The sequence below is a fragment of the Oryza sativa genome, chromosome 12 (genome assembly GCF_034140825.1).
Source record: "Oryza sativa Japonica Group chromosome 12, ASM3414082v1".
In the NCBI taxonomy this organism is placed as follows: Eukaryota; Viridiplantae; Streptophyta; class Magnoliopsida; order Poales; family Poaceae; genus Oryza; species Oryza sativa.
This window is the reverse complement of record NC_089046.1, coordinates 8,505,022-8,577,110: the sequence shown is the minus strand read 5'-3', so window position 1 is coordinate 8,577,110 and position 72,089 is coordinate 8,505,022. Positions and strand designations below refer to the sequence as shown.

At 45.4% G+C, this 72,089-nt stretch overlaps 1 protein-coding gene and 2 long non-coding RNA genes across 6 annotated transcripts; 2 read left to right on the top strand and 1 right to left on the bottom strand.

The window, feature by feature from the left end:
- Nucleotides 1–20,495: 20,495 nt before the first annotated feature.
- On the top strand, nucleotides 20,496–23,624 carry LOC4351893 (uncharacterized). 4 transcript variants are annotated; one of them, XR_001541687.3, is made up of 3 exons: nucleotides 20,496–21,077; nucleotides 21,575–23,166; nucleotides 23,283–23,624. XR_001541687.3 is itself a non-coding variant. In XM_066306503.1 (3 exons), exons 1-3 carry the CDS (start codon nucleotides 20,641–20,643, stop codon nucleotides 23,366–23,368), a joined length of 666 nt encoding a protein of 221 aa, XP_066162600.1. In that variant the 5' UTR covers nucleotides 20,496–20,640; the 3' UTR covers nucleotides 23,369–23,624. The 4 variants fall into 4 exon arrangements, 3 of the variants coding, with proteins under 3 accessions (XP_066162600.1, XP_015618065.1, XP_015618063.1); XM_066306503.1 differs by having other exon boundaries at nucleotides 21,575–21,779; nucleotides 23,345–23,624; XM_015762579.3 differs by having other exon boundaries at nucleotides 21,575–21,779; nucleotides 23,336–23,624.
- Nucleotides 23,625–26,062: 2,438 nt separating this feature from the next.
- Nucleotides 26,063–28,856, bottom strand: LOC136354813 (uncharacterized). Its single transcript, XR_010738630.1, has 4 exons — nucleotides 28,610–28,856; nucleotides 28,443–28,535; nucleotides 27,618–27,683; nucleotides 26,063–26,342 (listed from the first exon to the last, which is right to left on the bottom strand). It is a non-coding gene; the product is annotated as an uncharacterized lncRNA (long non-coding RNA).
- Nucleotides 28,857–31,348: 2,492 nt separating this feature from the next.
- LOC112937373 (uncharacterized) lies at nucleotides 31,349–32,667 on the top strand. Its single transcript, XR_003239910.2, has 2 exons — nucleotides 31,349–31,906; nucleotides 32,032–32,667. It is a non-coding gene; the product is annotated as an uncharacterized lncRNA (long non-coding RNA).
- Nucleotides 32,668–72,089: the final 39,422 nt, after the last annotated feature.

The following is a 72,089-nucleotide window of genomic DNA, read 5'->3' as shown; positions in this document are numbered from 1 at the left end:
TGGGTACAAATTTGCAATTGTAGCGATTGAATACTTCTCCCGTTGGATCGAAGCCAAACCACTCGGTGCGATCACTTCGCAGCAGTACAAAAATTTGTATGGAAGAACATTGTTTGCCGTTTCGGAGTGCCGAAGGAATTCATCACTGACAATGGCAAGCAATTTGATTCTGACCAGTTCAGAGAGATGTGCGAGGGGCTAAACCTGGAAATCAGGTTCGCTTCGGTCGCGCACCCATAGTCGAATGGGGCGGCCGAACGTACAAATGGCAAGATCCTTGCAGCGCTCAAGAAAAGGCTTGAGGGGCGGTGAAGGGTCAGTGGCTAGACGAAATGCTATCTGTTCTCTGGGCCCTTTGGACAACCCCCACAAGGCCAACCAAGTTCAGCCCATTCATGCTTCTTTATGGTGACGAAGCAATGACCCCAACAGAGCTAGGGGCTAACTCATCAAGGGTAATGTTTTCTGGAGGCAAAGATGGGCGTGAGGTGTCGCTCAAACTCCTCGAGGAGGTGAGAGTCGAAGCACTAGAACACATGCGCGAATACGCCAAGAGCACTTCGGTGACTTACAACAGAAAGGTTCGAGCGACAGAGCTGTTGCCTGGCCATCTCGTCCTATGGAAGAAGGCGAACCCAGTGGCGGTCGGAAAGCTTGAATCAAAATGGGAAGGGCTGTACCTCATCAAACACAGGTCCAGGATGGGATCTTTTTGTTTGGCAACACTGGAAGGCGAAGAGTTTGACCACTCCTGGAACGCTGCTTCTCTTAAGCGTTTCTATGTCTAGAAGGGGTCGCACCCCATTCGCCAAATTGTAAAAATGTACATACTGTTTATAGGCCTTTCAGCATCTCTCGCTATGTAAGCTATTCGGCACAAAAATACAAAAAAAAAAGAGGAAAACGAAAAAAAAACTGGATGTAGGGCTATTATCCATCCTGGAGGCCCGAACTAGTATAAAATCCTTATGTCTTTCACCTTTTTACTTGTGTGAATGATAATTCGTGGAAAAACCCCAAGACAAATGCCTGATTAGCGAAAGTGCCAGGGGGTTGAAACGAATCGACTTAAGCATCGCTCGTCGAACATTGAAACCGCGACAACTTGTTTCGGGAAATAAATAACCGAGCACCGTTGTATTCGATCTACGTAAAAAACACAGGTGTTTCTTTAGCGCAGAATACTACAGGTCGAAAACGGAAGTCGAAAGCTGACAAGTCAGTAGACCTATTTCGCTAATATACGCAAGGGGGCCGACATGTTTCGACCTAACAGAAGCACGAAAGGTGACTATGCGTAAAATAGCAAAAAAGAAATAAAACACATCTTTATTAACTTCAGAAAAAAATCGAAAAATACATGCCATACAACATGGTACAGGAGAAAGAAGGTAACGGGCTTTACAGCCTAACTAACAGCAAAATTACATCTTCGCCCCCGAAATACCCTCCACTCCCTAAGGTGTGATCTGGCGAACTTGGTTCGTCATCACTACTAATATTATACACTACCCTAAGAGGAGAAGGGGGCGAAACACAAACTAGACTATAACGGCGCTAGGCGATCGCTTCCTGACGATCAGTCCTCCGATGGTTTCGCCAAAAGCGGGCCATGTCCTCCCGACGTAACACATGGAAAAGGTCGTAGTTATCCAAGGTTCGCCCGGGCTGCGCCCGCATCCAGCCGGCAACTTTCAAAACCTTGTAACTATTGCCGTTTATTATCATCTCGCGACATACATAACTAACTTTCGCCAGGCCTTTAACCGCAACGAATTTCTCATTCGTTTTCTGCCAATCCCCAAAGGGAGGCCAAACACACAATTTTCGGCGAAGACCCTGCTAAGACAGCACAAAAAGGGCAAATAGGAAAGCACAAGGTTAAGACTGGGCAGAGCACACAAAGTGGGCGAAAAGCGTAACCCCTTTTCCGGGTACGAAACAATGTAAGCATATGTACCAAAGGCATCAAACAGAATAATTGGCTAAACTTGGTTCATCTATTTCATATATTAAAAGGGCCATTTTCGGCTACAATACGAAGGGGGTAGGGCCATCGGCCAAATTTACATCATTCGCCCCCTGCGGCAAATGCCAAAAGAAATCTAAAAAAAAAATCTAAAGAACGGGCTGAGGGCCTCACACCTCGGGGTGATCTTGGCCGACGTCGGCCGCCCCAGCGCCCGCATCTGCTCAACCTTCTTCAGCCGCTGGCTCCTTGCCCTGATCCATCGCCTCTGCCTTTGCTAAGTGTTCGAGCAGGCGCGCCTTGGTGGTGGATCGGGCCTCCTTTTGTCGGAACTGTTTGCGCCAGGCACGAAGTACGGGCAAAACGTCCTGAGAGCTGACCTCCCAATCCCCCTTCGCAAACTTAGGGAACTCGGCAATGTGCTCGCACCCATTCTGTTGCAGCAGGCCCATGGTGAAGGCCGCCGACACACGTGCACAACAATCGCCGTACGCAGTGGCACAATCGGAGACCGCACCGCTGGCCTGTTGGGTCCACTCCGAGAAGTCGAAGGCAGAAGCATCTTGGCTAGGGACTCCTCGTACCTTCGCCCCCAGGTCAGTAAGGGCAAGGCGAAGTGTACGGCACGCGGTCTTGGCAGACTCAATGGCTTTCGCCATCTCCTGCGCGAACCGTTGTGCCTCTCTCTCAGCGGTTGCCTCTGCCTTGCTAAACTCTTGGCGAAGGGCCTCCATCTTCGGCTCGGTGAGATTATAATAATCGGTCAGGGCGGTGGAATGCTCTTGCTCTTTTTTTAGTTCGGCCTTGAGACGCTCGATCTCGGCCTTCGCCTCGCTCCCCTTCTCAAGCTCAACTTGGAGCCGCTTGTTTTCAGCCTTCGTCTCCTTGAGGGTGTTAGCGAGGCTCTCCATTTCTAGGCTCTTGTGTCACGTCCTGATAAATTCATCCCAAAATAAAAATCATTCGCTAAAAGGAATAATAGAATTAATTAAAATTCGGAAAGAATTTGGCAAACACTAAAAATACGTACAAGAAAAATTCGAATGTGGCCCGGAGAATTTTTGTTAAATTCTCCTTGGCCTAAAAGGAGCCCTCAAATTTTACTTGAATTTTCAGAGCACCGGAAATAATTATTAAGCGACAAAAACAATTATCAAAGTTTATTAAAAAGAAAAACCTAAAAATAACCCTCCTTCCTCCTTTGGGCCAAGTCTGGCCCAAAGTCCTCCCTCTCTCCCCTCGGCCCGCGGCCGAAGTCTCCCTTTCCTCCCTCTCTTTCTCTCCCTCTCCTTCTCTCCCTCCTCTTGGGCCCCCTTCCCCTCGGCCCAGCTCCCTCCTCCCTCTCTCTCCCGGGCTGCCTCTTCCCCCCCCTCCCCTCCCGGCCTGCCCGGCCCAGGCCGCCTCCCCCTCCTCTCCTCCTGGGCCGGCCGCCCGGCCCAACCCGAGCGGCGCCCTCCCGCCCGTGCCGCGCCCGTGCGCGCGCGTGCGCGCCGTTGCCGCGCGCTGACCGCGCGCCCGACCGCGTGGGGCCCACGCGCCAGGCGCGTCGTCTCCCTCCTCCAGCCGCCCGGCCACCTCTCTCTCTCTCCCGGAAACCTAGCTCGCTCCCTCCTCCAAATCCGCTTGATTCAATTGGCCAATTCCAAAATTAATTGGGGGGTTTTAATCCCCATTGAATCCTCTTCAATTGCCCCCAAATTCCCCCTTGATTCGTGCCTTCAATCCCCGGGAACGGACGCGCCAAGTCCGGCCGCTTTCCATGGCCGTCGGCCGCCATTCCCGTCGCCGTTCCGCCCTCTCCCGTGCTCGGCTCGCTTCCCTCCGCTATAAAATGGGATCCCCTCACTCCGTTCTATCGTTTTAACCCCATCCCGAGCCTCCCCGTGGTCCCTAGCCCTCTCCCCGCCGCCCTCCTCTCTCTCCCACGCCGCCGGCCGCCTCCAGCCGCCTGTGCCGCCTCGACCGTGCGCCGGCCGGCCGGCCGTCGCCTCCTCCAGCGTCGCCGCCACCTCCTCCACCCCGGCCTGCCCTCCGTTTCGCGCGGTGACCACCGGAGGCGCGTTCCCGCCGTCGCCCTTCTCTTTCCTCCGCGCCGGCCGCCTCCAGCCACCTCTCCCTCCTCGCCGGAGCGCCGTCCTGCCGCGCCGCCTTCTACCTTGGCCTCGCAGCCACCTCCTCTCCCTCGGTCAGCCCTCCGTTTCGCGGGGAAAGCACCGGAGACGCGTCCTCGCCGGCAAAACAGTGGCGTTGCCGCCACTGTTCCACCTCCGGCCGCCACTGTCGCGTTTCCCGTGCGCCGGCCGACGTCGCCACCACCTCCCTCGGCTCAGCGACGCCACCCTCATCCCCGGCATCACCTCCTCCTCGCCCGAAGCTCGCCGGAGTGGCCTCCTCGTCGGCGTCCAGTACCTCCCCGCCTCCGGCCGGATCCTGTACATCGCCGGTACGCCGATCGACGTCGCCGCGTTGTCCTCTCCTCCAGCTGCTCCTCTGTTTCGCCGGAACACCGTCGCCCGTGCTGGCCTCTCCATCCTCATCGTCGCCGACGTCCCTTCGGCCGCCCGTTCATCCTCGCCCGGCTCGTCGTCTCGCGGCGCCGCCTCCGTCATCATCATCGCTGCGGCGTGTTCCACGCTGTCCTCGTCCCCGTGCAGCCGCTGCCGGCTGTCCTCGTCGCCTCCACGCCGGCCCCGGTCGTCGTCGTCTTCGTCCTCTCGTCATTCCCGGTCGTCGTGGCGTTCGTCCCTCCGTCGAGCCGTTCTCATCCGTCGTCCGCATCAGTCAAGCAAGCCGCGGCAGCCCCGTCCTCGTCTTCGTCCTCGGCTCCGCGTCGCCAAGCCTTGTGCCAGCCGCGTCTCGCTTTCGTCCAAGGATCGCCGCCGAAGTCGTTCCCTCGCCGTTCGCCTCCGTCGTCCCCGAGCTGTCTCCGCCGCGCCCGTTCGTCGTTGTCGTCCCCACGCCTCGTCGCGTGGTGGTAAGGATCTCTCTCCTCTCGCCGCCCCGTCCTCATCCTTTCGGTGTCGCCCGTGCCGTTGTGCGGTTGTCGACCCCGGTACCCGTGTACCGGTGTCGGTAGTCGTTCGCTTGTGCGTGTGGTGACCGTGTTAGTGTGCCCGCTCGGTAGCCACGTGGTTTCCACGTGTGTAACCCGTGTGGTGTCTAGTGGAGTCCGTTTGTCGGCCACTCGCCTCGGTTGACACACGGGATCCGCTTCCGTCGACCCGTGGACCGTCTCTGTGTACTCGGTCTACCGCGGTCCTTTTTGTTGACATGTGAGGTCCGCATATCAACGGCGCAGCCTTTATGTCTTCTCCAGGCTAGCGCTTACACATGTTTTATAGTTGCAAAGCTTAATTATAACAATCCGCAAATCCCCATATAACAGCATTAAACTTCGGATGATCATATCTTGGTCATACGAACTCCGAATCGACCCGTTCAAGTCTCTTAATGTTTGTTATAACCTAAAGAACCCTGTGCTTTGTTTTTATGTATTGTTATGGCTTCTTTATAGGCTTGTAGCTTTGCTTGTGTGCTTCGCGTAGCTTTCGTCGTTCCGGAGGTTCCCAAAGCGTGGTTCGTGGTCGTCGCCGAAGGTTCGGAAGGCCGTTCTCTCTGAGCAAGGCAAGTCACATCATCCTTGAACATGTTGAATCCCAGTTTATAAAATTATTTTGATTTAAATTATTGCATTATCGCCTTATTTAAATTCCCGCGTGATCACTGTTTTATTTAGCCATGCCTATTTACCTTTGTTATAACCTTAATATTATTGTTATTGTTATTATTACCTTGTTCACCCTAGGATAAACAAAACCCCAACTAGTGGGTACTCTATTCATGGTTCCACTAGTATGAATTTAGGTAGATGCTTCGCTGATTAATTAGGCAACATTAGGTGGTTTTATAACTTTAGACTTTGGGAATTCTCATATCATCTGGACAGTATGGAATGGTTGGCTTATGTTGGAATTGGAGACACACCTCCCCCTCTATTCAAAACCCCCAAAATGGTTTTAGGCTGGGCTCGAGGTGCGTGGTTGGGTTTGGTTAGTCGTACCTCGGGTACTATAAGGATTAAGCTCGGGCCTCTGTTGCAAAGCACTACCGTACTTCCACATGTCTAGTGGGTAAGGCTTAGTTTGTGGCTCAGTCTGGTTATAAACAAAAGTACACGGATGGAGATGGACGAAGTCGGGGGTCGATGGACATCTCTAGGACAAATGAAGGCTACACGAGCTGCGGCCCGGTAGTCGAGATGTCATGGCACATGGCTGGTGTCCTGCTGCTAGGGGCTCAATCCTGCCTGCCTGTCCCGGAGGTTCCGGCCGTAGCTGGGGTTGGGTCGGTACTCTTGTCTATGGCTAGGTTGGGTTGGGAACTATGTCACGTCTTCCGTCCGTATACCGTGGTGGTATGTGGCACGTGGTTACACGTGAGGAAGATGTGTCTTGTGGGTAAAGATGTACACCTCTGATCAGAGTATAATCTATTCGAATAGCCGCGCCCTCGGTTATGGGCAAGCCGAGCAATGTACCCAAGTTAGTGTTTTAAATCTTAAAATTTGCTTAACAACTAAAATGTGGAATGGTTGGCCTGGGTTGGCTTGGGACGAGCTGGGACCCAGGGTCGGGTTGCCAGTTCGGTCTGAATCATCGTAGGCCTTGGGTTAAGGCAGGTTCGTGAGGGTTCACGGCCTTGATTAATAATTTTGTGTAGCTCTAGGATCGTCTTTATAAAATGGCTTTGGGCAACTAAGTGACTTTTAAATGCTGTTTACTGCAAAACTTAACCCCTATATTATTACCCCTTGTACCCCCTTGCATTAATCATGCATCTGCCGGTGTGGCTTGCTGAGTACTGTGGTTGTACTCATTCTTGCTCAATCTTTCCCCCCTTCAGTAAGAGAAGCTTTGGAGAAGATGTCTAAGGTGGAGTCCTGGCTTATACCCCAGTTGAGCGCCTGTGAAGATGGAGCCGTAGGCCCGCTAGTCCGCTGCTGTTTATTTTTGATTGTCAGGCCTTAAGTGCCTTTGTAATAATGTAAATATTATCGATATAATAAAGATGTGTCTTTTATATCATGTTTGTATGGTGTACCCCGGCTTTTCCTGGGACGGGGATTAATACACTAGCGTTCGGGAAAATGCAATTTTCTCGGTCGCGACATCTTGTAGCCCAATTCGTCGTCCTTAGCTCGAAGACGGTTTTTGAAGTCGTCAAGACGAGCCCGCACGGTTTGCTCAGTCGAACAATGAGCCGCTGTTGGTATTTCTTAACGACATTACTAGAAATATAATTCCCAGCAATGGTGCCGAAATACTTCTGCAATATTATGGTTACAGAGTTCATCCGCAAGCGCACGGATGTACCATTGTAGCATTTCACCCGAGAGTATTGCAAGGGTATCGTATTTATTTTATCCCGTGAGAAGATCATGTAGAGAGAACTTGACTAATAATTTATATATTGCTTGTGATAATCATATTCTAAGCAGGGGTTAAGATAATCCAAGGGTAGAGTGACACATAAGCATTAACTACTCATTCTCATAATATATTATCTAAGCTAAATGGAAAGAAAAGAGGAAGATAATCTATTCCTATACTTCTAATATACATAGTACACATGCATTCTAGTTAACCGATATACTAGCTAATACCCTCTATCCGATGCCCTCCTGGTACTTCGAGAAGCTACCCCTGACTACCGAGTTCCTTACGACAGCCCGTCATGACCATACAACTGGGGCTAAATACGGAGGAATACCCTCCCCAGGGAATTAACTTAGGATTATATACCGGCGCACAGGAATAAACGTACTGAGCTGTCAACATCAGTGACCCATCTCTCATCCGCAATATATAACCTCAAATAATGATATCCCGTAATCTAGACACCACGTCTAAACTACCAAATACTACTCTAATATCATCGTCATGACATAGAGTAATTGCATAAGCAAACACTATACCCGCACCAAAGCATCTCCCAGATAAGCTAGTTGTATATTCAGTATAACATGAACATAATGTAAAGTAAGCACTCATATACTCGGAAAGTATTTCAATATCATAAATGTATTTAGAAGAGTATTCTAATAAAAGTACAAAGCTTACAGAAGAGAAGAGAAAAGCTACTAGAGCCATACCCGAACACTTTCGAAGGCTTCCGGACTCCTGATTTCTGCTCTATTCCTATTCCACCAGCTAGATGCTCAAGGTGTGTGAGTGAAGTGAGAAGAGGAGCTCCTTTTATAGGCAGGTAATGACGGTTGTGATTGTTGGAATGGTCGGTAATACCCTCCAACCGCCATTAGGGATCAAATCCAGCCGTCCATCCAAACCCTGCATCCATCAGCGCCACGGGAGGTTCGACCTAACCATGGGCTAGCCCAACCCAGCACATCTTCGGCTGGCGGCCTCTTTTGTTGTCCTCCTTCATAGACTTGTGAATTTTGGCCCAATATGTCGTGTTATTTCTAAGTTCTTGGCCCATTCATACATAAGTCTGGTTCTCGACACCGTCCGATTGATTTATCGTCTGAGTTGATGTCGATTCTCCTCCACTTTATTGTCATTCTCTGCAAAAGGTTAGTATACCTAATACTAGTGGAATATTATTATTCTAACAGATATATGCATTGCAAGCATCACTAGTTCTTTCTCTATTTTAGTAATATTGACGGTCGAAACTGATCGATAACGACCATCAACAGCCACGAGAATCTAGTTCAAAAAAGAGAATAAGGATGAAAGTGATGATCGTTAACAGAAGTTGTAGAAAAATGACAGTTAAAGAGAAAGAAAAACGAATGACATACCCAATCAGCTAAGCTCTTGATGGCAGAATAGCCCTCGTCGAACTCGTTCAACTCGGTGAACTGGCTCGGGCTCCCAGCCGGAGAAACGAGATGACTTACCCCCTCGACGAAGGGGATAAGATCTGCCCAGGTCTCGAAATCCCCAGGGGCGAAGCGGGGTGCCGCCAGCGAGTAATCCGAAGCCGATGCCTCAACGGCCACCTTCTTCCCTTTCTGGATGGCGGGCGGCGAAGCCGGTGTATGGCGAAGAAGGCTTCCGAAGAGCTTGACAGTGGCCTGCAAAACCCGGTCAGCAGAAGCTGAAGTACCGGCCGCAGCACTCCCTCCTGCTTCCCCCGTGTCGGTCGTAGCACCGGGAGCGGTTGAAAGACCCAGGCTCCGCCCAGCAGGCGAAGTAGGGGTCTCATCCGAAGACTCGTCGTCGCTGAAGACACAGGCGACATCCACGAGCCCTTTCTTCTTGGAGCTTTCCTTAACTGACCCTCCATTCGCCACCTTGGCCGCTGCAATCAAAACCAGCGCCTTTGCCCCCTCCAAATCCTTTCGGCGGAGGGGGAAGCTGTTCGACTCCACCCCAGTTTCGACATGGTCCGGGCTTGGAGTGGGGGTGTAGCCGCATGTCTCGGTGCGGTCATCAGCAGGCTCGTCCGCGGCCGTTTCGGCCGCAACTTCCATCTCCCCCTCATCCTCCCCCTCCTCTTCGCCGTCACGGTCGTTGACAGTGTCCTCATCATCGGCATCAGAGTCAGTGGAGGCAGGGGCCTTTCACTTCCTGGAGGTCCCTTCGTCGCCATCGGCCTTGGAGGGCTTCTCCCGGGAGGGGAGATCGCCGTCGTACACGCGATTCGCTCGGCCGGCCGCCTGCCGTGTAAGCAGCTGGCCGTATTCTGTGATCGGCACATCGCCGATCACCTTCCGAGCTTCGGCCTCGGCCTGAACAAGAGTTAACACTACAGAAACAAAATGTGTCATCGTATTAGGCGCCGAACAGGCAAAAAAGAGCGAAAGACAGGTACACAAAGGAAAGCAGAGGCTTACTATTCGCCCCCTCTAGCATGACAAGTTTTGGTAGGCCATCGACCTCCTCGTCCTAGTTCACCTCGACTTGCCACAACTGGGAGAGAGGGAAGATCCGAAGCATGCAAAACTCTTCCACCAGGTCGCGGCAGCTAAGGCGGGAGCAGACCTTGCGAAGCAGGGCGAAACGGGCTTCCATAGCGCCATCGACGGCGACCTTGGGCTTCTTGTTCGGCGCGATCGCTCTGTGCCGCCATTGGAGAGATTTCGCCACGTCGGACCCGGCCTCGAAGGGGATGGAGTGGTAGAACCACTTTGACATCCAGTGGCGATCCCACTTGGACATAGAGGCGTTGACCGGCCAGAGATCGGAGCGCTCAGGGCGAACATTGAAGTTCACGCTCCCGAGCATAAAAAACAGTGCCGAAAAGCTCGGCGTTTGGTTAGAATCCGGCAGTTCGGCACGCCCAGTCGAAGATGGCGATCCAGATGAGAGCCGATGGGCTCAGTTGGGGGAGCTCCACCTGAAAAAGGCGAAGGATCTCCGGCAACAAGACGTTGCATGGAAACCGAAGGCCTGCCTCGAAGAACACGGTGAAAACTACCGTCCGGTTGTCGCCGGGCTTCGGCACCACAGCCTTTCCCGGGGCAGCGGCCTGCTTTTCTGCCAACACGCCAGAGGTGACCAGCTTCGCCAACTCCTCCTCGTCAACAAGCGAAGCCCCCAGATAGGCGGTGGTGTCATCATCGATCATGCCAGGATCAGGGCCCGTCACGGAGGCTGGGTTTGGCTTGCGAGCGACCATGGTGAAAAGTGTGGGCGGTGGCGAAAAGAGAAGCGGCCGAAAGGTCTAGCGACTCAAGAGCGCCATGAAGAGAGAGGGTGAAGAGAGAGAGAGCTCGCGGTGAAAATGACTGGGGTGCGGCGGTGAAAAAGGGGGGTGGAATATATATAACCTACCAGGGCGTCGATTCGCCTTCCCACCCAATCGTAAGCCGCCACGTGTCACAAGGGTAGGCGAAACGGTAAATTCCCATTGACCGGGCCGCACAATGCTAAGCCCACGAAGGGAAGCCCATCACTGTTCGTTGCAGCCCAAAGGAAAAGTAAGGATGGCTTCGCCGTTCGCAAAAGGCGAAAGCTACAAAACATTACTAACCATAAAAATACATATGCAAAAAGTGTACACATTTTCTGCAGGACTCCAGTATAGGTTTCGGCAGGAGCGTCGGTCGAAAGGGGGCGCCTCATACCAGTCTAATTAGATGAAGAGCACCGGCAGAGTACATAATGCGAGTACATAATTACGTACGTTTGAGTATGTAATTAAGACTCAAACATACCTGACCAAAGCTCTATATGAAGACAATTTAAATTTTCAAACTTAAGATTGACAAATCCAAACCAAAAACAACCTAAACTTAACCTAAAAGCTTCGTCGCCTTCCTCCTCTGCCTGCTCCCTTGCGTGTAGCTAGGGAGCAGGTAGAGGCAGGCAAGCGGTAGTGGGTGGCGCACACAGCGCAGGGCAGGGCAGAAGCTCCTAATTCTCGGCCGAAGCTCCTAACTCACCCTTGCCCGTGAGGGGCTGTTGGCGGTATGTCATGAGACCCTCCGACCTGACCTGCCGAAACCATGTAACCAGCGAGGATTCAAGCCCAAGACGTCAAGTTCATCTGTGCGAAGCCCCCATGGCGAAGACTATGAAGCAAAGATGGCGAAGGCCGAAGAGTCGCGCTGGTGTCCCACAAGACCAAAGGCATCTTGGGTGAAAAGTAAATGGCGAAGGGTGTATGCCGAAGGAAGAAGACTTCGCCATAACAAGTCCAACTTCAAGGAGACCCAAGGGGCCATCCCAGCCGCTCAGGCCCGTTTGCCATTGGGCCAACATTCGCCAATTGGCCCATTAGAGGCCCATGTATCCAAATTACACTGTGTACCCACACAGACGTCCCTTTCATAAGGGCAACCATGTAAATTCCCCTGTAAAACCTAAACCCTAATGGGGAACCTGTAATAGGATTATAAATAGCCCCCTAGGGATATGTAAAAGGGGGGAATCCCAAGAAAAAATACTAATCAACTAATACATTTATTGTTTCCAACACCGTTGAGTAACCACGTCCTTCGACGTGTGCGGTTGTCGCTTCGACAACAAAGGCATCATTAGATTTACACATGTAAACTACACAGTATAACATGAATAGATCAAATATACGCAACATATTGAACACGTACCGAGGTTGCGGAAAGACCGGTTGCTCGGCAGGAACTACTCGCGGTTGTGGGCGTCGACGAAGGCGCGCAGCACGCGAGCGGAGAGGAAGACGAGCCGTCGTCGACGAACAGGGAGTAGTCACACGAAGCGCTTCCCAAAAACCTTATTGCCGCCTTCTCCCGGTGCAGGACGTCGAAGGCAGAGGTTCCGGAGACCTGCTCCCCCGATCGTCGGTGCACGCCGGCGAGCGGGATGGAGTAGTCTACGAGCGACGGCGCAGCACAGAGTAGGAGGCAAACTCAAGATTGATTTCGAGTGTGTTGCGTGAAGGCAGCGGCTCGGTTTATAAAGAGATAGGTCGCTTGATCTGGGCGCCCGTACGATCTCCACTCCGCGTAACCGAACCTGATAAGTCGCGCGTAACTTATCCGGACTCCACGCTGTTTTCACGCACCGGATTTTTCGGAATATTTCCAAAACAAAACAAATGGACTCCACGCCGTTTTCACGCACCGGATTTTTCGGAATGTTAAAACAAATTCGAATTTTCTGCAGCAAAACAAAACTGCAAAACGCACCGGATTTTTTGGAATGTTTAAACAAATCCGAATTTTCTGCAGCAAAACAAAACGGCAAAAGGAGGCTTCATCTGCGCAAGGGTGATGAGCCAATTTTGCGGACCATTCGACGCGTACGTCGTGCACGCGCGCCGCCTTCCAGGCCAGGCGAGCGAGCGCGCGCGTGTTCCCGTCTTCTCTCCACCACACATGCTTCAAGTGGCTAGGAGGGCATCCTCCCTTTTAAGGAGGTCCTTCTCTCGTAAAATAAGCAAGGTGATACTAAACTCCTCATGCATGCCATCCCATGAGGTGGGCTTTTGTGATTTTCCAAAGAATTAATCTTCGAGTGGGCTAAGACCCATCTATTAATTCCAACATCAGTGTCATCAAGTTTGGATCTTCATTCTATTATGTTCTTCCGCGTTAGGCTTTTGAGGAATATATTGGAGCCGGTCTTATAACACTAGGCAAGTGTTTTCCTTGGGTACCAAGATATACAACAATGAAAAAAAAAAAACACACACATACCTTGTACTTTACTAATTTAGTACAACAAAACTTGGACTTTACGCGCAAGTATACTCCCAGGGTTTCTTCTCACACGGTGGACCAGCTGGAATATATATATGGGCCAAGAACTGGTCTGCCTGAGCTCTGTGTTTGGATGGCGACAATTTCATACGAATCAGCCTCCTGGTCTCCGGTGGTCTCCGATGTGATGGTTGCCCGGAGCCTAGGTCAACAAATTCAAATCGCTGCCACTAGGGATAGGGTGGTGTCTCATCCCCACCTACGTTGGTTTTTCGTGGGATGGATGGAGTAAAAGCTAAGGGCCCCTTTGAATCGCAGGGTAGAAAAAACGGAGGACCCCTTTGAATCGCAGGGTAGAAAAAACGGAGGAATAGGAAAAACACAGGATTCTGACAGGATTTGAAGTGTAAAACAGAGGATCACAGGAAAAACACAGGAATGGTCATTTGATTGGAGCGCAGGAAAAACGCAGGAATTAGATGAGAGAGATAGACTCAAAGGAAATTTTCCAAGAGGTTGGAGCTCTTGCTAAATTTCCTCCAAAATACACATGCAATGTGCCATTCCATAGGAATTTCATAGGATTTGGAAAGCTTCAATCCTTTGAATCAAAGGGCCAAATAGGAAAATTTCCTATAGGATTTAAATCCTATGAAATTCCTACATAAATCCTTTGATTCAAAGGGGCCTAAAGCTCATATGTACCGGTTTAAAATGGTTTATAGGTTCGATGCTGGCACCAATTTTCAGCACTAATATCCGAAGTCACTGAACCAGCACCTACGTGGAACCTCATGATAGGTGTCAGTTTTATAGGTGCCGGTCCTATGTGGTATGCACTCATTTTTAATTTTTGAAGCTGCTAAAAAATATACTCCCTCCGTCCCAGAATATAAGCATTTTTAGAGTTGGACACGGTTTTTAAGAAAGTAGATAGAAGTAAATGTTGGAGTGTTGTGATTGGTTGAGTAGTGGAGTTAGGTAGGAAAAGTGAATGGTGGATAGCTGTGATTGGTTGGGAAGAGAATGTTGGTGGAGAAGTTGTTATATTTTGAGATAAATCTTGAGGGGTAAAAGTTGTTATATTTTGGGACGGCACCTATACAATCACACTATCCTTCTCACAAGTCAAATGATATTTTCAACCCATATTCATATACATGTGTCAAGTAAATTTCAAACTCACGACCTCTCACTCCACCTAAAGCCTTCTTATCATCTCACCTATAAACATGTGTTGTCTTGAAAACAAATGTTATTATTTCAAAACTATTATCATCCAAACTTATAACCCATATTTAACATCATAGATGAGCCTAAAAAAAGTTTGTGAACTACAAAAATGTAGATCTCATCTACTCTCTCTGTCCCAAAAAACTCAACCTTATACTACGATGTGATATATCCTAATACAATAAATCTGGATATACTCTATATCCAAATTCGTTGTACTAGGATGTGCTAGTACTAGGTTGCCTTTTTTGGGACGAAGAGAGTATATCTACAACTTTTATATAGGTTTTGTCTCCATCCAATATCGTTTAGAAATTTTAAATATTCACTTGTGCAAATCCGAGACCTTGTAATACATTTTCGGACATATAAAATGACCTGAAATCGAAAAGTTATCAATTACAAAGTTTGATCTAAAGTTTATCATCATCCGACTTTATATGAAAAGTTTAAATAAAAACACACATATATGAGTTGTGTCATCATAGGTGCCAGCTTATTAGTGTATTTTTATTAAGAACCGACACATATACGATGTCCATATGTATCGGTTCATCATAAAAACCGGTACCTATGGTACTGCACTCATAGGTGCCGATTTATTATAAGAATCAGCACCTATGTGATGTTAATAGGCATCGGTTTGTTACAAGAACTGGCACCTATTATTTCGGAGGACTATTGACACATATTTTTGTTATAAACCGGTACCAATAAGTGGTTATTGATACCGGTTCTTAATTTTACTCTGAAAAAGGAGGAAAAATCTTAGCGCTCTCTATGCGGTGTGTTGTACAGTAGCGTGGTCTACTAATAAGGACTTGGAACCATGTCTATGCTACTGATGCCCCTAGTTCCTAAGACCAAGAGTTGTGAGTTTCACGTAATTTTAACATTGAGGTTTGACGTCCATTGATCAAAGCCCCTCGTGGTTGAAAATACTAGAAATAACTGCGCGCTTCGCTGCGCCTGTCCGATATCAGAAGAGAAATAAATTTAACAGTATATAATTTTTTTATATAGCATGTATTTGGATCATTTGCATATTAGAAATGAGCAAGGAGAAACAATAATTGATGAAATAGAATTGTCTTACAAATTTTACAAATCATTCAATGCACATGATAAATATCACCAAATGTTCAAGTGTCAACAAATAGTGTTGGTCCTAATATGGGAGCCAAGAGAGCGGTGAGTAGTTGATAGCTAGTGTTGTGACCACAAGATAGAACTGAGAATCACACAGCAGAGCATGTTAGTGGAGAACTCCTACAAAATGTGGACATTAAGAATAAAAACTAAGAAAAAAAAACATATCCTCCGGATTAGTCGTTATCTCACATATGAGGCTCCCCAACTGTTCATACTTGCATTTGTGTTCATGAGCTCGTCCATCTACAAATTGCAAAGGCTAAAGGCAGATAGTTGCAAAATAAGAAATAATAGTACATTAGGTGTGGTATGAAGTATTACTATTTATTTTACTGACATATACATATATAAAAAGGATGTGGATTATCACCTTCAGTACAAAACATATATTACCAAATATTACCAGGCATTTGCACATTTCTAAGAATGTACCTTTACCATGCTAGACAACAATTTGGGCAAGCTGTTGCCTATATATATGTATATGATACATTACATATATGATATATCCATCCTGTTATAGCTTATAAGGTAATGGACAATCTAAACCCAAATGTTATGGCTTGTAGCCTCCGATAAAAGAAGAACTCATAGCAGTGTAGCACAGTAGGACTGAATGCCCTGATAACAACAAAAGTAAACTGTTGGCAAGACATTTATAGATTCATGTCCCTCATGAGTCATGACCTCATTGGAAAGAAAAGCTATCTATTGAATCAATGAAGTCACCTAACTAAGCTTTACTTTTTGTATATCTACAAATATCACCTTTTGCCAATATAATTATTACATATTGGTAACCAATACATATACGCAGCACCACGTGATATTCATAAAGAAAGAAATTAACAGTGAATTTTAAATTAGAACAGAGTTGACTTCCATTTGGTAAGGAAACTATCATATATCCAACAAAAAGAATAGTGTCCCACATTCCATAGATACATATTTCATAGGAGCATAGGATGATATATACTTGCATGAATTCTAATATGTCTTAAAATATGATGGTCTGCAATCACTACAAGAATCTATTTAATCTGTGACGAAATTTGACGAAATTTTCGTGATGTTTTCAGAGATCGTCACGGATATGCAACTATGTATACAAGGCCCATAATAACGTGACAGTTTATCGATTTCATCATAAACAGGCCCAAAACCTGTGATGTTATAACAATTTCGTCACGATTTAAATACTTCAAAACCATATAAAAGATATGTAAATTCTATGAACAATGTTACTATCACTTTATCGGATAAAGAAATGACCAAAATAGAAGTTATAGATATTGATGAGTTATACAACTTTGATGTTGATGACTTTTTCAGTTGAAATCATTTAGTATTTAAAAATGTTGTTTGATCTTGTCATAATTTGAAATTCAAATCCAAATTAACAGTGAATTTTAAATTAGAACAGAGTTGACTTCCATTTGGTAAGGAAACTATCATATATCCAACAAAAAGAATAGTGTCCCACATTCCATAGATACATATTTCATAGGAGCATAGGATGATATATACTTGCATGAATTCTAATATGTCTTAAAATATGATGGTCTGCAATCACTACAAGAATCTATTTAATTTGTGACGAAATTTGACGAAATTTTCGTGATGTTTTCAGAGATCGTCACGGATATGCAACTATGTATACAAGGCCCATAATAACGTGACAGTTTATCGATTTCATCATAAACAGGCCCAAAACCTGTGATGTTATAACAATTTCGTCACGATTTAAATACTTCAAAACCATATAAAAGATATGTAAATTCTATGAACAATGTTACTATCACTTTATCGGATGAAGAAATGACCAAAATAGAAGTTATAGATATTGATGAGTTATACAACTTTGATGTTGATGACTTTTTCAGTTGAAATCATTTAGTATTTAAAAATGTTGTTTGATCTTGTCATAATTTGAAATTCAAATCCAAATTATTGAAACAGAGTCATATAATAAAATGACCAAAACAAAAGTTGTAGATATCGATGATTTATACAACTTTGTTGTTGATGACTTTTTCAGTTGAAATCATTTAGTATTTGAAAATATTATTGGAAGTTGTCATAATTTGAAATTCAAATTCAAATTATTGAAACAGAGTCATATAGCAAAATGACCAAAACAAAAGTTATAGATATTGATGATTTATATAACTTTGTTGTTGATGACTTTTTCAGTTGAAATCATTTAATATTTGAAAATGTTGTTTGAAGTTGTTATAATTTAAAATTCAATTTCAAATTATTGAAACAGAATCATATAGAAAAATGAACAAAACAAAAGTTGTAGATCCTGATTAGTTATATAACTTTGTTGTTGATGACTTTTTCAGTTGAAATCATTTATTATTTGAAAATGCTGTTTAAAGTTATCATAATTTGAAATTCAAATTCAAATTATTGAAACAGAGTCATATAGCAAAATGGCCAAAACAAAAGTTGTAGATATTGATGATATATACAATTTTGTTGTTGATGACTTTTTTAGTTGAAATCATTTATTATTTAAAAATGTTATTTGAAGTTGTCATAATTTGAAATTCAAATTTTATATAGGTCAATCAAACTCATATGGAGAAATAACCAAAATAAGATAGGTAGATCTCAATAAGTTATACAACTTTGTTTTTGACAACTTTTCCACATAAGTTTATTTACTATGATAAAATTTGATTCGAAGGTTTAATATTTTCAAATTAATTGAAAGGAGGGAGGCAAAATGGACTTCTCGGTGAGGGAGGAGCAAAAGGCCCTATGAGTTTGATTGAGCTATATAAAATTTGAATTTCAAATTATAACAGCTTCAAATAATATTTTTAAATACTAAATGATTTCAACTGAAAAAGTCATCAACAAAAAAGTTGTATAACTTATCAATATCTACAATTTTGTTTTGGTCATTTTTTCATCCGACAAAGTAATAATAACAATGTTCACAAAATTTACATATCTCTCTTATAGTTTATAAACTATATAAGAGATATGTATATTTTGTAAACAATATTATAAATCGTTTTATCGGATGAAGAAATGACCCAAATAAAAGTTATATATATTGATAAGTTATACAACTTTGATATTGATGACTTTTTCAGTTGAAATCATTTAGTTTTTGAAAATGTTATTTGAAGTTGTCATAATTTGAAATTCGAATTCAACTATTCAAACAAAGTCATATAGAAAAATGACAAATACTAAAGTTATAGATATTGATGAGTTATACAACTTTGTTGTTGATGACTTTTCCATTTAAAATCATTTAGTATTTGAAAATGTTGTTTGAAGTTGTCATAATTTGAAATTCAAATTCAAATTATTAAAACAAAGTCATATAGCAAAATTACCAAAACAAAAGTTGTAAATATTGATGGTTTATACAATTTTGTTGTTGATGACTTTTTTGTTGAAATTGTTTATTATTTGAAAATGTTGTTTGAAGTTGTTATAATTTGAAATTCAAATTTTATATAGATCAATTAAACTCAGATGGAGAAATAACCAAAATAAGATTGGTAGATCTCAAGTTATACAACTTTGTTTTTGATAACTTTTTCACATAAGTTCATTTAGTATGATAAAACTCGATTCGAAGGTTTAATATTTTGAAATTAATTGAAAGAAGGGATGCAGAATGGACTTTTTGGCGAGGGAGGAGCAAAAGGCCTATTACCTTCGAATCGAATTTTATCATACTATGAACTTATGTGAAAAAGTTATCAAAAACAAAGTTGTATAACTTATTGAAATCTTCCAATCTTATTTTGGTTATTTCTCTATCTGAGTTTGATTGACCTATATAAAATTTGAATTTCAAATTATGACAACTTCAAATGATATTTTTAAATACTAAATGATTTCAACTAAAAATGTTATTAATAACAAAGCTGTAAAACTTATCAATATCTACAACTTTTGTTTTGGTCATTTTGCCATATGACTTTGTTTCAATAATTTGAATTTGAATTTCAAATTATGACAGTTTCAAACAATATTTTCTAATAATAAATGATTTCAACTGAAAAAGTCACCTACAACAAAGTAGTATAACTCATCAATATCTATAACTTTTATTTTGGTCAATTTTTCATCCGACTATACATATATCTCTTACAATTTATAAACCATATAAGAGATATGTACATTTTGTGAACGGTGTTGCAAATTACTTTATCGGATAAAGAAATGACTCAAATAAAAGTTATAGATATTGATGAGTTATACAACTTTGATGTTGATGAATTTTTCAGTTGAAGTCGTTCACTGATAGAAAATTCTATTTGAAGTTCTCAAACTTTGAATTTCAAATTTCAAATTTCATATTGAGAAATGACTAAAATAAAAATTTTGTATCTCGATGAGTTGTACAACTTTGGTTTTGGTAACTTTTCCTTTTGAAATCATTTATTAACCCTAATTTTTGTTCGAAGTTATCAAATTTTAAAAATTTAAAATTTGAATTGTTCAAATGAACTTAATTGTAAAAAGGACCTGTAGATCTACAATTTTATTTTGTATGACTTTTGCATTTGAAACATAAAAATCAGCCTAAAATTAAATTTAAAGTTCTCATGAATTTAAGGTTAAATGTCCATTTTGTTCATACAATTTTGTACGTACTACTTTGAACACACCAGGGTCAGTTTGGTAAATTCACGTCGGATTGCTTCTAATGCATATAAGCTGTTCCCAAACCCTAGCCTAAACTAAGGGTGAGTTTGAGGAGAGGGGATAGAGAAGATTGGGAAGATACGTAAAACGAGGTGAGCCATTAGCGTATGATTAATTAATTATTAACTATTTTAAATTTTAAAAATAGATTAATATGATTTTTTAAAGCAACTTTCCTATAGAAAATTTTTTTAAAAATACACCGTTTAGTAGTTTGGGAAGCGTGCGCACGGAACACGATGTCCCTTTCTCACCCAATCCCCCAGAACGAACGCACCCTAAATCCATATGCCGCCGCCGCCACCATCCATTCCCCCACCGCCACCATCCACCGCGCTGCCTCCATCTCCGCCCCCAGCCACCTCTTCGCCCTTCCCAGCCTCACTCCCCCAGCCAGGGAAGGACAGTGGAGCGCGGATCCGCCGCCTCCCGTCCTCGGTAACGATGGCGGCGCATGAATCCAGCGGCCTCCGTCCTCGGGAACGGCCTGGAGCACGCGGATCCGCCCTCCGGAGCGGCGGCGGTGTGCTTAGGCAGGCGGGAGCGAGCAGCTACGGCGGCGGCGGAGGCTACGGCGACGACGGCGCCGGTGGCTGCAACGACGACGACGGCGCCGATAGCTGCGACGACGACAATGACGATGACCAGCGGCAGGTCGGCGGCTTGCAATCGCGGGGCGGGCAGGTGGCGCGGGGCCGCGGGGCCGCGGGGGCGCGCCGGCGCGGGGGCCTCCTCGCCGCCCTCGACCGTCGACGCCCCGCACCACCTCCTCGCCGCTCACGACCGCCTCCTAGCGCGGAGGCTTCGGACGCTCGTCGTCAGCCAACGGTGGTTCGAGGACTGCCTCAAGGAGGGGAGGCGCCTCCCCAAGAAACCCTACATGTTGGAAAGGTACCTGGTTTCTTCTGCTTGTTGCGATGCGACCATACATGTTCGACACTTCGACTATTGGTAATTGTTTCAGATGGATATGAACAACGATGAATTGGGATTGTGTAATTTTTTTTCTTTGGAGGAAATGTTAATTCGGAACTAGGAGTTACATTCAGAGTGGTTTTGTGATTTCCATGTTCATTGATTTGCTGCAATAAATCAGTCATGCTATGTGTCGAAAGGGGGCATATAATGGTATAGGCTTTTAGTACTCTTGGGGTCTTCCCCTATATTCGTATTAACAGGATTTGAACCTTATAGATTTGTAGCATAGTCCAAAGCCCAGTGGTTAGTTTAAACATTCGATTTGATTTATTAGATGCTTACCGTTCTTTATGTGCGTGACAACTGATGGCTTGTAATGTAGGAGAAATAGTCAAATAGCACAAATTTATTTTATTGTGCCTAGTTTTCCCGTCAATCTCAGAAAACCTTCTATTTTGCTTGATGTCCAGTGGTGAAGAAGCAGGGCTAGTCCCTGAGCTGCCCACTTTCCCGCGTTCACGATCCAAGAAAAATGCAAGCATGGAGGATATATGCTTGAAAGAATTACCTGATGATTTCTGCAATACTTCATATACGACCGATGTGCTTGTGGTTGCTGATTCAGGTTCTGATTGCGAGCATCAGCGATGGTCTGATTCCTCCCTACTGAAAGAAGTAAGAACTATTATATCAATTATTGTCCTTGCATGATTTGATTTCCTGGTAGAATCCTTTACTGGGACTACATTCCACAAGTTAAGTTATATTCTGTTCAGTACTATGGTTTAGCAGACTACATTTCACCACGACCGCACTAGTTGCTGTTCAGTCAGTTCAGACAACAACCATGCAATTGTTTGGCATACCTGTCTATTGGCATTGCTGAATGCCAATCATGGCCTTATTACCAAGTGAAAAAAGTGCTGGATGATGGTGGATCTGTTTTTTTTTTTTTTCAAGCCATCCATGGTATAAATATTAGGGTATCCATAAAAACATATGCAAAAAATATTGTAAAGATAGGGGACTAAAACATATGCAAAAAAATATTGTAAAGATAGGGTGTTCATTATACTTAAGATTGACACTTGCCATTTCTTTTGTATGCATGCATGTTTTATTTTTGGTCATGAGCTCAGGGAATCGATCATTCCTTTTCTGCATGGTCAACAAGGCCTTTAATTGCTAGCTTGCTGATGAAAGTCTAGCAATTTGGTCCAGAACAAAAATGTAAGTTTATGAGGAATCTGTTTATTTGGAAAGGAAAAATTGTTAGTCAGATGGAGGCTATAGCCCAAAGTAATGATTTTTCTGAAGAAAAGATTTCTTTAATTTAGTAATATATATGTGCATACTTTGGAGGGTGACCATATTTTTTCCTCATAGTTCCTAGCAAATATATAGAATTGTCCTCTTTGTTTAAACTTAATTGAGAAGGCATTATGACAATTTTCAAGTTAAAGCACTAGGGGCTTCCCATTTGCAGGTGTGAGTCCCCTTCACCTCTGTTTTGTGTTTCTCCTTGACGCGATCTACACCTTTTTTTTTGGCTTCCAATTCTTTAATGGGCTTTGCTCTCCATCCTGATCTGTTGTATGCTTCTTCTGTGAAATGAAGCTATAAAAAAGTCCAAAGCAGAGCTTTGCTTCAGAGATTCTAGATTCAGTTATTTTAGCTATTGTAACATGTAACGTGCAGCTCTCCAATTATGTTCCCTTTTTCGTTACAACAATTCAGTTTGACTGTGGACCTAGGTTCTAGAATGTTTTTTGTACCATGTTTTCAGTTGAATAAATATCCGTAATCCATATGAGACTATGCATAATTTCCAGTGAAGAAAGTACTATTGATTGCTACTACAAATTAATAGTAGTGTCCTGCTGTAGGTTTAGGATTCAAGGAATAATTGGATTGTGTTTTTGTAAGGTAACCAGAGTTAGATAGTAGTTATCTTCTTTCTGAAAATGATGGCAGTGCCAACATCCATTATTTCTAAACTTGAGTTGGAGGCTAAACTTGAGGTTGTTCTTGGTCAAAATGGAGTAAGCTGATAGACATGATGGTATGTTAGATATTGCTGAAACAAATCTTTTCATGTTGCAGCTTATATGTTGTTTTGGTTTTGGAGTGCCTCACTGATAGTGGCTTAATTTGTTTTTGGTATTTTGGTGTTGCAAGGTGTTTTTCAACTTTTGCTGCCTTTGCTTCTGGAATCAAACAACACGTTTCAGGTGCTGCAGGTCCTGCTGGTGGGGGGAACCTGAACTTGGACCAGCAACTTTTTTGCTGCTGATTTTTTGGTTCAGCAATTTTTTGCTGCTGATTTTTGTGGTGCTGCAAGTGTTTTCACCAGTTTGTTGAACCAAAATTGGGTATACTTGAATGTTGTGTGATTCTTGGACAAGTTGGTAGCTTGGTTCTGCTACACAAATTTTTGTTGCTTGCTGTTGAACTATTGTTTGATACTGGAAGTATCTGAGACTGTTATTAGGTTGAATCTAAGATGAACTATTGTTTGAATTCTGTTGTATTCTGATTTTATCTGTTATTAGTTGAATCTGAGATGGTATCTGTAATTAGGTATGCATATGAAATGGTATGAGAAATTGGATTGCATTTGGTGGGCTCAAATTTAATGGGCCTGTTTAGTGGGCATTGATCTGATAGTTAGTTCACAAAATGGGCCAGTTTTGAAATGGGTCTATTTTAAATTGGGCCAGTTAAAAAAATTAATGGGCCATAAAAAAATAATGGGCTGTTAAGAAAATAATGGGCCGTATAAAAAAATTGTTGACGTCAGCTGCCACATCATCACACGTGTCAAAACGACCATGTAACATACCATGTTGGCCACCACGTAGCAACCATCTGTGACGTTTAATTTTATCATAAAGGTTGGGCCTGGCTGGACTACATGAGCCCATAAGCGTTTTATGACGGTTAAAAAACGTCATAGATCGTGCTGATCCGTGAAGATATCGAAGAAAACGTCGGTAGATTTAATCTGTGATGCTCAATAGATGACGATTAGTATAATCGTCATAGACAAATTCCTGTGACGAATTTTCAGTGATCCATGACGATTTGTTTTTGTCATAGATTAAATAGATTTCTTGTAGTGAATGTTTTTTGTGAGATTCAAATATAATGCAATCCGACTTAACACACCAGTAATAGTTGTGCCAAGTCTCCTTACATGCTGCTGAACCTCACATAGATAAAAATAGGCAAAACTGAAGCTAGAAACAATGGATAGTCACGTGTGACAGTAGTAATTGTAAATCATTAATGCTTTTTAAGAGTTTAGGCCTGTAGATTGTACAGATCAGATGAGACTTTTTTCATGAAGGCACCTAAATTGTAGTGCTAAAAATGCTTTTTCTTTGGGAATGTATTTCAAACCACCCATAGACCTAGGTGCTACCTAGCTGGCTATCCCAAAAGCTAAATATAAAGGTTATTCTTCTATTTTAGAAGGCACAGTGAATTATATGAACTCAAGCAGTTTGAATTATTTTTGGCATGCCAACCCTCTAGATGCCTCAGAGGAGATGATGATGCGAGCATAAACAACAGATGTACACACTAGAGCTGACAGAAAAAAAATGGGGAGGTACTATGAGATCATAAGAAAGCCTGGATAGTAGATGATTTACCCATATTTTTCATAGTGTTCCTTTTACAGTGTTAATTAATGATCACAAGTAGTGCCCCAAATTCCTCCAGGAGGGATGGTTTGATTCCTGGGATTCCTGTACACGAAGAAACCATGTAGATCAAATATGTAATGATGTCATGCTGTGATGATACGTTAAAACAAACAATGCAACATTTGGTCTTACTTGCTAATCTCGACGAAAGAAAAGAAGGAGGAGCAATCAGCGAAAATCTTGCCCTGTCAGCTGTGACTCCTTGTTCTTTATAAGCCAGATGCCTTCCATCAGGAAGTTGAATTGTTTTGGCACTTGGGGGACCTATGTAGAGTTTCTTTGGTAGTTCTACTGGGGTATCATCAACACTCCCTACACCTAATACTGCATACAAAATATTCCTGTTAATCAAGCGATAAAAAAATTGATCCCTACATTAAGAAATTTCGTTACTTGGATTTCGCATTTTTTACAAATCAATTGAAGTCCATAGTGCATTGACAAAATGATTGTACAATGTGTAGCATGTAAAAAGAGGGTAAGGGAGCACTTCTGGGTAGAAATTCTACATGCTAGCATGCATCAAGTTCGCATATAAGCAACCAAGTGCCATGAAACTTAAAAATAAGAGGGCAAAAAGAATCCACTTGGCAAGCAATCTGTTGGCAGCAAAATAGTAATATCAATACAGCAAAAAAAAAAAAAGCAGCTAGCTTGACTCAATAGTAAAACAATTGACTGACCAAATGACCACAATATTAGACATTAGGTTGACCTGTCATGAATTTCAAACTGCCCGTAGGCCACTATGCATTGTACCCCATGGCCATGAAGGCATAAACACAAGCGCACTAGGCATGGATCCCACAATCCAAAAAAAAAATCTCCTTGAAATAATTACTCACTTTAACCAATATATATCTGGAGTAACGTTCACAGTAGAAATGTGGACACCCCGAGTATTATATCATCCAGTGTCCAACGCGACCACCACATACTGTTGGAGGAGTGGGATCCAAACACGCATAAAAGCCACTCGTCCTCAATGTGTCCATGATCACGGTTGACACCTTTTGCTATAATAATCGGAATGCCGAGTAGTGATCGCAAGAGATAACCATAAGATAACTTGCCAGGCTACTCCGTCATATGCCCGTCAACCACACGAAGGCGGCGACTAGAAAACAAGGCATACCCCAGTGCCTCGATCCAAAGCGCTATCCCCAATTATCTCAAGCGATCAAAACCCATTACTCATGCTCAGCTAGTCCCCAGGAATGCGACTAGCCTCGCACATTCATCGCAGGGAATTGGAACATCATCACAAGTGCATAAAAAGAGGTTAAGTACAGCAAGTATCTGGTACAGAATAGGGTCCGAGGTCCCATCTAACAGCACACAAGTAGCAGCGGAAGATTCAAACAAAAGCCAGAAGCACAAAACAAAAACCGGTGGTGCCACAACCCCACAAGGGCAAACCAACCGGGCAAAAGCCAAGCTGAAGGCAGCAGAAGATCATTCACTGCCCTCGCCGCCCCCGGCAGAACAGTGACCACACAGGAAGCACAACTCTACGCCGGAGTCCTCACTTGAAAGCAGCGGAGCCGGGTTAAGTACAAGATTGTACTCACGAGTCTTACCCAAAAAATATATATATATATATATAAGGGGAGAGAGAAGTATGCAGGTTTACCTTAACCTAGAGCAACCTAAGTTCAACATTTGCATAAAGCCAATTTTATTGAGCAGATATAAGTGGAAGCGATAACACAATAAACTGATTAGCAACATTATAAAATTCTGGACAGCAATCAAATTAATCTGAAAGGTACAAGTAAATGAGCCCAAACGGCGCTCACAACATCCACCATGGAACTACCAGAGTCCATATCATCATGGCACAACCTGCCAACATCACCATCAAACATAAACCCACCATAATAACCCAAGTTTGATGCTAACATAACTGAGGCAAACATCAAGCATTGTCCATAACCGTGGATACGGCTATTCGAATAGATTATACTCTGATCAGAGGTGTACAACTGTACCCACACGAGATGAACAAGGATCAAATGCTGTCCACCACACAGGTGCGACCTACAAGTGATTCAAGCTCATCACATGTCCTTTCCTAGCCCCACCCCAACCATTTAAACCACACCGGGGCCCCCGACGACTCAGTCACGTGCGTATGATGTGACTAAGGCAGGCTCACCACGCGGGAGATACCCCCTGCCATACCTCGGCCAATCGGGCATTCCGCGGATCCCAAATCCTCACGTTTCTCCGATGGGCGTAAATGATCACAGTAGGTCTAGTAATCAAACAAGCCGGTCCCATGATACGGCATGTGGTAAGTACGTAGGGTGCTTGAATAGACGTATGTGGTAAGTACGTAGGGTGCTTGAATAGACGTCAAAATGTTCAGTCCTTAACGACCCAGACGGAGCTACTGCATCAGGGGAAACATACCTCCCATCATCGCCCTACCACCCGTCCAAGTCAATCATATTTCATCAACCATTATTTAATGTAAGTGCTTCAGTTTTAGCCTATTAACCAAGTTGTCCATATCCCAGAATTAACAAAACTGTCCAGCCATATAGTTGTATCCCCACTAAGCAAAACTAAGCATAATGAATAAAACATCCCAACTATTCCCAACCAGGAGAGTAATAGGTATATGGCAGCTATATATAACTAAGGTAAGTGCACCAATTATATATATATATATATATATATATATATATATATATATATATATATATATATATATATATATATATATATATATAGATAGATAGATTCGCAACCAAAAGAATTTAAGTAAAACATGGGTGCTAGATGCTTAGGTGCTCGCCTTCCCGCTGAGGGTAGTCACACTCAGGCTCTGGGTCCGCTTCAGCGCTCTCCGGAATCTCCGAATCTATCGAAAAGAAGCAATATGCGAATAAGATTCAAATAAAAATGCATATGCAATATGCTCAGTAAAACATGGCCTAATTACAGTAGGTAGAGAGTATGATGAACAGATTTTAGAAATAGGAATCATCTCATTTACATTTATGGTTTGAGAGATATAAAAATAACAAGCCATATACACTGAAAATGGCACTATGCTAAAACTGAATATAAACTATAGATCATTTGGTGATCCCCACATAATCTAGTAAATTTTCATGAGTGCAACTTGTACCGTACTAGAGTATAACTTACTGGTTATAAGAGAAGTATTTGGATTATTTAATTTGGTGTTTGAATAAGTTAGTAGGTATTTAAGAAATCTAGAGAGTGAGGAAAAGAAAACTGCTGCTTGCAGCACTGCATAAGATTTGTTTCCAAGGTTTACTTCCCAAATGCTCTGTGATTGACGAATATGAGGAAGGCATGATTTAACTCAGCTATTGGTTTGTGAACACAACTTATACGAGGTGTTGGATAGTTCAGCGAGGGAATAAGTCACAACATGAAGTTTCTAGCTAGCCTAAGAACTAAGAAGCTCAAAGACAGCAACTTGCTTTCCAATGGCAACTCCTAAAGGTCGTCCAACGGTTGCTGCTTCAATACATGCATGCATACACTTTACAATGCAGGTGGTGTGGCACTGAGGTTGCGAAGGTTGGAGCACAAACTAACCATAGAACAAGTACAAATCGATGACGAAAAAAAAAATGGTGATAGCAACCTGAGTAAACCGAGAGAGATAGGGGTTGTAATCGCCGGAATGGAGAGATACGAGTTGCAGCTGTTCCTTGTTCTAAAACCTTGCATCAACGACCTGCGGAGAGAGCTATGGAGGCTCAACATAATGGCACACACAAGAGGGACACCATGGATAGTAAGGGAACTCACCAAGTGGAGGAAAAACAGGGTTGTTTTGCTGCTGAAACCAGCAGCAAGTTCCACCTATTTTCTTCCTGATCTCCCTCACGAACCCATGCATGTGGAAGATATTTGGATGGATGGGAGGCTTGGATACTTGAGATTGCTGTGGTGTGACATGCAGGGATGGATCTCAAGTGTTTGGAGGAGTTTTGATGGGAAGAAGTGAGCTGGGAGCTCAGCTTGCAAGAAAGAAAAGAACAGAGAAAGAAAGGGGAAGAAGATGAAAGGGTTTCCTGCTTGTCTTATGGACCTGAGGTGGGCTGCACGACCTGGAGCGTGGGTGGGGCTTGGTGGAGAGCCTAAGTCAGTGACAGGTGGGACCAAGTTGAGCTGGGCCCACGGGACAGATAGAGGCCAGACACATTGAAAACAGTAAATTTTCAGGAATTTTCTCTCTCGTTCTTGAGTAACTAGTTTGTCCTAGCTAAAAGAGAGTCAAAAATGTATATTCTGGTGTGGAGATAGATTGAGATGCCTAGTTTCCATTTTTCAAAGTTTCACTCAAAATTTCAAAATATTTTAATTCAGGCAAAAAGATGAAAAGGGGTATGCTGAGAATTATATTGAATTTTAATGAGGTCAAAATTAAGTGCAAAAATTCTAGAAAAAATATATTAACTCATGATAAATAATCTAGTATTTGAATAAATTATGAATAGCTATACCCTTATGTTTAACATAGAGCACAAGTAGATGATGCTTTGATTTGCCGATTACGGTTTTAATTTGCTCAAGAAAAAAAAATAAATAATTGAATACGGAGGCTAATGCAAAAATATTAATTATGCAACCTAAAAGACAATAGTGCACTTCCAAATACCTGGTAATTGTGCTAGGGCTGTTACAAGAAATGCCGCATAAAGAGACAGATTGATTCTAAATCCAAACAAAATTTCAAGGGAAAAAAAGAGCACCAAACGGTTAGTTAGATCCATCCCCTCTAATGACTGAACACTAACCGTGCACGCTCATATCATACATCGTGATGCATGACGGCATAAACCAAACCTGCACGCTGAGGCGTAGTCAGAGCCTCACTCGCACGCAAGGCAGAGAAGATCGGCGGGGGGGGGGGGATGAGAGATCAGCGGGGGATTACCGATGAACGTGACGAACGCGACGGCGGCGGTGACGACCCAGCACCTGAAAGGGTCACGGTCCTCGGCGAGGTACTCATTCATGAAACTGAGGCGCTTCCCCACGGCCACGGCGGGGCCCCTGAGCCGCCGCGCGAGCTCGCTGTCCTCGGTGCTGGCGAGGCTCTGAGCGGCCAGATCCACCGGGGAGAGACGAAGCGCCAGATCGATGGCCTGCCAGCGGATCTGGCACTACACCAAGCAGGGTGGAGAAGATGGTGGTGGTGACTCATGACCCTTTCGTCCGGGCGGCCGGAATCGCCTGCGGAGAGGAGGGGGTCATCGGATTCGACGCCCCTAGTCTTCTCGCTGGTAAATGAAGTGGCCTGACTGGGGAGAGAGGCGGGGGCGGTGCAACAGCGGCGAGAGGAGGGTGAGGAGGTGACACGCGTGAGGAGAGGAGGGCGAGGAGGGCGGGCGAGGGAGGAGGGCGAGGCGGCGTGGGCGTGAAGAGAGCCGCGCGAGGTCGAGGGCAGGAGACTGAGGTGGCTAGGGTTCTTGGCAAATCCAGGCCGTCCGTTCCTGATCCAACGATCTCACGATGGTGGAAGAGCAGCCACGCTGGGACACATGGATGGCTAGATCTTCCTTCGCGCGTGATTGAACGGACCTCAATAGCCTGAACCGGAACGCAATTAACCAAAGTTGAGGGGTATTTCTAAAAATATTGATGAGGTGGCAAGCTAATCTTCCCCCATTCCCACGGTGTTTAAGTAAAGTAATATTACTTGATGATCAAGGAATATATAGGTGTCAACAGTTGTAGTGTTGTGGACAAGAATGGCTTTACTGGACATGGTTGGCCTTCTACCATTGTAGTAGTCCTTACTAAGTGGTGTATATACAGAGAGAGGCAACAACTAGAACAAGTTGGAAATGAAAGTCACACGAGAGGATTCTGCAGTGGTAGAACTGTTGGTTTTTATCGTGAGTCAAGTCTCACACTACTTTTGGAACCGGTTTTAAATGAACCAGGGAGGGGGTCAATATATAGGATTGGTGGTTCTGTACATGTATTACTAGGTGATTCCCCGCGTTTTGCTGTGGGAATTACTAAGCAATTCTCAATATACTTTTCCAATAATCAAGCTAGAATAAAAAGGAATAAATAATTAAACATCAGAGTTGATTAGTATTTATCATTAAACAAACAAATGATACCCACGCTTTAATGTGAAACATATTCATAAGTATATGTAGAACTACTATACAGCACCTTAAGGTGCTGCGTATTAAACGAGGCGTGATACAGACCTCACGTCCCACCCACAGCGTAACCCCGCACCACCAATGATTCCGGTAGTCAAACTTTTACTATTTACACATCCACTAGATAGCCCACCATATAATCACTTTCATTTACAGTTAACTTATTATAAACAGTGTGATATTTATTTTAGAGTTTTTTTACTCGATTTGTTTATGCCATAAAATTTATTACTACTCGCGGCCACGTAGATGCAACGCGATAGTAATTTTCTTTACCACACTAACTATGAGTATTTATAGCGTCAGTAACAAATCACCGCTCCGTATCTAACCATTCATCCCTTCCTCACTCCGTTTTTTCGGGATCTAGAAAAACATCGTCAAATTCCAGTCAGCAGCGGATGAGCCTCTCAGATCCATCGATGGCGGCGGACTCCGACTGGCCACGGCGCCTCGCTCCGATGGCCAAAGCGACGGGCTAGGAAGAGGTGGGCGGTAGATCATGTCGTCGTTGCGTCGTCATCGTTGTTCTTCGTCGACATCCTCGTCACCCTCATCGAGGTCCACTGCCGTCGCCGGGCCTCCTACCGCCCGGCTTCCTCCTCCGGCCTCGCTAGGGGATCTCGTCACTGGTGCCCTCCCCATCCTCAGGCTCGTCGTCATGGGACTGCGCCGCCGCGGTCCCCGTCGCGGCACCCCCGACTCCCTTCGGCTCCTAGGCCGCCGCCACCTCCACTGCTACCTCGGCTTCCTCCGACCAACACTCACCTACCAGCGGCTCGATCTGCGGGGCTCCCATGGCGATAGAGGGCCTTTGGGCCTGCATCCGCCGCTGTTTTTCCACCATTGGTTGCCCGCCATGCTGGAGCAGCAAGATGGGATGGATCTGACGGGGAGGAAGGATTTATTTCTTTGATCCGTATGTGTACTTCACGGATGGATTATTCCTTTCGTTCTCTTCCAATTTGTTATTTCTGCACACCAGGGAAAAAACAGGTTTGCATCTTCTTACATTTTGTTCGTTGCTCTTGTTGTACATTGCAGGCATCCAAAGTCAGCCATGTGGAGAGCGTCGTCGGTGACCATGATGCGAGGCGGCGGCGTGGGTACCGGTTTCAGGTGCCCGTAGTGGAGTCCATCACCCCGCATCTGGCGGAGGATCTACCATGGTGGTGAAGCCATGGGCGCATGCCCCGTCATCACCCCAGCATGACCACTTCCTCCAAGAATCTACCATGGCTGCACGCAAGGAGGCTGCCCACGGCTTCACCTCCGCTGCCGCCTGGCCGGATGCCAGAATCGGCGGGCGTCGCTGTCGAAGGCAGGCTTCAATTCTCCCGGCGAGGCTTCTCCATCATTTTGTGATTGTCAGCCTTGCTCTCCTATGTTCCTGCTTTCTACTTGTCGGGCTTGTAAGCACTTCATTTTTGTGCTCGCCCTTTCAGCACCATCTCAAGACCGGCGGCGACCTCGCCGAGAGAGCAGTAGGCCGCTGTTCCTCCAATGTTCAAAGAATGTTTTCCTGCATATATATATTTTGGGTTCGTTTGATGTGTAAATTTTATATCCGTACAACGATTCATTATCCTCTCTCCCAGTTTGTATTTCTTGTCTACTTTCTTGCGTTCTTTTGATGTGTACAATATGATTGATTTGCATGATTGAATAATCTTGATTGTCTGTGATGTATGCACCGTAAATAGATATGAGTAAAAATATTACTACGAACACACCAAAAAGTGATAAAAATATTTTGAGTTAAAATTTTACTACTAACACTCCAAAAGTGATGAGAAAAATGTTTTTACTTTGTGTGCAAGGAAATTATAAATGAGGTAGTAATATTTTTACTCGAAGTACAAATTAGGGCATAGTAATTTCTTTACTCAGTGTAAATAAACTTCAAGGAAATAAATTTACTGTGGATCAAACTAAAAACTTCATCTATTGCATTCGAGATAAACGATAATTCTTGATTTAAAGTTCAAATTTTACTCAATAACATTGACATCAGAAATCACCATCAAACTTTATCCAAGTTAAACGTTGACTCTTTAATTCGCTATACTGGTATGTTCATACCGTCAGTTGGCTAGCGAAGGGAATATTTTAAGTACATTTTAAATGAGAGTTAATTTTTTCTTCAACATAGCGTTTAATTATTGCTAAACAGATAATGCACTCCGTAATTTGTTTACTCAGAGCAATATAGCGGGTAATTTTTTTACTCAGCCTAAAGGAGTGGTGGGATTTTTTTTACTCGTACTTAAGAATCCGGGTGGGAGAAGCATTCGTGAAAAAATAAGGGAACATCCAGAAGCGTGAAAAAAGGAAAAGGAAAGTAGGATGGTGGGAGCGCCCAAAAAAGGGAAAAAGTGGACGGGGCCGCTGCTGTGAGTCGCGCTACTTTATTTCCTAGCGCGTAGCGCCTGTGTGTCGCATCATGTAGCGCGACCGTAAGTATATGTTAAATATTATAAAAATAATAGATAGATTTGTTAAAATATTATGCAAATGATGTGAGGGGTGATGATTGGATATGCTTGTATATATTGATTTGTAGAATTAAATAAATTATTGATGATGTTATTACTTATACTTGCATGAAATTAAATATGTAATTATTGCTAGTGGATGATGATGTGGCATGGTTGCATGTTGAGTTTTAGACTTATTGGGTTATAACTTTATAGAAATTATAGATTAGATTAAATTGTAATTTGGACCATCTTTTATTATCAAAGTTGTATTTTGGACCACCCTTAAACTAATCTTTTTATTTTGGAACTGGGGAAGTTTTCAATTTTTGGGTTTGGACCCCTTACTCTCTGTACTATTTATGTCTATATATTCTCCATTCTAGTGAAGATATAACCTGCATATAGATAGGTAGGGAAGATCACTGGTGTACCGAGACCGATTTAGTCACGGATGTTGATGGGTTTAGAAAGAGTTTTTAATGGTGGTCCAAATTGAAAATCAAAACGTTACCTGTTCCGAAGTGAAAAGATTGGTTTAAGTGTGATTCAAAGTAAAACTTGGATAATCGTGTGTTTAGTTCTTTAGGTGTAAAATTTTGAAGTATACAGACGCACATTTGAAGTATTAACAAAACAAATTACAGATTCCGCCTGTAAACTGCGACACAAATTTATTAAGCCTAATTAATCCGTCATTCGTAAATATTTACTGTAGCATCACATTGTCAAATTACGGTGTAATTAGGTTCAAAAGATTCGTCTCGCAATTTACAAACAAACTGTGTAATTGATTTTTTTCCCACATTTAATGCCTCATACATGTGTATAAACATTTGATGTGACGTTTTTAGCTAAAATTTTTTATCTAAACAAGACCTAATATAACATGGCCCAAATAGTAGTTCTTTCATATAATTATTGCATGTAGCGTGCCCTTGCACTTGTTGGCATTGCCCACCTCTGGCCACGTACTTTCAATATTGAAATAGTAGACCACGTACCTCCAAGACTGAAATTCTAGTTTCAGTAATGTCGTTCACAGTAGCTCCAATGTATGGCTTTTGAAACAGCTATTAAATTTTTGAGCTTTCAGAGATGGCTCTGATAGCAGTTTTAGTGTTGGATATAGTTTATTTTATTGAAATGTTGTAAATGTGTTAACAGTTCGTTTGCAGACAACATTTGGGCAAAGAGATCAAGGCTAGTATTCTCCCATACGCTTACCTCCAGATTGTACTGAAAGAGAGCTTTTATTGATGAGGTCTTTTACGGTGCTTGGAAGGTACCCAGGTACATCCTTAACGAATTGTTATCCACTGTTAATCTTCAAAGGGTAATTTAGGAACAAAAATTTTTATTAACAATGGTAGCTTAGTAATTGCTTAATTCCCATCCCTTCGAGTGCCTAACAAATCGGCCATCCACGATGTCATGCAGATGGCGAGTGGCTCACCTCAATCGATCTTCAGAATATGTACGTAGTGATCAAATAGCCAAATTAGGCGCAGAAACCAACAGGGGATCGGATGCACAGCGCAGGGCATTGTTGATTTGTTTTTGCTGGCAAAATTGATCTTCAGAACCTGGAATATGAAGGCCTGACGACAAAGAACGAGCAAGGAACTAGCAGAGCAGACATCAGCCCGAGGATTCGTGCGCCAGCGGTGACGGCGACCTGCTGCTGCGTACCTCAGCTGCGACTGGCGGGCGCTACGGGCGCGTGCGGCGGTGGTATCCGGCTGCTACCTTCGTATGCTACGACCGGAGGGCGTGTACGGCGGCGGCGAGCGGCAGGCGTGTGCGCCCTCGGCGAGCGGCGGGCTTCTATGGCAGCGACGACCAGCAGGTAGTTCATGTAGGTTCCTCTCGTTTTTTTCTTCCTCCTGCTGAAACGTTTGTAGCTTCTATCGCTTTTGCCCTTTAGCGAAAAATAATTGAATGAAAACTAATTACTATTTTACCTTTCCACCTTTCATACCTGGCCCACCCTTTAAATATCTTTTTTCAGGTACCTTCTCTCTGTCCGTTAGATCATTGCTGATCAAGGGTCTTAATTAATTCCAAGCATTGAAGAAGATCTCTTTATTGATACGAAGACAATTCTTCCAATGTGATACAACCATCTAGAGAAACTCGACACCTCTGTATAATTAACCAATACAAGCATAACCGAGAAAATACACACGCAGAGTATGTAACCTCTGCCGCTGTTCTTTGTTTGCTTCTGCCGCCATGCATGTTAAAGAACTTCAAATGGTATGTGTGAACATGTCATTTGATATTAATTTCTTCCTTCCCAGCACATTTTTCAGATAAAGGATTAACTTAAAAACCAACCTCTACACCAACAAGAATGTACATCATCCTCAGTCGTGATAAAAATTACACAACCAATCACTCACCCACTTTGGAAAATAATGGCACTGCGATGGCTCTCAATAAAAAATTAACAAAGCAAAGTGGAAAGAACAGGGGAACTTTGGGAGCAATTTTCGGCTTTCTCCGCTATACTAAAAACACACCGCTTACAAAACAAGTTGCTAGCCACTGCTATTGATGGAATTGTGACATTCCACTATTTGATAGACTCTCACTCTGCATTGCGCACACCATGCACCCGCTTGCTGTGGTTACCATGATTTGCCAACAAGGCCACCGTTATAGGCTGTAGGTACTATTCGAAGCACAGTCAGGGCTGCGCTCAAGTCTAGCATGAAGTTATTACATGCTTCCCAACGCTGCTCATTCCATACACTCCAGCAAACAAATTTGTTAGGAAGAATATGACAGGAGAGAAGAGGGATAACAACGCATCCTGAAAAGAGATGAGTGAAAGCACTAACACGAGGAGTAGAAGTAGTAAAAAGATAAAAATTATTGATTTGTTTAGTACACTACTACATAAAAGGGGTTAGGTGTCGGTTGGAAACTGGTCATAGGTGTCGAATTTCTCAACCAGCACCCAACAAGCGGCACCTTTGAGGTTCCTTGAATGCAAAAAAAATGCCGGCTTGAATCGAGTATATACATCGGGCAGCTCCCCTTCACTTCAACCAAATTGCATAGAACATTTAATCCAAGAACATTAGGAATACAAGAGCATCCAAGAACATAAGATCGGATCAAACACTAAGAAAACCCGACACTAAGAACACCAAGAATACAAAGAACGGCCCGACATCGAGGAGTGCACCACCCCTGCCACCGTTGGGTGGGAGGGTGCCACAGCTGGGTGGGGAGGGTCATCGCCACCGTTGGGTGGGGAGAGGCACGCGACAGAGAGAGACCAAGAAAGAAAGGTGTGAGATCGGGGAGAGAGATCGAGCCCTCCTCCCCTTATTCGTTCGAGAGGATAAGGACGAACGGTTAGCTCAGCTCAGTTTTTATGGGTGTTGGTTTTTCAAAAATCAAGACGTATAATATATTATAGGTGTCAGTTTTTTAATTAACAGGTGTTTAGAGAGAAAATTAAACTTTGGTCTCTCTGCCTAGGGAAGAAAAAAAACATTTGTGGGTGTGCCAGTGTACTAAGTATATAAATAAAATAGACAAAGGAAAATGTATTTTATCATAATTCTTGAGAAAGTATAAAATACAAAATCCTTAGTTAATTAGATGTGCTCCACGGTCACCGGCGAGGTAGATCTGACTTTAAACGATTGTGCTCTCCTGATTCTCAGGGTGTCAGAAAACACCCGGTTAATTACTCTCACAAGTTAAACTCATGAGAAACCTCCAATTAAGTTGAGATATAGTGAAGTTTCATCGTCATCGCCATCGATCTTTGCTTCGCGCTCTCCTGTACATCATGTAGATATAGTGAAGTAGTTGTATTGCATTTGAAAGTCAATGTGTAACAAGACATTCCCCCTGCCTTGATGTATTAGAATCGCAACGCATCAATGTTTCATAGCATTTCCTGTTTATATAACAGACAACGTAAGCATGTCGATCACCCAACATAAAGAATAATATATGTAGGATGTTATTGAAAAAAAAAAACTAACCATGTCTATATATATCATCCAAAAGAAGAGAGCTGTGGAAATTCAAATTATAAACGTGGTATAATTTATTCAAAACTTGTGAAAAAGTTAGATGATCCAACTTTCAATTTATTTTGATTTGATGAGTCAAATGTGGCGGATCTCCGGTCCTAATTAAATGATAGTGCACCTCTGCACAAATTGAACAGGCACACGTTTACATAGTACCCGGCTTACACACCACTATCACATTAAACTTTGGCGGATGGGTCTAAACCGCATAATACGTACACCATGACGGTAGGCTTTGAACTGGCTGGTTGTTACACTCACCACCAACCCGCATGGATTAAAATGATGTCCTAACTCGATGTGCTACATCATTCTTCTTCTGAACGATGTTGTAGGGACCGACAAATTTTAACAGAGAAATCATTCCAGCGGAAGCACTGGTGGAGAAACCCTTTGTAGTCCCGGTTCGTAACCCCCCTTTAGTCCCGGTTTCCAAACCGGGAGTACCAATCCGGGACTAAAGATCGCTATCTTTAGTCCCGGGTGAAATAACCGGGAGTAAAGATCGATCTTTAGTCCCGGTTGGTAACACCAACCGGGACTAAAGATCGATCTAACCTTTTTTTTTGCATGGCCCTGTTGCTGCATATATATATATATATATATATATATATATATATATATATATATAAACCATGCATATATATGTTTCAATACATATATATGCATACATATATATATATGTATATATATATATATTATATTATATTATATGTATATACATGCATAATATATATGTATTTATACATATATATGTTATGCAAATGCATATATGTATATAGATATATATATGACCAAAATATATTTACATTATAGAAAATGTGTACACATGCATATAGAAACATATGTAGACATGTATTAATTACAATCCATTATATGTCCTAGCTAGCTACGCTTTCGAAGTAGTAGTCGCTGCTAGCTCAGAAGATAAGGACCGGTGAATTGTGTTTCCATCGTAGTAGAATTTACCCTTGGGATCAAGGATTTCTTCGTTGATGAATCCCATGAGTTGTTCTTGAACCGCTGCGATAAATTCCTTGTGTGTGGTCAGGTTATCCCTCATGCGAATAAACTATATGAATGTATGAAATTGATTAGTAATTAAACAAGAAATCGTTATGTAATGAAATTTTGAATTTATTTGTACGTACATCGAGCTCTCTTGTGGTGATGATTTGGTCTGCAAGGCAGTGGCAATACTCACACACGTAGTAGCCGCACAAGTTAGTTCCCTGCTTTTGCTTTACGCACTACAAATAAATGACAAATTAACGGCGTGAGATCTAATTAATATACAGTTGTATGTATTAATTTGAATCGGAGAAATATAAATGTAGAGCATGTGTACTCACAGGAAATTTGAACTTCCGCCTAAGTCTTTCTCTCCATTTGCCGCGGACCAAATGACGGAACCGATACCAAGCCCTACATGGAGTTTAAAGCTATGATTCGTAGTAGCAATTAACATAACAAGATTTTCTTAATTAACAGAGGAACTTATGACGGTACCTGTCTATAAGTTCGAAAACATTGTCAAACGTAGACTCTTTTTTATCCATTGAGTCATATACGTTGACGGTGCAGGCCTCCAGGTCGAAGAGTAAAAGCACCCAGTGGAATCTGCAATGTGCGTGGGATGCATTACATATGAAACACTTAGCAAGTTCGTACGGGAATAAAATTTGGTATGTAGGAAGACAGTAAAATTAAACTAACTCTGTGTTGTATGGCAACAGTATGAACGTCTTGTAATGCTGCGCCTTCAGGAGATGGACGAGATTATCCTCTGTTTCTTGTGGATATTGGTCGAGCATTGCGACGTTTACTTTCCGAGGGTCGATGAATCCAGTATCGAAAACCCTCCGCCGTCGGGCCCTTTGAATCTCCATTCTACAACGATAAAAGGGAGTATATTATTTTCTATAGTCTACTTATATACAAGGACCTAATTAATTAAAGGAGACGTATAGTAAGAAATCTAACTGAACGATATACTTACAAAATCCAGCAACTCATAATAGAGACGTCGAGGGCGTCCAGCTGGTATAGTTCGTAGATTCCCCTGAAATTGATCCAGAGAATGTCATCTCCTTGCAAGAAGTCCGTGTCCCTGATCCTCGCTCCGATCATCTCTCTACCGGTGGCGCTCATCTCCATGTACAGCTGATGGAACTTGTACATTTGTGTGGGTAGGGACTGCAGCAGCTCAGGCTTGACAAGCGGTTTACCGAGTTCGTACATGTATTTCACTTCCGCCTTTTCGATTGGTGCGACTCCTAGCAATTGATCCGTAGTTAGACCGGTGTCAGTAATAAATTGTTCTATCGTCATTTCTTTACCGGTCACCAACGGCTCGATCTCCTGGTTTGGTTGCTCTCCAAGCTGAGGGACTGGTTTGGACTTTCCAGAAGATGCTTTCTTCAGCGTTCGCTCATAGTCCGATAGCTTGATGGCCTCCTTGACAGATGCAGACATACCCCTGAAGAAGTTCCTGACACTGGGGTCTATAGGAATCTTCTTTTCTGGACTTCGAGGCTTGAATTGTCTCTTGACTTCTGATGCAACGTAAGCATAAAGCTCCTCTTGCGTGCAATCGTACCCCGGGTCCTTGTTCTTGGCGGCGTCAACTTTCGCCTTCTTCGTTGCCCTTGTGTGGGCAGGTGGTGGAGCTGGGGGGGCCCTTGACTTTGAAGGTGCCGGAAGAGGAGCTTGCGGGGGAGTAGGTGTAGGAGCACGAGGAGGAGTCGGTGCAGGATCCTGAGGAGGAGTCGATGCTGGAGCCTGAGGTGGAGACGGTGCTGGCGGAGCATGAGGAGGAGACGGTGCAGGATCCTGAGGAGGAGATGGCTGAGCCGGAGGAGATGGTGCACGAGACGCCGCTTGTCGCCCAGGGAGGATGACGTACCGCCTGCGCCATAGAATAATGGCATGGCATGTGTCTCGTAGATGCGTCTCACCGTCTCCTCCAGGGTAATCCAGCTCGAGGTCCTCGTACGCGCCTTCGACCAACTCAACTTCGACCTTCGAGTATCCTGCTGGAATCGGCCTGCAGTGGTAAGTACCTGAAGGGTCCGTTGGGATGGCCATGCCCGACGCCACCTTCATGTTGTGAGAGATTATTTATTAGTAATCAACATATATAAGCAGCAACTAGCGGAATGGCTAAATCTTACCTTTATTGATAAGTTCTTGAAAGGAATATGCAGCTCACATGGTGTCCGCTGAGTGATGTCATCAACGGGACAGGTCGATTCGTCCTGTGTTTGCATGGCGTCCATGCTCTGTGATCCTACCTGCCCCGTTGAGGCACAGCTGCTACGGTTTCCTGACGGGCTCACCATTGCAGGAGGAATGGTCGGCTGGGGATCATGGGACCGATGTGCGGCCATGCGTTCATCAACCTTCCTTGCCACCTCCTCTTGCATGTTGAGTTCGTAGCTCGATACCCGGAACTCTAGGTCTGCAATCTTCGCCTCGGTATCTCTCTTGCTCCTCATCCGACTCCTGTACGTGTGGATGTCCTCCTTGAAACCAATCTTCCAAGGAATCACCCCTTTCCCTCGTGTTCGTCCTGGATGCTCTGGAGTCTGCAGGGCGAGTGTCAGTTCGTCCCTATCTCTGTCTGGTCGGAACGTGCCCTGAGAGGAGGCTTCCACTGCATCTGTTAGTCGTCGCGCAGCCTCTCGTATCTGATCGCCGAAGACCAGTGAGCCATCAGCTGGGTTGAGCGTTCCACCGTGAGCATAGTACCAGAACTTCGATCGTTCCGGCCAATTGGTTGTTGCCGGTTCGATACCCCTCTCAATCAATCTAGCCTCCATCTCCTCCCACTTCGGCATCGCGACGCTATAGCCTCCTGACCCCAAGTGGTGATGGTACTTCTTCTTGGCAGCATTTTCTTTGTTTCTTTGCATCATCGCCTGCCCTTGTTCACTGTCACGACCGGAAATAACCCAACGGGCGTTCCTTACGTGCGTGCATTAATCCTTGTCCCAGGAGGCAAGGTACACCAAAAGTTGATACAATTCAGAGTTTAACAAGCGGAAGCGTAAATAGTTAATTTATTACATGGGCAGCGAAGGCCCAGCACACACAAAGACAAACGAGAAACAGCGGAAGACTAGGGCGACGACCACAGGCGCTTGACGGCAGGCACGAGCTAGACACCAAAACCTTCATCTTCAAGGGGCTCCTCTTCTGGGTTTGGGGAAAAATTGAGTAAGACTGAGTACAACCACCGTACTCAACAAGACACACCCACAAGTGCAGAATAAATGCAAGGGAGTACAAAGGAGTTATACTATAAATGGGTTAGCGTTTGCAGTAAACAGCATTTAAAGGTACTTAGTTGCTCAAAGCTATTTTGTAAACACGATTCTAGAACTATACAATATTATTTATCAAGGCCGTGAACCCACACGAACCTGCCTTAACCCAAGGCCTACGATGATTCAGACCGAACTGGCAACTCGACCCTGGGTCCCAGCTCGTCCCAAGCCAACCCAGGCTAACCATTCCACATTTTAGTTGATAAGTAGGTTTTAAGAATTGAAACACTAACTTGGGTACATTGCTCGGCTTGCCCATAACCGAGGGCGCGGCTGTTCGAATAGATTATACTCTGATCAGAGGTGTACATCTTTACCCACAAGACACATCTTGCTCACGTGTAACCACATGCCACATACCACCACGGTATACAGACGGAAGACGTGACATAGTTTCCAACCCATCCTAGCCATAGACAAGAGTACCGACCCAATCCCACCTACGGCCGGAACCCCCGGGACAGGCAGGCAGGACTGAGCCCCTAGCAGCAGGACACCGGCCCTGTGCCATGACATCTCGACTACCGGGCCGCAGCTCGTGTAGCCTTCATTTGCCCTGGAGATGTCCATCGACCCCCGACTTCTTCCATCTCCATCCGTGTACTTTTGTTTATAACTAGACTGAGCCACAAACTAAGCCTTACCCACTAGACATGTGGAAGTACGGTAGTGCTTTGCAACAGAGGCCCGAAGACCGGTCCTTATATGGCCGAGGTGCTACTATCAAAACCATGCACCCGAGCCCAGCCTAAAACCATTTTGGGGATTTTGAATAGAAGGAGCGGTGTGAATCCAATTCCACAATAACCAAACCATTCCAAAGTGTCCAGGTGATATGAATATTCCCAAAGTCTACAGTTGTAAAACCGCCTAATGTTACCTAATTAAATAGCGAAGCATCTACCTAAAATCATACTAGTGGTACCATGAGTAGAGTGTCCACTAGTTGGGGTTTTGTTGATTCTAGGGTGAACAAGGAAATAATAACAATAACAATAATAATAAGGTCATGACAAAGGTAAATAGGCATGGCTAGATAAAACAGTGATAACGCGGGAATTTAAATAAAGCGATAATGCAGTAATTTAAATCAACATAATTTTACAAACTGGGATTCAATATGTTCAAAGATGATGTGACTTGCCTTGCTCGCTTTCCCAAACGTCGGCTTCAACTTCCATGAAGAGCGGATCTTCCGAAGCTGCAGCGTCTACACGACCAACGGAAAAGAAAAGGCTTTTACTCTAATAAACTCCATATAACAAGAAGAAACAAAGCACAAAAATGGGTTCTTGACTTCTTAAGGAAAAATTAGGGACTTGAACGGTCCAATTCCGAGTTCAAATGGCCAAGTTATGGCCATTTGAAGGTTATATGCTCTTTAATTGAATATTTGCGAATTTCTTCATTTAAATTTTAATTTAAAATCGGATTTATTGCGTCAGCCGAGGGGAGGGGCGCGCGGACCGGGTCCACGGGAGTGGGGCCCACGCGGCAGCCTCACGGCCCACGGTGGACCGGGTGCACGCGGCTTACGCCGGCCGGCGCCGTGGGTCCCACGCGTCAGCCACACCCGAGGGCGGGCGGCTGACGGCCGGGCCCCACATGGCAGCCGCGGGGCGCGCCCGAAAGCGGCCTCGCCGGCACAGCCGACGGGAGGCGGCGCGCCCGCGCCCCTATGGTCGCCGGCGGCGGCCATAGGCACGGCGGAGCGGCGGCCGAGAGAGGGGAGGGAAGGGGGAAACGAAAAGGGCGGTCCACGGCTTACCCCGGGTCGACGGCGACGACGGGAACGGCGACCGGAGCGGAGGAAGGCGGCGGCGCGGCTCGGGTCGACGGGGACGGCGGCGTTCCGGCGGTCGGCGGGCGAAACGGAGGGGTGGACGAGGTCGGCGAGGACGTGGCGGGGCCGAAGGAGACGGCGCCGAGGCGGGAGATGGTCCGGGGCAACGACGGCGGCAGACCGGAGCTCGGCGACGACGGCGGAGAGAGAGAGCGACGGCGCGAGCTCGATTCCGACGGGGAGAGAGAGCGGCGAGTGGCGGAAACGGCGGAGGGAGGCACGGGGAGTGTTTATATTGGGTTGGGAGGGGGAGAGAGTGGCCGGATGAGGGGGAATCGGCCGCGGAAGATCCGGCCGCCATTGATGCGCCGGCGAGGTTTAGGGGGAAATGTTTCCGAACGAATCCGAGGGAGAGAGAGAGGGAAAAGTGGGGGGAAAGAGGGAGGGAATCACGGGGAATATTTCCCCCCTCTTGATTGCACGCGGGGCGGACGGGAGCGGCGGGATTTGCGGCGGCGGCGGCGCTAGGGCACGGGCGAGGCGGCGGGAGTGGCGGAAGGTAGGGGATGATAGGTGGGCCCCACCCGTCAGCGAGGGTGGCGGGCGGGCCCGCCCGTCAGCGGCACGCGCGCGGGGAGGAGGCCGATTGGGCCGCGGGGGAGAGGAGAGAGAGGGAGGGAGGTGGGCCGAGCCGGCCCAAGAGGGGAAGGGGGGGGGGAAAAGGACTTTTTAGGTTTTTTTCTTTTTATAAAACCATTTTAACTTTGTTTATTTCTTCCTAATTATTATTTGTGCTCTGAAAATTCCACTAAAATTTTTTTACGCATTTTAGGCTTTTAGGAAATGTACAAAAATCCTCCAAGCCTTATTCGACTTTTAACTTTGCACATTTTAATTGTTGGAGGCTTTCACATGGATTTTACTTATTCTATGCATAATTTCGAGGATGTATTTTAGAGTCGTTTTGGGACGCGACTGTCACGTCCTGATAAATTCATCCCGAATTAAAAATCATTCTCTAAAAGGAATAATAGAATTAATTAAAATTCAAAAAGAAATTGGCAAACACTAAAATACGTACAAGAAAAATTCGAATGTGGCCCGGAGAATTTTTGTTAAATTCTCCTTTGTCTAAAAGGAGCCCTCAAATTTTACTTGAATTTTCAGAGCACCGGAAATAATTATTAAGCAACAAAAACAATTATCAAAGTTTAATAAAAAGAAAAATCTAAAAATAATCCTCCTTTTTCCTTTGGGCCAAGTCTGGCCCAAAGCCTCCCTCTCTCTCCCTCGGCCCGCGGCGGAAGTCCTCTCTTCCTCCCTCTCTTTCTCTCCCTCTCCTTCTCCCGCCTCCTCTTCGCCGTCGCCTCCTCCAGCATCGCAGTGGCCTCACCTTCCCCGGCTTGCCCTCCGTTTCCCGCGGAGACCCCCGGAGCTACGTTCCCGCCGTCGCCCTTCTCTTTCCTTCGCGCCGGCCGCCTCCAGCCGCCTCTCCCTCCTCGCCGGAGCGTCGTCCGGTCGCGCCGTCGCCGCCAGCGGCGTCGCAGCTGCTTCCCCTCCACCGGCGTCGCCTCCGTTTCACGCGGAGACCACCGGAGACGCGTCCCCGCCGGCAACCAGTGGCATTGGTGCCACTGTACTCCCTCCAGCCGGCTGCTGTCCCTCGTCGGAGCGTCGGCCGACGTCGCCGTCTCCTTCGTCGACGCCGTGGCATCGTCTCCTTCCCCGGCCACTCCTCTGTTTCGCCGGAACGCCGTCGCCCGTGCCGGCCTCCATCCTCGTCGTCGCCGACGTCCCTTCGGCCGCCCGTTCCTCCTCGCTTGTTTACCGGTCAGCCGCGGCACCACCACCTCCGGCATCGCAGCGGCAAGGTCGCCCTCGGCCTCGCCTCCCCTTCGACCGAACCCCTCCGCGGTCCATCGTCGTTGTCTCCGTTCGTTCTCGTCGTCGACGTCCCGTCGGTCGCCCGGCTCGTCGTCTCACGGCGCCGCCTCCGTCATCGTCATCGCAGCGGCGTGTTCCACGTCGTCCCCGTCTCCGTGCAGCCACTGCCGGCTGCCCTCGTCGCCTCCTCGCCGGCCCCGGTCGTCGTCGTCGTCGTCCTCTCGTCGCTCCCGGTCGTCGTGGCGTTCGTCCCTCCGCCGAGCCGTTCTCGTCCATCCTCGGTGTTTCGTCAAGGTCGCTATAGCCGTCAACGTCTTCGTCCTCGGCTCCGCGTCGTCAAGCCTCGTGCCGGCCGCGTCTCGCCTTCGTCCAAGGATCGCCGCCGAAGCCGTCCCCTCGCCGTTCGTCTCCGTTGTGCCCGTCTGTCTCCGCCGCGCCCGTTCGTCGTGGTCATTCCCACGCCTCGTCACGTGGTGGTAAGGATCCCTCTCCCTCGCTGCCCTGTCCTCGTCCTTTCGGTGTCGCCCGTGCCCGTTGTGCGGTTGTCGGCCCCGGTACCTGTGTATCGGTGTCGGCAGTCGTTCGCTTGTGCGCGTGGTGACCGTGTTAGTGTGTCCGCTTGGTAGCCGCATGGTTTCCACGTGTGCAACCCGTGTGGTGTCTAGTGGAGTCCGTTTGTCGGCCACTCGCCTCGGTTGACACACGGGATCCGCTTCCGTCGACCCGTGGACCGTCTCTGTGTACTCGGTCTACCGCGGTCCTTTTTGTTGACATGTGGGGTCCGCATGTCAACGACGCAGCCTTCCTGTCTTTTCCAAGCTAGCGCTTACACCTGTTTTATAGTTGCAAAGCTTAATTATAATAATCCGCAAATCTCCATATAACAGCATTAAACTTCGGATGATCATATCTTGGTCATACGAGCTCCGAATTGACCCGTTCAAGTCTCTTAATGTTTGTTATAACCTAAAGAACCCTGTGTTTTCTTTTTATGTATTGTTATTGCTTCTTTATAGGCTTGTAGCTTTGCTTGTGTGCTTCGCGTAGCTTCTGTCGTTCCGGAGGTTCCCGAAGCGTGGTTCGTGGTCGTCGCCGAAGGTTCGGAAGGCCGTTCTCTCTGAGCAAGGCAAGTCACATCATCCTTGAACATATTGAATCCCAGTTTATAAAATTATGTTGCTTTAAATTATTGCATTATCGCTTTATTTAAATTCCCGCGTTATCACTGTTTTATTTAGCCATGCCTATCTACCTTTGTTATGACCTTATTATTATTGTTATTGTTATTATTACCTTGTTCACCCTAGATTAAACAAAACCCCCAACTAGTGGACACTCTACTCATAGTACCACTAGTATAATTTTAGGTAGATGCTTCGCTGATTAATTAGGTAACATTAGGCGGTTTTACAACTCTAGACTTTGGGATATTCATATCACCTGGACACTATGGAATGGTTTGGTTATTGTGGAATTGGCTTCACACCGCTCCTTCTATTCAAAATCCCCAAAATGGTTTTAGGCTGGGCTCGGGGTGCATGGTTTTGATAGTAGCACCTCGGCCATATAAGGACCGGTCTTCGGGCCTCTGTTGCAAAGCACTACCGTACTTCCACATGTCTAGTGGGTAAGGCTTAGTTTGTGGCTCAGTCTGGTTATAAACAAAAGTACACGGATGGAGATGGACGAAGTCGGGGGTCGATGGACATCTCTAGGACAAATGAAGGCTACACGAGCTACGGCCCGGTAGTCGAGATGTCATGGCACAGGGCTGGTGTCCTGCTGCTAGGGGCTCAATCCTGCCTACCTGTCCCGGAGGTTCCGGCCGTAGGTGGGGTTGGGTCGGTACTCTTGTCTATGGCTAGGATGGGTTGGAAACTATGTCATGTCTTCCGTCCATATGCCGTGGTGGTATGTGGCACGTGGTTACACGTGAGGAAGATGTGTCTTGTGGGTAAAGATGTACACCTCTGATCAGAGTATAACCTATTCGAATAGCCGCGCCCTCGGTTATGGGCAAGCCGAGCAATGTACCCAAGTTAGTGTTTTAATTCTTAAAACCTGCTTAACAACTAAAATGTGGAATGGTTGGCCTGGGTTGGCTTGGGACGAGCTGGGACCCAGGGTCGGGTTGCCAGTTCGGTCTGAATCATCGTAGGCCTTGGGTTAAGGCAGGTTCGTGCGGGTTCACGACCTTGATTAACAATACTGTGTAGCTCTAGGATCGTCTTTTTAAAATGGCTTTGGGCAACTAAGTGACTTTTAAATGCTGTTTACTGCAAAACTTAACCCCGATATTATTATCCCCTTGTACCCCCTTGCATTAATTATGCATCTCCGGTGTGACTTGCTGAGTACTGTGGTTGTACTCATTGTTGCTCAATCTTTCCCCCCCTTCAGTAAGAGAAGCTTTGGAGAAGAAGTCTTAGGTGGAGTCCTGGCTTATACCCCAGTTGAGCGCCTGTGAAGATGGAGCCGTAGGCCCGCTAGTCCGCTGCTGTTTATTTTTGATTGCCAGGCCTGAAGCGCCTCTGTAATAATGTAAATATTATCGATATAATAAAGATGTGTCTTTTATATCATGTTTGTGTGGTGTACCCCGGCTTTTCCTGGGACGGGGATTAATACACTAGCGTTCGGGAAAAGGCAATTTTCTCGGTCGCGACAGCGACAAACCTACCCCCCTTAAACGGAATCTCGACCCCGAGATTCGGAGGAACTGGCGAAGAGATCGGGATGGGCTGCCTTCAGCTCGTCTTCACGCTCCCAGGTAGCTTCTTCTTCGGCGTGGTTGCTCCACTGGACCTTGCAAAAACGGATTACCCGGTTCCTGGTCCTGCGCTCCATGGTGTCCAGGATTTTCACTGGCCTCTCCACGTAGGTCAAGTCTTCACGAACTTCAATTTGCTCTGAGTCAGCCTGCTCGGATGGCACTCGAAGGCATTTCTTGAGTTGCGACACATGGAACACATCATGCACGTTGCCCAAGGAGGCGGGCAGCTCCAACTGGTAAGCGACTTCTCCGCGCCGAGCAATGATACGGAAAGGATCCACGAACCGAGGTGCGAGCTTCCCTTTTGTCCGAAACCTTTGTACACCCCGCAATGGCGTGACCCGAAGGTATACAAAATCGTCAACTGCGAATTCCAGGTCACGGCGACGGTTATCTGCATAACTTTTCTGCCGGGACTGGGCCACCTTTAGATTATCCCGAATGGCTCTGACTTTAGCTTCAGCTTCTCTCAGGATATCAATCCCGAACACTTGGCTTTCCCCAACTTGGTCCCACAATAGCGGTGTCCGGCACTTGCGCCCATACAACGCTTCATAAGGTGCCATTTGTATACTGGCTTGGTAGCTGTTATTGTAGGAGAACTCGGCATAGGGGAAACTCTTATCCCAGGTCTTCCCGAAATCTAGGACACATGCGCGAAGCATATCTTCTAGGATCTGATTTAGACGCTCGGTCTGTCCATCTGTCTGCGGGTGATACGCGGTGCTGAAATTTAATCGAGTACCCAGCTCTTCTTGGAGCTTCTTCCAAAAGTGAGAGGTGAACTGGCTTCCCCTATCCGATACGATTTTCTTGGGAACGCCATGGAGACTCACGATCCTAGCGAAGTAGAGCTCGGCTAGTTTGTTCCCTCCATAGGTGGTCTTCACAGGAATAAATCGAGCTACCTTGGTTAATCGATCCACAACTACCCATATAGAATCATATCCACCTTGGGTTTTTGGAAGTCCGGTGATGAAATCCATCCCAATTTCATCTCATTTCCATTCTGGTACTTGGAGAGGTTGGAGAAGTCCGGCCGGTCGTTGGTGCTCTGCCTTGACACGCTGGCACACATCACAAAGGGCCACGAACTCTGCAATTTCCCGCTTCATACTAACCCACCAGTATTTCTCCTTCAAGTCTAAGTACATCTTCGTACTGCCAGGGTGGATGGAATAAGGACTTTTGTGAGCTTCCTGAAGTATCAGCTGTTTAAGTTCTCTATTATCTGGAACGCATACCCGATTTCCGTTCCATAGGGTTCCGTGTTCATCCTCTGTGAAACCAGCGACTTTACCCTGTTTCATATTCTTGAGGAGTCCATGCATGTCCGGATCATTCCTCTGAGCCTCGCGGATTTGATCGAGCAAGGTAGGCTTGGCTTCCAACGCAGCCAAGAATCCGCGACCAACTATGCTTAGGTTCAGGGCTTCCATCTGTTTGTTAAGTTCGGGTGGAATGCCACGGACGTTAAGAGTGTTGCAATGGCTTTTTCGACTTAGAGTGTCGGCGACCACGTTGGCCTTACCAGGATGATAGTGAATTCCCACATCGTAATCCTTGACGAGTTCTAACCATCTCCTTTGCCGAAGATTCAGATCCGACTGGGTGAAGATGTATTTCAAACTCTTATGATCAGTATATATTTCACAGCGATTCCCAATGAGATAGTGCCGCCAGATTTTTAGAGCGTGAACCACCGCGGCTAACTCCAAATCATGGGTAGGGTAGTTGCCGTCATGAGGCCGTAGCTGGCGTGAGGCATAGGCCACCACATGACCATCCTGCATTAGCACGCACCCCAATCCTTGGCGCGAAGCGTCACAATACACCATGAAATCCTTGCGAGTATCTGGCAAGACTAACACTGGCGAGGAAACCAGCTTTTCTTTGAGAGTTTGAAACGCCTTCTCGCATTGCGGGCTCCACACAAATTTCTCTTCTTTCTTCAACAACTGTGTCATGGGTCGAGCGATTTTGGAGAAGTTCTCGATGAACCTCCGGTAGTATCCTGCCAAACCTAAGAAACTGCGGACTTGAGTGACTGTCTTGGGTTGCTTCCAATCAGTGACGGCGGTCACTGTTTCGGGGTCCACAGCAACTCCTTTAGCAGATATCACGTGCCCTAAGAATTTGACTTCGGACAACCAGAACTCACACTTGCTAAGTTTGGCATACAATTGATGTTCCCGCAACTTTCCCAACACCAGACGGAGATGGTGCTGATGGTCTTCCTCTGATTGTGAGTATATCAGAATGTCATCAATGAACACCACAACAAACTTATCCAAGTATTCCATGAACACTTTGTTCATTAAGTTCATGAAGAAGGCAGGTGCATTGGTTAAACCGAACGACATCACCGTGAATTCATACAGTCCGTATCGCGTGGTGAATGCGGTCTTCAGAATATCTTCTTCATGAATACGTAATTGGTGATATCCGGAACGAAGATCGATCTTGGAGAATACAGTGGCACCTTTAAGCTGATCGAACAGATCATCGATCCGGGGAAGAGGGTACTTGTTTTTGATGGTAACTTCATTGAGAGCTCTGTAGTCAACGCACATCCTCTTCGTCTTGTCTTTCTTCTCCACAAAAATCACAGGAGCACCCCAGGGGGAAGTACTCGGATGTATATACCCCTTTTCTTTCAACTCTTCCAACTGTTTCTTGACTTCGGCCAATTCATTTGCTGCCATACGGTAGGGTCGCTTGTATAGAGGAGTAGTTCCTGGAGCAAGATCTATCCGGAACTCAATCTCTCGCTTGGGCGGCATACCGGGTAGTTCTTCCGGAAACACATCTCCGAACTCCCTGACGATGGGGATTTCTGACAGTCCTATCTGATAAAGTTCTGAGCTACTGACAGAGGTTGGGGGTGCAAAGAAAACAACCGGTTGTTCCGGCCCTCGGTACAGAGTGACAGTGCGTCTCGCGCAATCCACTACTCCTTGGAATTGAGCCAACCAATTCATCCCAAGGATCACATCCAAGTTCTTGGTGTCTAGCAGAATCAGATCCGAGGGAAAAGGAATCCCCTGAATTTCTATAGGGACGGCGGGGCTATAATACTTTGCTGTCATAACCCCTCCAGGGGTGGTGATGAGCAGAGGGTTCCTAAGCCTTTCTACCCCCAATTGATTTCTCCCCACAAATGGCACAGATATAAACGAGTGGGAAGCTCCAGAGTCGAACAAAATAGTAGCAGGGATGGAATGTATGAGGAACGTACCAACGATGACGTCTGGAGTTGTCAGCACGTCCTCGGCCGTCACGTGGTTCACACGACCCCGAATGACATCCTTCCCACCGTTGTTGGAGCGGGGAGGCGCTTGGCCTTGCTGACGCCTTGGCTTCGGGCATTTATCCGCAAAGTGCCCTGGCTCGAAGCAGTTGAAGCACAGACGCTGCGGACCTTGAGCGTCCCTGTGGCCTTGACTAGGCTGCCCGTCTGGCATAGGAGGACGGGGCACACGAGTCCCTTGCTGACTCTGCTGTTGTTGCGGCTGTGGGACGCGCACCACGAATTGAGGTCGGGGCGCAGAGCGAGGTTGCGGCTGCTGTTGTTGCTGCTGCGAGGAGGATCCCCCAGGATAGGGATTGGTGTAGCGGACCCTTTGGTTAGCGCCCTGTTGATTGCGGAAATTCGCCAAGCGGCGCTTGTGCGACTCCAGTTCCTTGTGCTTGGCTTCCAAGCGGAGGCTCTTGTCCACCAGACGTTGGAAATCCGGATAGTCCCCGGAGACTAGACGGACGGACAGCTCAGGGTCAATTCCTGCCAAGAACTTCTCTTGCTTCTCCTCATCTTCCCGCACATCCTCCGGGGCGTAACGGGCCAGGTTGTTGAACTCATGCAAATACTCCATCACGGAGCGGTTGCCTTGCTTCAACTCTCGGAATTCTCTTTTCTTAAGGGCCACGACTCCGGCGGGCACATGGGTCCTCCGGAAAGCGGCGGTGAAACGGGCCCAAGTAATAGGCTGCCCCTCTGGCTGCGTAGCCTGGAAATGGTCCCACCATAGAGATGCGGGCCCCTGCAGCTGGTGGGCGGCGAAGATGACTTTCTCCTCATCGCTGCACTGCACAGTGTCTAGCTTTTTCCCCACGGCATGCAACCAATCCAACGCATCCACGGGGTTGTTGGAGCTAGAGAAGGTAGGTGGGCGGATGCGGAGGAACTCGGCGAGTTTAGAGTGTTGTGGGGGTGGTGGTGGAGCATTATGTTGTGGCGGATTTTGGAGGTGGTGGAGGAAAGCAGTCATCATGTTGGCCTGCTGGGCGAGGATTTGGGTGAGAATGGCGTTGGTGTCTGGTGGTGGTGGTGGAGGCGGAGGAGGAGGTGGAGGTGGGCTGCCCTGGTGGTTGTGGTTGCTGCCTTCAGGTTGGTTGCCATCACCGGTATTAGCACTTCTCCTGGTCATCACCATCTGAAAACCCCACACAGAACCAGCAAACAGAGAGAGAGCTGACAATTAAAGCTAACCATCCACGACTACCATAATTCTTGAATTTATTACTGCTATTAAATGGGTTCATTAAAGTTTAAGTTGCTTAAGCAAATAAAATAAAGACAGGCTCCGACACAGTTATACCACACACCGGCATAACCATGCCCCACACAACTCCAACAAGAAGACAAATGAGAAAGAACACACGCGCAAGCCTACTAACTGCTCGTCTACCGCTGCGACGGGCCAGGGCGGAAGGTGAGCAACAGCGCATCCTCCGTGCTACCAACGCCGGAGGCTTCCCCCTCCTGGGGAACCACGAGCGTGGGCTCGGCACGAGGGGTCTCCATGAAGCAGGTCCACGCCAGGGACTGACGAATAAGCTCGGGCCTGGAGGTGCTCTTGCGAGCGGTGATCTTCTGGCTGCGGCAGACGCGGCGGCGCTTGGGGCAGCAGACCTCTCCCTGGGCGATCTTGAGCTGATGCAGCTGCGCCTCCACCGCGTCTAGGTCCTTCTTGAGCTGCAGGTTCTCCTGACGCAGCTCCAGGATCTTCATGTTGTTCTCGACCATCCCACGGCGCACCATCTGATGGAAGTCGATACGAGCCGCGTCGTACGCCTCCACCATGCGCGCCAGGTGCATGATGGTAGCGTCATCCTCCGAGCTAGCATCCCGGAAGGTGGCGAAGTCGCGGGCTCCTCCGCGGCGAGGGTGGTAGCGGTAGGGCGAGTGCTGCAACTCGTCCGGGTAGCGCTGGTGAAGAGTGCCGATGGCGAGGAGAGCGGCGCTCTGGCAAGCAGCGGGGAAAGAATCTCCACCCGCGGTGACTGCCAACGAAGTCCGCTCGGGAGAGCCAGCGAGGATCACTGCAGTGACCTCCCAAGCGGCGAGGGGCTCTGCATCGTCACCCTCCTGCTCCGGAAGCGGCCTGCGCTGGTAGTCCACTCCATGTGGATACCCCAGGACAACGCACATGCCCCGCAGCTCCAAGACGAAACCAGTCATGTCCAAACCACGGCGGCTGACGCTGCCGGCCATCTACAAACAAAAACAAAAAGAAAAGCAACATTTAAAAAGGTCAGATTTTGACGATAAATGAAGCAGCAGGACAGAGAGAGACTAGAGGATTTTCACAAATAACAAAGGATTTTTATTTTGAAAATACTGCTAAGGCTTGGGATCTAAGGCTCGTCCTAGGGTCAAGGGGGCTCTGATACCAACTTGTCACAACCGGAAATAACCCAACGGGCGTTCCTTACGTGCGTGCATTAATCCTTGTCCCAGGAGGCAAGGTACACCAAAAGTTGATATAATTCAGAGTTTAACAAGCGGAAGCGTAAATAGTTAATTTATTACATGGGCAGCGAAGGCCCAGCACACACAAAGACAAACGAGAAACAGCGGAAGACTAGGGCGACGACCACAGGCGCTTGACGGCAGGCACGAGCTAGACACCAAAACCTTCATCTTCAAGGGGCTCCTCTTCTGGGTTTGGGGAAAAATTGAGCAAGACTGAGTACAACCACCGTACTCAACAAGACACACCCACAAGTGCAGAATAAATGCAAGGGAGTACAAAGGAGTTATACTATAAATGGGTTAGCGTTTGCAGTAAACAGCATTTAAAGGTACTTAGTTGCTCAAAGCTATTTTGTAAACACGATTCTAGAACTATACAATATTATTTATCAAGGCCGTGAACCCACACGAACCTGCCTTAACCCAAGGCCTACGATGATTCAGACCGAACTGGCAACCCGACCCTGGGTCCCAGCTCGTCCCAAGCCAACCCAGGCTAACCATTCCACATTTTAGTTGATAAGCAGGTTTTAAGAATTGAAACACTAACTTGGGTACATTGCTCGGCTTGCCCATAACCGAGGGCGCGGCTATTCGAATAGATTATACTCTGATCAGAGGTGTACATCTTTACCCACAAGACACATCTTCCTCACGTGTAACCACATGCCACATACCACCACGGTATACAGACGGAAGACGTGACATAGTTTCCAACCCATCCTAGCCATAGACAAGAGTACCGACCCAATCCCACCTACGGCCGGAACCCCCGGGACAGGCAGACAGGACTGAGCCCCTAGCAGCAGGACACCGGCCCTGTGCCATGACATCTCGACTACCGGGCCGCAGCTCGTGTAGCCTTCATTTGCCCTGGAGATGTCCATCGACCCCCGACTTCTTCCATCTCCATCCGTGTACTTTTGTTTATAACTAGACTGAGCCATAAACTAAGCCTTACCCACTAGACATGTGGAAGTACGGTAGTGCTTTGCAACAGAGGCCCGAAGACCGGTCCTTATATGGCCGAGGTGCTACTATCAAAACCATGCACCCCGAGCCCAGCCTAAAACCATTTTGGGGATTTTGAATAGAAGGAGCGGTGTGAATCCAATTCCACAATAACCAAACCATTCCAAAGTGTCCAGGTGATATGAATATTCCCAAAGTCTACAGTTGTAAAACCGCCTAATGTTACCTAATTAAATAGCGAAGCATCTACCTAAAATCATACTAGTGGTACCATGAGTAGAGTGTCCACTAGTTGGGGTTTTGTTGATTCTAGGGTGAACAAGGAAATAATAACAATAACAATAATAATAAGGTCATAACAAAGGTAAATAGGTATGGCTAGATAAAACAGTGATAACGCGGGAATTTAAATAAAGCGATAACGCAGTAATTTAAATCAACATAATTTTACAAACTAGGATTCAATATGTTCAAAGATGATGTGACTTGCCTTGCTCGCTTTCCCAAACGTCGGCTTCAACTTCCACGAAGAGCGGATCTTCTGAAGCTGCAGCGTCTACACGACCAACGGAAAAGAAAAGGCTTTTACTCTAATAAACTCCATATAACAAGCAGAAACAAAGCACAAAAATGGGTTCTTGACTTCTTAAGGAAAAATTAGAGACTTGAACGGTCCAATTCCGAGTTCAAATGGCCAAGTTATGGCCATTTGAAGGTTATATGCTCTTTAATTGAATATTTGCGAATTTCTTCATTTAAATTTTAATTTAAAATCGGATTTATTGCGTCAGCCGAGGGGAGGGGCGCGCGGACCGGGTCCACGGGAGTGGGGCCCACGCGGCAGCCTCACGGCCCACGGTGGACCGGGTGCACGCGGCTTACGCCGGCCGGCGCCGTGGGTCCCACGCGTCAGCCGCACCCGAGGGCGCGGGCGGCTGACGGCCGGGCCCCACATGGCAGCCGCGGGGCGCGCCCGAAAGCGGCCTCGCCGGCACAGCCGACGGGAGGCGGCGCGCCCGCGCCCCTATGGTCGCCGGCGGCGGCCATAGGCACGGCGGAGCGGCGGCCGAGAGAGGGGAGGGAAGGGGGAAACGAAAAGGGCGGTCCACGGCTCACCCCGGGTCGACGGCGACGACGGGAACGGCGACCGGAGCGGAGGAAGGCGGCGGCGCGGCTCGGGTCGACGGGGACGGCGGCGTTCCGGCGGTCGGCGGGCGAAACGGAGGGGTGGACGAGGTCGGCGAGGACGCGGCGGGGCCGAAGGAGACGGCGCCGAGGTGAGAGATGGTCCGGGGCAACGACGGTGGCAGACCGGAGCTCGGCGGCGACGGCGGAGAGAGAGAGCGACGGCGCGAGCTCGATTCCGACGGGGAGAGAGAGCGGCGAGTGGCGGAAACGGCGGAGGGAGGCACGGGGAGTGTTTATATAGGGTTGGGAGGGGGAGAGAGTGGCCGGATGAGGGGGAATCGGCCGCGGAAGATCCGGCCGCCATTGATGCGCCGGCGAGGTTTAGGGGGAAACGTTTCCGAACGAATCCGAGGGAGAGAGAGAGGGAAAAGTGGGGGGAAAGAGGGAGGGAATCACGGGGAATATTTCCCCCCTCTTGATTGCACGCGGGGCGGACGGGAGCGGCGGGATTTGCGGCGGCGGCGGCGCTAGGGCACGGGCGAGGCGGCGGGAGCGGCGGAAGGTAGGGGATGACGGGTGGGCCCCACCCGTCAGCGAGGGTGGCGGGCGGGCCCGCCCGTCAGCGGCACGCGCGCGGGGAGGAGGCCGATTGGGCCGCGGGGGAGAGGAGAGAGAGGGAGGGAGGTGGGCCGAGCCGGCCCAAGAGGGGAAGGGGGGGAAAAAGGACTTTTTAGGTTTTTTTCTTTTTATAAAACCATTTTAACTTTGTTTATTTCTTCCTAATTATTATTTGTGCTCTGAAAATTCCACTAAAATTTATTTACGCATTTTAGGCTTTTAGGAAATGTACAAAAATCCTCCAAGCCTTATTCGACTTTTAACTTTGCACATTTTAATTGTTGGAGGCTTTCACATGGATTTTACTTATTCTATGCATAATTTCGAGGATGTATTTTCGAGTCGTTTTGGGACGCGACATTCACATGTCTTATATGCAACGAACTCGTCCCAGTGATCCCTTACCTTTGGGAATGTGTCGAAGTTCGGTGTCTGCCCCTTCAGTATATACTTCTGGTACAGATCTCCCTTGAAGCTCTGAAACTGTTCTGCCATTTTCTTCAGAGTCCACCTTTTCACTTTGTCCTCTATACCCGCAGGAAGGGTGAATGTCTCGAGCATTGTGGTCCACAGCATCTCTTTCTCCGAATCTGGGACAAAGCTCTCATGATCTCCACGTGCCCTTGTTCTTCGCCAGTACACCGTACTGACAGGCACGTTATCCCGCACAACCCAACCGCTGTGACGTACATAGTTCTTGGCGGCTTCGGCCGGGGCACTAGGACGTCCATCTTCTTCCACTTCCGTTATGATGTGCCGACCCTCAAGCTTCTTCGCTGCACCTCGTTGCCCGCGTGCCCTCTTCTGTCCAACGGAGGGTTGACTACCACTAGCCTCCTCCTCCTGGTTCCCCTCCACATCCCTTTCCACGTGCCCCTGCTGGTTCCCCTCCGCATCCCTCTCCACGTTCCCTTCCTCGTTCAAGTACTGGTTTGGATCCTCGTTCCCCTCTTCTTCATTCCAGTACTGGCTGCTTCCCTCCGCAATTGTATCGTACAATATCTGTTCCTCATCGCGGTCAGCCATCTGTTGATACAAGAAACATCTGCTAAGTCACGAGACATTTATGTTTTAACAATCTAAGTCATGTAAGCTAAGTGTAAATGTCGTACATTAGAACCCTACACAACCTTACGTGCTAAGTCTAATTACAAATCGTGATATAAGCTAAGTCTAGGTGACGTATATTATACAACCCTAGCTAGTAAATAATTATATACTAAGTCTAATTACAAATAAAATAATCTTATATTAAAACTCAAATAATATTACATGCTAAGACTAAAATAGTCATGTATGCTAAGTGTTTCGTGCGTATATGCTAAGTCTAATTAAGACTACAATAGTCAATTGCTACTTGTCGCACCAATTCCGTAGTCAATAATTACATATTAAGTCTAATTACAAATAAAGTAATCTTATATTAAAACTCAAATAATATTACATGCTAAGACTAAAATAGTCATGTATGCTAAGTGTTTCGTGCGTATATGCTAAGTCTAATTAAGACTACAATAGTCAATTGCTAGGAGTACGTCGCACCAATTCCGTAGTCAATAATGTCATACTAAGTCTAATTTGCAATAAAATAATCTTATATTAAAACTCAAATAATATTAGAACACTACACAATCTTATATGATAAGTCTAATTACAGGTCTAATAATCTTAATTAATTGCATTACAAATATAACAATCATTTATATTATTACGTCACTTGCCTGCTCCAATTCCTTCTAGGGCTAGCTCTTCCACTCAGGCTTGACGAACGACTCCGACAACGTACGTCTTTTCTGCAAGATACAAAAAGATGTATTAGTATAAATGCGAAGTAACATATATATATATATATATATATATATATATATTGCATTTAACGTTAACGTTTGTCCTCGTTCGTTCGCTCGTTCACGTTCCCTAGCTCGTTCACGTTCGTTCGCTCGTTCTCGTTCACGTTCGTTCGCTTGTTCTCATTCACGTTCGTTCCCTCGTTCTCGCTTGTCTTCGTTCGATCGTTCTCATTCTCGCTCTCGTTCATTCGATCGTTCTCGTTCTCGTTCACGTTCTCGCGGCAACGTACGTTGACGTGTTCGTTCTCGCTCTCGTTCGTTCGATCGTTCTCGTTCTCGTTCGTTAACGGCGGTGTGGCGGCATCGGGGCGGCGGTTGGCGCGGCGGCGTGGCGACGGCGGCGGCGGTGTGGCGTTGCGGGGCCGTGGCGGCGGCGGCGTGGCGTGGCGGCGGCGGCATTGCGCGCGCGGCGGCGAAGGGGGCGGCGGCGTGGCGTTGGCATGCGGCGGCGGCGTTGCGCGGCGGCGAAGGTGGCGGCGTGGCGTGCCGGCGGCGGCATTGCGCGCGCGGCGGCGAAGACGGCGGCGTGGCTTGCGCGGCGTCGGCGTGGCGCGTCGTCGTCGTGGCGCGTCGTCGTCGTGACGTGGCGTCTCGTGGCGGGCGGCGCGACGGATCGAGAGAGATCGACATCGGAGAGATCGAGATGAAGGGATATCTGGCGGCGGCGGCTCTCACCCCAGAGATGCGGCGGCAGCGGAGGAGGCGGAGGCGGCGGCGAGGACGACGAGCTTGAGACGACGGCGATATACGGCGGCGTCGGCGCGGGGATTTGCCCTAGGCAGTGGCGGCGAAGGAGAGAGGCCGAGTGAGATCGATCGGCCGAAAACGTCTAAGTGTTGGTGAAGAAGACGAGGGCGCACCGGGAATATATATACCCCCAGATCTTTACTCCCGGTTGTTTAGAACAACCGGGATTAAAGATCATCTTTAGTCCCGGTTGTTGTCAACAACCGGGAGTAAAGATCTTTTCCCGCTATTTCGAAATTCTTTTTAAACCCGGTTAGGGTTAAGAACCGGGACTAAAGATTATAGCACTTCATATGATTTTCGCTTACATATGTGTTTATAAAATAGAAGTTAATGCATTAACATTATTTAAAGTACAATGATTAATGACAATTACTTCGAAAAATTATTTTTGTCTGTAATAAATTAAGTGGATAAATCGTAATAAGCAAATATATGACTTATAATTAATAAAAATTCCAATATATATATATACTTAGCATATATATGAATGATATTATTATATTGGTAAAAACTCTAATTAAGATATGTATGTACATACTGCATGATTTAAAATTAATAAAAATTGTAATCATCATATATACTTAGCGTAGGAATTATATTAAATTAAATGCTAAAAACTCTAATTAACATATGTAAATGCCACATGCATGATTTAAACCTTTTAAAAATTCGAATAGTCATATATAAGTAGCATATGAAAGATAGTAAATTAAATTGTGAAAAACTCTAATATATGAATGATAATTTTAAAAATATATTAAATTTAATACTTTTAAAAATTCTCCAGTCAATTATAATTAGCATATGAATGATAGTAAATTAAATTGTGAAAAACTCTAATATATGAATGATAATTTTAAAAATATATTAAATTTAATACTTTTAAAAATTCTGCAGTCAATTATAATTAGCATATGAATGATAGTAAATTAAATGTTAAAAACTCTAATATATGAATGATAATTTTAAAAATATATTAAATTTAATACTTTTAAAAATTCTCCAGTCAATTATAATTAGCATATGAATGATAATTAACATATGAAATTGCCACTTGCGTGATTTAAAACTTTTAAAAATCCTCTAGTCAATTATAATTAGCATATGAATGCTAGTAAATTAAATGTTAAAAACTCTAATTAACATACATATGAAATTGCCACCTGTGTGATTTAAAACTTTTAAAAATTGTAAGTATCACATATAACTAGCATATACATGATTTAAACTTGTTGAAACCTCTAATAATCGTGCGTAATTAACATATGCCATACATCAATTGATTTATATGGATAATCAATACATCCAAAATAGTTTACATCGTGTACACAATAATTACGGCATTACATCGGCGGTGACGGTTGACCGCACGTACTTTCACCTCACTATTGTTCCCTCCTTGTGATCGCTGCGTGAGTAAGGGGTGTCTTCATTTGATAGGAGGATGCTAGGGTCAATCGTCACCGTGAAAGGGGGTTGCCCATCCAACTGATCGTAATCCTCGTCAGTCTTGTCCTCAACTCCGACGATTTTTCTTTTGCCTGGGAGAACCACTTGACGCTTAGGCTCATCAGGCCCTCTGCCCTTATTTCCTTTGCTAGATATGTCTTTCACGAAAAAGACTTGCGTTACATCATTGGCAAGGACAAAAGGTTCGTCCGAGTATCCAACCTTGTTAAGGTCAACAGTTGTCATCCCACTATCATCAATCATTTCGCCTCCACCAGTCAACCTAACCCATTGGCACCGGAACAGAGGAACCTTGAGAGGACCATAGTCAAGTTCCGATATGTCCTCGATGGCACTGTAATACGTGGCAGTTGTTCCATCGTGTCCCATGGCATCGACACGAACAGCGCTGTTTTGGTTCGTGCTCTTCATGTCTTGGGCTCTCGTGTAGAATGTGTACCCATTGATCTCATATCCCTGGAATGTCGCGATTGACCCAGACGGTCCCCTCGCCAGGAAGGCAAGTTGTTGGTTGATCGACTCGTTACCCATGAGATGTTGTCGTAGCCACGCGGGGAAAGTATCAATATGATGCCGTGTAATCCATGCATCGGACTTACCGATGTTCCTGGCGTGAGCTAGAGCCAAGTGCTCCTCGATGTAAGGAGCTACCAATGAAGAGTGTTGCAGAACAGTGAAATGGGCTTTACGGAATAAATTGTTGTCTACCGTCATTATTGCTTTCCTTCCGAGAGTTCCCTTTCCCCGTAGTCTCCCTTCATGGCGTGATTCAGGTACCCCGATTGGGCGAAGGTCTTCGATAAATTCTACGCAAAATTCGATGACCTCCTCTGTTCCATAACCCTTGGCGATGCTTGCCTCTGGACGAGCACGGTTACGAACATACTTCTTCAGAACGCCCATGTACCTCTCGAAAGGAAACATGTTGTGTAGGTACATAGGCCCAAGAATACGGATCTCTTTCACAAGGTGACAAAGCAGATGCGTCATTATATTGAAAAATGAAGGTGGAAATATCAACTCAAAACTGACGAGACATTGCACCACTTCATTCTGAAGGGCTTCTAATCTATCCGGATCGATGACCTTCTGCGAAATTGCGTTCATGAATGCACATAGCTTTGTTATTGTTGCCCGGACATTGTCTGGAAGGATACCCCTTATTACAACTGGTAGCAGTTGTGTCATCAACACGTGACAGTCATGAGACTTTAGGTTTGTGAACTTCTTCTCCTTCGTGCTTATTATTCGCTTGATATTCGTGGAGTATCCAAATGGTACCTTGATGCTCTCCAAGCATTCAAACATACTTTCCTTCTCTGCCTTGCTAAGAGTGTAGCTGGCTGGACTCAAGTAATGGCTTCCTTTCTCCTTTGGTTCCGGGTGAAGGTCGCCGCGTTGTTCCATATGCTTCAGATCATTACGTGCTTCCAGTGTATCTTTCGACTTTCCGTATACACCTAGGAAGCCAAGAAGGTTTACGCAAAGGTTCTTAGTGAGGTGCATCACGTCGATTGCGTGGCGTACGTCCAAGAATTCCCAATATGGTAACTCCCAAAATATAGAGTTCTTTTTCCACATCGCCGCGTGACCATCTTCGCTCTCTATATGCTGGCTTCCAGGCCCCTTTCCGAACACTACTTTAAGATCTTTAACCATAGTAAACACTGTTTTCCCGCTGCGATGTTTAGGCTTCGTACGGTGGTCGGCCTTATGTTCGAAGTGTTTGCCTTTCTTCCGTACCGGGTGGTTTGCTGCAAGGAATCGACGATGACCCATGTATACAACCTTCCTACAGTGCTTAAGATACGTACTTTCTGTTTCATCCATACAGTGAGTGCAAGCCTTGTACCCCTTGTTGGACTGTCCGGATAGGTTGCTAAGTGCAGGCCAATCGTTGATGGTTACGAACAGCAGCGCTCGTAGGTTAAACTCCTCCTGTTTGTCCTCGTCCCACACGGGGACACCTTCCTTCTTCCACAACTGTTTAAGATCTTCGACCAGTGGTCTTAGGTACACGTCGATGTCGTTACCAGGTTGCTTGGGGCCTTGAATAATAATCGGCATCATTATGTACTTCCTCTTCATGCATAGCTAGGGGGGAGGTTGTAGATACACATCGTAACGGGCCAAGTGCTATGGCCGCTGCTCATCTCCCCAAAAGGATTCATGCCATCCGTACTCAAACCAAACCGTATGTTTCGTGCGTCCTTTCCAAATTCTTTAAATTTTCTGTCGATGTTTCGCCACTGCGAACCATCGGCGGGGTGTCTCAGCATCCCATCCTGTTGACGCTCTTCAGCGTGCCATCGCAACATTTTAGCATTTCCCTTGTTCCTGAACAAACGCCTTAGCCGTGGTATTATAGGGAAATACCACATCACCTTAGCAGGAATTCTTTTCTTTGTTAGCTGCCCGTCAACTTCTCCTGGATCGTCCCGTCTAATCTTGTATCGTAGTGCTTTGCAAACAGGGCATGCTTCTAGGTTCTCATACTCCTCACCGCGATATAGGATACAATCGTTCGGACATGCGTGAATCTTATGAACTTCCAGTCCTAACAGGCAGACTATCTTCTTAGCCTCGTACGTTGTCTCGGGCAATTTGTTTCCCCCCGGAAGAATGTTCTTGACGAGTTTCAATAAATCGCCAAATGCCTTGTCACTAACCCCATTTTTTTGCCTTCCATTGCAACAACTCCAGAGTGGTATCCAACTTTTTGTGCCCCTGCTCGCAACCTGGGTACAACGAAGTTCTGTGGTCCTCCAACATCTTGTCCAATTTATGGGCCTCCTTTTCACTTTCGCAGTCCTCCCTGGCGTCCTGCAACATCTGACCAAGATCATCCGCAACGTCGTTACCATCAGCAGCTATTTCCTCCTCGCCCGTTTGATTTCCTTCAAATCCAACATACTGAGCAAAGTCCGGAATATTGTCGTCTTCCACTTCATCTTCTTCCATTTAAGCACCTTGCTCTCCGTGGGATGTCCAACAATTATAGCTTGGCATGAACCCCGACTCAAACAAGTGGAAATGAATATTCCTGGATGCAGAATACTCCTTCTGATTCTTACACTTATTGCATGGACAACAAATAAAACCCCTTTGCCTGTTAGCTTCGGCCACTCTCAAAAAATAGTTCACGCCGTCAATAAACTCTTTGGACCGCCGGTCAGCGTACATACATTGCCGATCCATCTACATGAGTCAAAAAGAACAGTACACAAATAATTATTCTTACAATAATGACAGTCATACAATAATTATAAGATATCTTTATTCATACAAAAATCATAAAATATTACACCAAATAATTCTTAAAAACTATTTGTAAAGTTTTAAACTAATTTTAATGTGTTTTACTTCTTTTAATTTTCATTTTAGTTTGTTTTCTATTATTTAAGATTAACTTTCACTAGAGTTTTCCTTCTCAACTATTTTATAAAACCTTGTTTAGCAAATGAACTAAATTTCTATATATTCTTTCTTCCCCACACACATTTTCTCTCTCATCAACTTACAACTAAATTTTGGAGACAAAAAAATTGTGCAAAACATAGGTGCAAATGTAGTATGACAAAAAAAAACATTGGAGGATGAAGTTGCAAACCTTTTAGGCACCTCCGATTTGTATGTAATCACCAAAATAAATTCAATAGAAATTTTGGCATGACCTCCCCTCTTTTTTGAAGAAATTTTGAAGCTTGCTCGGGCAGCTGGAGGAGGAAGAAGACATATATATAGGGGTGGGACTTTAGTCCCGGTTGGTAGCACCAACCGGGGCTAAAGATCACCGGGATCTTTAGTCCCGGTTGGTAACGCCAACCGGGACTAAAGTTACCAACCGGGACTAAAGATCCCGGGGGGGCCTGACAGGCCCTGACAGCATTCGAACCGGGACTAAAGATCAAATATGCCCGTTACCCTTTTGAACCGGGACTAAAGATCATGTTTAGCCCCGGTTTTTATTGCATCCGGGACTATTGTGGAAATCGGCCGACCGACGAAAGATGGTTTCTCCACCAGTGAAGAACGCCAATTTGCCAGTGTCACTCGTCGTACTAGTGTTCTAACTAACAGAGATCACGGCTCGGTTCCTGATGCCGTTCACTCCAAATGCTGGATAGTCTATGCATCCATGTGCCGCATATTTCTGTTTCTAATTAATGGTGAGGAGTATTTGTTAATTAGGGCCTAACAGCTTGTTTTTAACATGAATGGCGAACATATTGCTTGAAGAAAAAGGGAAACCGATCGATATCCTTGATTTCCCCTGGCATATGTACACTCATCGTCTTCTATGCAAGAAACTCACAATATATATATATATATGGAGTATATAAATAACGGGATGGCACCCTAGCTCTGCTACAACAACAAAGAAGGTATAGTAGATGAACACTGTTAGTCAGGTTGGTGGAGTCGTAGCTTCGTGGTGTATGACTTAAGACGGCGTGCCAAAATGGTGGTGTTTAGATCCAGGGACCTGTCACATCGGATATTTGGATATTAATTTGGAGTATTAAGCATAGACTACTTACCAAACTAATTACATAAATGAGAGCTAATTCGTGAGATAAATTTTTTAAGCCTAATTAATCCATAATTAGAGAATATTTACTGTAACATCACATAGTCTAATTATGGATTAATTAGGTCCAATAGATTCATCTCGCGAATTAATCTAGAGTTATGGAATGGGTTTTATCAATTAGTGTCAAAATGTTAGATGTATGTAGCAGAGGCCTAAAGTTCTACTCCATCTGTCCCATTTCAATTGCAGTTGTGGGTTTCCGTGTCGAACGTTTGACCATTGGTCTTTTTTGAAATTTTCTTATAATTAGTATTTTTATTATTGTTAGATGATAGAACAAGAATAGTATTGACTTATTTTTTAAAATTATTTCATAAATTTTTAAATGATATGGGCACTGAAATATTAGATACGGAATCTCACAAGTTAATGGAAGGAGCACTTACGTTATTACAAGTTATTGAATACCTGACCAAGTGAAGTTGGTAGGTACGAAAATATGGTGAATGCCACATGGCGTATTATAGATGGACACATGCGCACGTAGCCGTTCATCTCATGCTGTTGTGTGGTCCATCTAGTCCACAGCTGACGAGTAAATACGCAGTACTTCCTCCATCTATTTTTGATATTTATTTTTCATCTTGACACATAGACTAATGATAAGTAATTCTACTTATCATATATTTAAATATGCTACTAGTCATTCCTCGTAAACAAGCGATTCATTAATATTTATATTTCTCGATACCTATGTAGCTAATCTTGTGTGAAAAAATGAACAGTCATACATTAAATCCGAGAAAGTCATTAAGATGATAGGTTGTTGAATTGAAGTATGCCTATAAAAATAAATTTTTCAGTTGAAAATATGATTATAAAAAATAGATGGAGGGAGTAGTACATAGTTACATACCTCCAAGGTGGCAGTGCAATTCTGGTGTTTAGTTTATTCTTCTGCTGAAAATTTGTCCATCATTCCATGATACGAAACAAGAACTTTTCATGATGTCACGTTCGTTTTCCCAATGCCACTCATTCCATTGAATCCAACAACATACTGGTTTTGTGTGCATCTACCACATATCTATACCGTCACGACGTGGTGTAAGTAGTCGATTTTTAGCACGAGTTGAAGGAGAAAGAAGATGCCCAAGGGAACAATGAAATCAGTAACGAAACAGAGTGGCACTGTTCTTATATCACAACATTTGTAGAAGGAAGGCAAAAAAAAAAGGGGGCGGGGGGCATGCCCCAGGGAGTGAAAAAAATGCGAAATTCAGAAAAACAAAAATATAAGCATTAACCATAGCGCTAGGCTGGACTAAAAAAAATACCGGGACTGAGACTGGGACCGAGAAATTTTGTTCAGTTAGTAGTCTCGGTTAACCAAAATTTATGTAGGGCCCAGTAAAAAAGATCAATTTTTTTGGATTCTCTTTTCCTTTTTCCTGTCGTGCCAATGCCAAAATAATGATAAGTGCAAATTTAATTCATTTTATAAATTCTATTGTGGATTCAAAATAATATTTATTAAAGAACCATAATGATGAAATGATTGCATTTAAGATAATATTTGCAAACCAAAAGCGAATACTAATTATTTTCCTAAAAGCTCTTTTATGAATTAAAACCTCTTTAATGAATTATGAATTAAATATTTTTTATTAACATCATCTCTTTCCGGGCTTAATTTGCATATTCAAATCAAAGTCTGGTTTTGCACCATGAAGGGTCTAGCCCAGCCTGCCTAATAATACTTTTTGTTCTTCGAGTTTGTTTAGGATTTTTTTTTCCAAAGATCTTGATTAAATCAATCCTCATGAACTCTAAATCGTGAAGGGCCAACACCCCCCCCCCAACCCCTATGCGATATCCCCTCCCCTCTCTTCTCCCAAGGGTGATTAGTCCATATAATCTAGCCATTAATGGTCTTTATTTTACACTGGAAAAAGGAGGAAAAATCTTAACGGTCTCTATGTAGTGCGTTGTAGTAGCATGGTCTACTAATATAAGGACATGGAACCATGTCTATGCTACTGATGCCCCTCATCCCTAAGACCAACAGTTGTTAGTTTCACATATTTTTAACATTTAGGTTTGATGTCCATTCATGAATGCCCCTCGATGTTGAAAATATTCCTTGATGATCAAGGAATAGGTGTCAACAGTTGTAGTGTTGTGGACAAGAATGGCTTTACTGGAAATGCTTGGCCTTCTACCATTGTAGTAGTCCCTCCTAGCTCGTGTATATATATATACAGATAGAGGCAACAACTAGATCCAAGTTGGAAATTAAAGTCACACGAGAGGAATCTGCAGTGGTATCAGTGGTATCACTGTTGGTTTTTACAGTAAATCACACTAGTACACGATTGATTTTCCTGGACGTTGCCCCCTTTTGTTTCCGTGCGGTTCGTAAGTGGAACCACATGGAAAAATAGAAGACTAGGCTATCACCGTGTGGTCCTCTTAAATGGACCGCACGGCAAAATAAACTATTTTCTCGTGTGGTTCTATCCTCTTTTCCCTCCTATCCACTTCGAAATTTCCTCAGTACCCTCCCTCTCCTTTATTCTCTCACACGCCACACGTCAAAGGAGACAGCGACTGTAACGCCTCCTATCCTCTCCGCACTCCTCTCTCCTCTCCTCCCTCGGCGAGAGCGACGATGGCGTACGGCAGGCGTAGGCGACGAAGGCGGCCCGCGACAACGGCGCGCGGCGGCCGTGGAAGCGCGGGATATGGTGGGCGGCAGCGATGATGAGGTGGCGCGCGACGGCTGCACCGGATCCAGCGGCGACCACCCCACGTGCGGATCCGGCGGCGGCGGCCACCCCCGCGTGGATTCGACTGCGTGATGGCGGCGGCGGCCGCCCCCCGCGCGGATCCGGCGGCGGCAGCCCTCCGCCCCACGGATCCGGAAACGGCGTCCGCCCCACGCGCGGATCCAGCGGCGGCGGCCGCCCCCCGCGTGTATCCGGTGGCGGCGTCCACCCCCGCGCGGATCCGGCGGTGTGACGACGGCGGTGGCCGCCCCACGCACGGATCCGGCGGCGGTGGCCACGACAACGGCAACGATGATGGGAAGGTGGCGATGGATCCGGCGGCGACGGGAGCGAGCGGCGGATCTGGCCACGGCAACGGCGACGACGACGGCTACGACGACGGGAAGGCGGCGACGGTGGCGATGGGTAGGGTTAGGGTTTCGTTTTTTCAATTTTGTTTTTTTTTCGATTTTTTGTTTTTGCGTGCGGGCGACATAAGCACCCGCATGCGAAAATCCGATTTTCGCGTGTGGTTGCGCCACCCGCATGAAAAAATAGCGATTTTCGCAGATGAATTGCTCCAGACGGGCTGAAGCTCCGCACGCGAAAATCAAATCGACTGCACGGGAAAACGATATGTGTAGTAGTGTCAACTGTCACATGACTTTTGGAACTGGATTTAAATGAACCGAAACGAAGGTAGAGGGGTGGGAGTGAATATATAGGATCGGTGCTTGAGTACTATACATATAATTAGATTAAACTGCAGTTTGGACCATCTTTTATTAACAAAGTTTTGCTTTGGTCCACCTTTAAATTAATCTTTTCATTTAGGACTGGGGAAGTTTGCAATTTTTCAGTTTTAACGACCCTATTCTTTGTACTATTCATGTATATTCTCCATTCTAGTAAGATATAAACTACACATAGGTAGGGAAGATCACCGGTGTAGCGAGACCGATTTAGTTACGGTTGTTGACAGGTGTAGAAAAAGTTTTTTAATGGTGGTCCAAATTGAAAAAGAAAAAGCTATCTGATCTAAAGTGAAAATATTAGTTTAAGGGAGGTTTAAAGTGAAACTTGGGTAATATAATATGGCCCAAATTGTAGTTCACCCATATAATTATTCCATGTAGTGTGCCCCTGTAATTGTTGGCACTGCCAACCTCTAGCCATTCACCTCCAAGATTTAAATAATAGATCAGGTACCTCCAAGACTGAAATTCTATTTTTAGAAATATCGTTCACAGTAGCTCCAAAACATGGTTTTCGAAGTAGTTATTAAATTTGAGTTTTTCAGAGATGGCTCTGATAGCAGTTTTATTGTTGGATATAAGTTTATTTTATGAACATGTTGTAAATGTGTTAACAGTTCGTTTGCAGATAACATTTGGCCATAGAGATCAAGGCTAGTATTCTCCCAAACGTTTGCCTCCAGACTGTATTGAAATTATGTTTCAACCACCACACTATCACCTCACCAGCTGACTGTTGAACAAACTTGCACAAAATTTCAGTTCTTTTCTATGATGAAAGTGAGCTTTTATTGATACGAGGACAATTCTTCCAAGGTGATACAGCCATCTTTAGACACTCTAAACCTCTGTATAACCAAGACACGCATAACCGACAAAACACACACGCAGAGGCTGTGTTTAGTTCGTGTGTCAAAATTTTTTAACGTATACGGATACATATTTGAAGTATTAAGTATAGACTAATAACAAACAAATTACATATATTCTGCCTGTAAACTGCGAGACGAATCTATTAAGCATAATTAATCCGTCATTAGCAATGTTTATTGTAGCACTACATTGTCAAATCATGGCGTAATTAGGCTTAAAAGATTTATCTCGTGATTTAGAGGTAAACTATGCAATTGGTTTTTTTTTCATTCATATTTAATGCTCAATGCATGTGTCTAAACATTTGATGTGATGGAAAAGTTGAAAGTTTAAAGAAAAAAGTTTGAATCTAAATAAGACCAGAGTATTTAACCTCTGCCGCTGTTCTTTGTTTGCTTGTGCCGCCATGCAAGTCAAAGAACTTCAAATGATATGTGTGAACATGTCATTTGATATTAACTTCCTCCTTCGCAGCACATTTTTTAGATAAAGGATTATCTGAAAACCGGCCTCTACACCAATAAGAATGCATGGTCAATGTTTCCCAGCAATTGATGTTCCTCAGTCGTGAGAACTATGATAAAACTTACACACCCAATCATTCACCCACTTTGGCAAAATTTGGCAAAGAATCGGCACTGTGATGGCTCTCAATAAAAAAAAGAGCAAAGGGGGAAGAACAGGGGAACTATGGGAGCAATTTTTGGTTTTCTCTGCCTATAATAAAAACACACCAGTTACGAAACAAATTGCTAGCCACTATTCAGTTTTCTCTGCCTACTGATGGAATCTTGACATCCCACTATTTGCTAGACTCACTCTGTGTTGCGCACACGATGCACCCGCTTGCCGCGGTTAGCACGATCCGCCGCCTCTTCCGGCTGACCACGGCCACCGTTCTAGGCTCCAGGTACTATTAGAAGCACTGTCAGGGCCTTGCCCAAGTCTAGCATCAATCTTATTACATGCTTCCCAATGCCACTCATTCCATGCACTCCGGCAAACACATTTGTCAGGATGCATACGAGAGCAGATAAGAGAGATAACACCGCATCTTGAAAAGAAATGAGTGAAAGCAGTAAGACACAGAGTATCTCTGTATTTTAACATATGGCAATGTTGACTTTTTCACAAACGCTTGACCATTCGTCTTATTAAAATTTTCAATGCAAATACAAAAAATTTTAAGTCATGCTTAAAAAACTTTTAATGATAAATCAAGTCACAATAAAATAAATAATAATTACATATCTTTTTTAAATAAGATGAATGGTGAAACATATTTTAAAAAGTCAACGGTGTCATATATTAAAAAGGCAAAATTTGGTACATGACACTCAGAAAACATGAAATTAGCTGTGGGATACCGCAAAGATGTGAATTTGCCCGATGACACTTCAAAAATGTGGTAATTTGCTGCTGAACACTGAACACATTAAAATATAATATCCATCCAAATTATGAGAGAGAAACCACACAAAATGACAGTTTTACCCTTATTTGCTTCTTCCTTCTTTTGGTCTTCTTCCAGCGCTCACGTTCAGCAAGCTCAATTGGCTTGTGCTGCTCGGCGTAATTCACAGTGCGGTCACACAGCATGCCTACGCCCCGCCTGTGCCCCTTCCTGGCCCTTGTGCCGCTTGTTGGAACCAGCGGCACCAAGCCCAACCTCTCCACCATCGGCTCCAACCAGTTCAACAACCACCATCCGCAAGTGCATGGGTGTGGGGCTCGTCATCCACATCATGGGGATCACCTCCATGACGGAGCGCCACCGCCTCGCCGTGGACAGCAAGGGCACCACCACCGCATCCAATGGGAGTGGCCCTGTGCACAACGTATCATCACTGTCCATCGGCACGGTGGTGAAGAGGGAGCACTGCATGTGCCCCTAGCCAGCTTGCGGTCTCCTGCGCCGCTGCCCAGGGAGGCAGGGACCCGGCGCCACGCCCCTCAAAGCCTCCACCCACGCCGGCTCTAGGCTCCACAGTAGCCGCCGTGTACTGAAGGGGTGACGGGGATTGGGGTTGGTCTGTCGGAGATGGATTGGGGAATCGATGGAGGATTGCGGAGAATAAGGGCAAAACTGTCATTTTGTTTGTTTTCTGTCTCATCAATTGGATATATATTATATTTTAATGCGTTCAGTGTCCTACAGTAAATTACCATATTTTTAAATTGTCCTCGGACAAATTCACGCTTTTAAGGTGTCCCACAGCTAATTACACGGTTTTTGAGTGTCATATAGCAAATTTTGCCTATTAAAAATGGAGAGAATAGTTGTTGAGTTCTTTTATGATACTTGGGAAGGGACCTTGAGGAT

What these genes read in the sequence shown, in the direction of transcription:
- LOC4351893 (XM_015762577.3), top strand. Translation starts at nt 20,641, where the DNA reads ATGAATCCAGCGGCCTCCGTCCTCGGGAACGGCCTGGAGCACGCGGAT. An exon ending in AAACCCTACATGTTGGAAAG is followed by an intron (nt 21,078 to 21,574) that starts GTACCTGGTTTC and finishes CTTGATGTCCAG; the next exon opens with TGGTGAAGAAGCAGGGCTAG. An exon ending in ATTCCTCCCTACTGAAAGAA is followed by an intron (nt 21,780 to 23,282) that starts GTAAGAACTATT and finishes TGGTGTTGCAAG; the next exon opens with GTGTTTTTCAACTTTTGCTG.